The sequence below is a fragment of the Diadema antillarum genome, unplaced genomic scaffold, assembly GCF_040938485.1.
Source record: "Diadema antillarum isolate AM-2024a unplaced genomic scaffold, OU_Dant_1.0 seq00000752_RagTag, whole genome shotgun sequence".
NCBI lineage: Eukaryota > Metazoa > Echinodermata > Echinoidea > Diadematoida > Diadematidae > Diadema > Diadema antillarum.
In genome coordinates this window covers 2,130-74,218 of record NW_027271646.1, presented here as the reverse complement: position 1 = coordinate 74,218, position 72,089 = coordinate 2,130, and the positions used below count along the sequence as shown (strand labels likewise).

The 72,089-nt window shown below is 38.0% G+C and overlaps 2 protein-coding genes across 2 annotated transcripts; both read right to left on the bottom strand.

Annotated features, from left to right (window-relative positions):
- Window positions 1–9,276: 9,276 nt before the first annotated feature.
- Window positions 9,277–31,837, bottom strand: LOC139738518 (M-phase phosphoprotein 9-like). The gene is made up of 20 exons (XM_071649143.1): window positions 31,701–31,837; window positions 31,113–31,130; window positions 30,033–30,241; window positions 29,194–29,334; window positions 24,668–24,820; window positions 23,983–24,201; window positions 22,575–22,821; window positions 21,646–21,867; window positions 21,183–21,231; window positions 20,459–20,620; window positions 19,615–19,668; window positions 18,647–18,694; window positions 16,281–16,345; window positions 15,221–15,523; window positions 14,208–14,387; window positions 12,714–13,459; window positions 11,620–11,741; window positions 10,692–10,787; window positions 9,897–9,962; window positions 9,277–9,441 (listed from the first exon to the last, which is right to left on the bottom strand). Exons 1-20 carry the CDS (start codon window positions 31,835–31,837, stop codon window positions 9,346–9,348), a joined length of 3,333 nt encoding a protein of 1,110 aa, XP_071505244.1. The 3' UTR covers window positions 9,277–9,345.
- An 8,131-nt stretch (window positions 31,838–39,968) lies between these two features.
- LOC139738517 (equilibrative nucleobase transporter 1-like) lies at window positions 39,969–61,814 on the bottom strand. The gene is made up of 10 exons (XM_071649142.1): window positions 61,338–61,814; window positions 60,648–60,664; window positions 59,423–59,546; window positions 53,711–53,803; window positions 49,322–49,628; window positions 45,483–45,665; window positions 44,830–44,949; window positions 43,289–43,478; window positions 42,609–42,732; window positions 39,969–40,100 (listed from the first exon to the last, which is right to left on the bottom strand). Exons 1-10 carry the CDS (start codon window positions 61,812–61,814, stop codon window positions 39,969–39,971), a joined length of 1,767 nt encoding a protein of 588 aa, XP_071505243.1.
- Window positions 61,815–72,089: the final 10,275 nt, after the last annotated feature.

The following is a 72,089-nucleotide window of genomic DNA, read 5'->3' as shown; positions in this document are numbered from 1 at the left end:
TGAATTGTACTATTTAGCTCGGAATGCACCGTTTGTATGTAGCACAGATTTCCATGTAAGTGTAGCCTCGAGTGTAAACTACTTTGTCAATGTTTGTCAATAGTATTTGAGTCAGTGTTCTACGAAAACGTGAATGAATGACGTAAATTTCTCGTCCACAATGGTGCAATAAAGCAAACTTGTATTTCTAAAATCAGCGTAAATAAAAATGTGCATTCTTTTCATGTCTTGGGCCGTCAGCTTGGACGTTTGGCTTGTCTCCTCTTTCCTCATTATCTCTCTTTTTTTTTTTTTTTTTTTTGTCATCTCATTTTATTGCTTCTTCTACTTACTCCTCTTCTTCTACAACTTCCTCTTCATCATCATCTTCTACTGCGACTTTCTCTTCTTCATCTGCTCTTTGCATCTTTTTCTCTTGCTCCTTATCCTGCATTTTTTCATATGTATCCCTCTATTCTTTTTGCCCTTGATATTTGCCTTTGGAATGTTTGGAACGCGCAACTTCGCCACTATACATTGTACAACATTTCTTTTAATTTTGTGTGTTAAGAACAAACGCTTCCGATTTCAACTGATAAAACACACACACACACACATGCGCGCGCGCACACACACACACGCTCTTGTAACACACTGTGTGTAACAAACAGATGCCGCTTCTTTTGGAAATTTCAAACACTACACGTTTTTTTCCGTCGTTAGCTTCTGACAATACCAAAAATCATTTGTGTGTTTGCTTCATATCAAAGGCACGACAAAAACAGTGGTAAGTCCCATGGTCAACAAGGCACATGGTTACTCTCTGTTTGGTCCAACTACACGCACTATTCTGTCAAATTGAAAAAACAAACAAAAAAAAAAAACCAAAAAAAATACTAAAACAGAGGATACCTTCATATTGTGTAAACTCATTCTGTGATATCAATCATCCAGATGCACATTAAAAGACACAGATGTGGATTTGCGCCATCTCCTGTTTTCATAAAAACACAGACAACTTTATTTCTATATGAGAATGCCCACACGTAGAATTCATTGTTGGAATCAACGCATTGTATTTACGTTTCCAGATGAGGATTTGTACTCAAGGTAAATAATTCACGAGGCATCGAGTAGGAATGACATGCTTTAAAATGATTTCAAGATGCAAAGCAAGATTGGAAGCTAGTACATAACAAAACACCAAGCAATAATTGCACGGCAAAATAGCAAAATACATTGAATAATGTACAAACTCAAGATTGTCCTGCAGCGATGAAGACTCCGCTGCCAAGAATCTATAAAGTTCATCAAAATTTGATAAAGTATCATTTAGAGACAGGATAAGATGGCACACATTTATGTCTTCGAAGTAATTTGGCACACTGCATGCTACCCACCGGTCATATGAAGTTTATTGTAAAACATGACCTGTGTAACTTGGCCCACCCAACCTGAGGGAGTGTGGATTCTTGCTATACACAGCACAAGGTGTTAGTCCAGTAATTTGATATGGGATAGGTTAAACCGGGAACCCTGTTGTGAGGTTTGTGAGGTTGTGAGGTTTTTCTCATTATACTGAAATCCCGTTAAAACAGACAAAGTAACCATAACTAACATGACTATAAGGGAAATGAATGACAAATTTACCGGTAACATCCTCTGGCACTAAATATATCTCCTTGTATTTGTGTTCTGCGTAACTTGTTTGCCTGTATATAAACCTCTAGGAGATGGAGTGTACAAGGTAAATCTAACCAAGTATAGGACCATTTCTCTGACCAGCAAACTACAGCAACAAAATATGGCATTGAATTGTATATAGAAGTGAGCACAGATATTGTGAAATAAATGCATTTTATAGTTATTTGACATGAAGCCTAAGTTGGGAAGACACATAATTCTTTATTCACAGCGAGGAAGGTGCGTTCAACTCTCGGTACTTGAATTTTGGACATTTATGTCTTTCAAAAGCTTTGCCACATAGTAGACCAGTTTGCAGTGAGCGATGGTTCAAATGACCCCGAATTCTAAACCATCGAAACAAAACAGTTGCAAATCTATATCACCCACTTGGGTAATCCTAATTGCTTTTATGTGAACAGCTTCCTTGATTTGATTACAAATGTTCTTTAATTGCAATGTAAATAAAATCATTCAGGCATATTATAGTAATCCACAAACACAGGTAAAGAATAAAACAGACCTGGATTTGCAGCGTTCACTGTTTTCATCAAAAGCACGGAATCATTTACAAATAAATGTATACACATAAAATTCATTGTTGGGGTCAATGCACTGCATTCACGTTTCAGATTTCATCATAATTTGTACTCAAGATAAATAATCAAAGTTGTATTCATTTATGAATGACAACTCTAACTGATTTCAAGATGTAAAGCAAGATTGCAATCTAGCGACAAAATACAAAATATCAAGCAATAATTGCACGGCAAAAAATAGCAAAATACATTGAATAATGTACAAACTCAATTAAAAATTGTCCTACAGTTACAAGTATAGGTTCTGCTGCCATGAATCTATAAAGTTTATCAAGACCTGATAAAGTATACCATTTAGAGATGGGAAAAGATGACCCACATCTTTAAGTCTTCAGAGTCTTGTGGGATACTGCTCTCCGACGTTCATCTGAAGTTTGTTGTAAATACACGACATGCGTAACTTGGCCCACCCAACCTGAGAGAGCTTGTATGCTTGTTAGCAACAGCACAAGGTGTTTAACATACATGTAGTAATTTGATAATTGAATACTAGTAGGTTGATGTAAACAAAGCACTGTTGGTGTATGTAGAATGATGGTGTGTGCAAGTAAAACAAATAGGACCTTGGCACACTGCACCAAATGATGGCACTGGATCATGTGTAGATGTGAGTCTGCTGAGATATAAATGTAACATACAGTGATTCGACATGAAGCTCTGGTTCAGAACACATGTGAGTCTTAATTAAGAGCAGAGAAGGTGCAGAGCATTCAACCCTACAGGCACTGACATTTCAGATGCCCATTTCTCCTAAACACTTTGTCACAATTGGACTGGGAAGGTAACAAAGTTTCTTTATTTTTTCCCCCGATATGGACACAAAAACTGAATGCCAATGTAACAGTGGTCTACAGAGGAAGGGTGAGCCTACTCTGTATTCAAGCTGGTCTACATTGGCAAGCACCTACCAACTACCAACAAGTAGTCAAGAAATATCATGGTACGGTCACTTACTAGTCTTCGTGGAATTAAAAGCACACACAAAAAGATGAAGTTGTTCCGTGTGATGCAAAAGAGGCACACCAGCCATAGGGAGGCATTACGTGGAATGCACTCTCGCGTGTACGTAAGACATCTCATCTGTTAACAACATTTTCAAGCTTACAGTGGAAGGAGAACGTTTGGATGTCGCGGGAGCCCTCCTATCTGGTAGCTCTGAGGGAAGATAGAGGAAGTGAACACAGGCTGTGGTTCTGTGGGAGTGCCAATGCATGATGGGATAGCAATGTGGAGACTCGCAATACCAAATGAATAACAATGCAGCATTCAGCCCTTACGGCATAGAGAACTCTACTGCCTGGTCGATAAACCCACATCTGTAGAGTGATGAATAGAAGACCGCTTCCAAGTTTTTGGAAGTTTCCAGGAAGGAGATGATCTGTAGGAAGTGAAGAGGGGCTTTACAGCACTTGGACTGCTGCGAGCCGTAGGAGCAACTGATGGGACACACATTCCGATCGAGGCACCCAAACAAGATCTGGATGATTACAACAATTGTAAAGGCTTCTACGCACTGGTACTGCAAGCTGCCATTCACCACAAATGAAGGTAATTGAAGACATCTTCGTCATATTTCAAACCTTGGATTAAGAGGAGTTTTACAGCACTGGGGATGCCACAAGCCGTAGGGGCGATCAACGGGACCCATATTCCTATACAGGTACCCAAAGAGGATCTGAATGATTACTTTAATCGTAAAAGTTTCTACTCACTGGTACTGCAAGCTGTTGTTGACCACAAGTGCAGGCATCTCCTTTGAATATGGACTTGGTTTTCACGAAGACCATCTTTGAGGAAACTTTTGCTGCAGAGAGCCTGGCGACAGTAGCCATCATCGTGCACTCAAAGGGAGCTGAACCATATGAACCCATAGCCATGCCATGCTGGACTAATTCGCAAAGGGAGCATCCGCGCATTCGATTCATAAGGGTCACATGTTGCAAAGCAATACGGTCAATCACTTCATTTACGCTACATCAGTACAGGTTACGTTCTTTACTATTTACGTATACATGTATATCATTCGAGTTCTGAATTCCTTTCAGACAGCAATGGAGCAAAATCAAATGTCTCTAGGTCATTTCAGTAAGTTAACTAAGCAACAGGATCGAGGACAACGTAAATTTCACAGAGAAATCATGTAGATATACAACTTCTCTCCATATTCCTCATTGCGTGTGGATTAACATTTCAAGAGCGAGCCTTGTGTCCGACACTGCATACTGGGGCTTTTTGGAACACTGTCCAACAATGTTTTTCCAATGAAGATTGGAAAGCAAATTACAGAATGGACAAAAGAAAATTCCATTACATGTGCAATCAGCAACGACAAGCTCTAAACGAGAAAAAGAGCGTATGCAGAAATAGGAACACACATTCTGTTGCAAAACAAATGGCCATAACATTATGGGGGTTGGCTGCCACATCGAGTTTCGAACAAATGGTAATTTATACGAGGCGGGAGATCAATTGTGGGGGATATGATTTAAATACTGCTTACTGCAAACGGCTACTCTAAGATGGTATAACCAGTGAAAGTGAGAGATGCTGTACTAAAACTGTATAATGGTCTCACCTCTCCCTTTCACCATTAGCCCGTGAATTATTCTAAGCATGGCAATAACAACCAAAACCGCACAAAGAGGCTTCAAAGCCATATGACTGCACTGTCTTCCACTGCCGCATTAGTTAAACATGATGAGTCCAAAAAAAATCTACCTGCAGTTCCAAATATCCTACGTATCATGATTTGTTTTGGCTGCGAAGGAAAGGAAACCCATCCATCATGACATTCTGAAATGACGGTTGAAGTACCCTGCTCACTCCATTATTGAATTCTTCACAAAGAGTCTTGAGAATTTGGAGACAGGAGGAGATGTCAAGGACACAAGGACATAAATCACTGGACACAGCCAGTGTGTCGACAGAGACGGCTCACAGCGACTCCTGTTTTAGTCAGGGAACCTGCCAGGAGATCGTGTCTTGACGCTGGCGGACACAGTGCTGTTTGTCATATATCGTTCTCCTCTTACTTTGGTTCTTTCTTTTTTCTCAGGCTTCCGCTGCGCTGTAGCTGTTTTGATGCCTTCATTGCATCTTCCATTTCCCAAGTGCAATATCTATACACTCACAGTATTGGAAGCAGCGGAGACTGAAGAAGTCCTTATGTGCACGTGGTCGTTCACACTCTGTACGTGTAACAATAGTGGCTTTTGAAGAAGAGGTTGCTCTCATCGAGAGCTACCTCAGGAGGAGAGCAATGCAAATTAACCCACCTGATTATGAAGAGGAAATTTAAAAACTTCACATTACATGAAGAGACCCAGGTTTTGTATCATACTAGTCCTGTTGTGAGCGACACGACAAAAGTCTTAGAAGTTTTTAGAAGCCTTGGCCAATTGGCTGCCTTCTATTCGACCCATACCAGCCAGAGTGGACCAGCTAATTAGAAGTCTGATATGCATCATACGAAGGAACCAGCCAGCAAACGTGGGTGCGACAAACAACGAGCGCAGGGGAAACTTCTGGGTTCCTCATCATCGAATCTCAGGCACCCGCTAACTTGGCCGACGGCAATGCCAGTGAAATCATATATGTGTTTAAGGAGTTGCAGAGCGCTATGGATGACGCAATCGACCATTCTCCCCTTCTCCACAAGGGGGTCACGATGAAGATTGAGCAGCAGCAACTGCTCAAAGACGTGATAAGAACGGCCATTATGGTGAAAACAGTTCCCTATATACCCCTATTTTGTGGCTGTGCTGACTTAATGATAAATATTTATGACTTAAATAGCTGCACTGATTATTCCTTTTTTTTTTTTGGAAAAAGGCTAAAGGAGAGACTTATATTCCTAGCGACATTTAATTTGTAATTATTGATCATATTCAGAATATCTTTTACATTGCTTGAACAAACCGTCCCATCTAACAGTCACATGTGACAGCAATTAGTGTAGGTGATTTATCTTAGGAAATGAATTTATAATGAACAAGACAGTTTTATCGACTTCAGATTGGCATGGAATGCAAGATCAAATTATCAATTTTAACAGGATTTACCATGCAAAATGGTCAATCAAAAACTTAATATGCACAAATGCGAAGATGAAAAATGATGAAATTCTGTTAGTTAAGAAAACTTAGAAAACTTTTTTTTTCTCATTCGTTAAATCATTTTTCCCTTTCAGAGCTTGAGGAAGCAAATACTAAAATTATTCCCCTTTTTTTTCACAAGAACTATGCATTTTGATTAAAAAAATATGTTTATACATGTGTTAGCTCAGTTATCATTGCAGCCATCATTTTTTCTGCTTTTATCACCTATATCACAACAATTTGCATTTATAATTCTTCTGGTACTATTTTCAATATTATCAATGTCATAATTACATTTTTTCTTACCATTATCATATCTGTTATGTAATCAGCACTGTTATTCTCATTAACAAAATAATTATTATCATGATTACTACTATCATTGCTATGGCTAGTACATTTCCCCATTCATTCAGCTTGGCAATTAATACTCAAGAATCTAAGTAGGAACTTCACAGGGAATCAAATTGGTTTTAGACCGACATATTTAACAGCAAGTACTGCTCTTACAATATTTGTGAATCAATGGTCACTATATCTAATATAACAATGACATTTCTGGATTCGCCTTCATAGATCTTCAGAAGACATTTGATAGCATGGATCATGAACTACATTTAAACAAATTAACATGTATAGATTGTATCAAGGTGACTGTTAATAAGTTCAAATCATATTTCAAGTGATAGACAACAAGTGACCCAAAGGGGCCAAGTCCCATCCAACAACTATCAAATTAGGTGTGCCACAAGGGTCAATTCTTGGTCTCCTTTATTTTCAATTTATGTAAACAGTCTACCTAAGTGTTCTCCAGATGGTATCATGTATGCTGATGATACAATTACTTTCAGTGCTTATGATGCAAACGTTTTGGAAGAAAATTTAACTGTTGCATTAAACAGAGTTATGGCATGGATTAAGGAAATGGTAATCATTTCATCCTAAACACAGACAAAACTTGTGCCATGATTATCTGTTCTTGTGCTAATCTCAGGAAGATCGTAACTTACAGTATCTCATTGAATTGTAGTTTGATTAAAAGAGTTCAGTTCACCAAATGTTTAGGAGTCTTGATAGACAAAGAGGTAAAATTGTATAAACAAATTGAAGATGTAAGTAAACTTACCAAGAAGAGCATTTGCATGATAAAGAGAGTGAAGAATTTTTTGCCACATCAATCCTTAAATAAAACTTACTTTATGACAGTCTAGTGTTACCATGATTTGATTACTGTTCTGTTGTTTGGTCGAACAGATTTTGATCCCATACAACTAAAGTGCCAAAAATTCAAGAGGGCTGCACAAACAATATTGTGCAAAACATACAACACTTTGTCGGCAGCTAAGTTAAAAAGTCTCAAATAGATCTAGACAAACATTTTGAGTCAAGTTGTGCTACAATGATATATAAAATGCATTCATAACTTAGCACCTCTTTTCCTACAATTGTATGAGCAGGAACCAACAGCCCATGCCCAGATGCAAGCGGGCATGCCAACAGGGGAGGACCCTGGTATAATGGCAGCTGAAAACACAGATTTCACCTTGAAAGTTCAGCTTAGACTTGTTGCAACAAATATAGGAACCTGGCAAGTTTAGTAAAACTGCTAGAAATTTGAAGCACTATTTGAATAGTTCTGTAGTTCTTAGCTCCTAATGAATTTGATATGTGTGTTTCCTTTTATTTCTAGTAAGGAAGATTTAACATCCATTTAGCCTGCATGGAACTTTACTTGACACTACCACTGCAGTTTCACTGGGTTGACTGTTGGAAGACTGGCCTTCAACTTTATGAAAAGTATGAAAGTAGGAAAATAAGTTATCATTTCTGCACCATAAATTTTGCAGTCAGATCAGGTTCTTGCATTTGGTAATGGATGTCAAAATATTGACTCTGAATCCACTCAGGGGAGTTTTCAAGTTCTGAAACATGAATATTCATATTTCCTGGGGATTAAGCTTTCCAAACATGTACAACATCTGGGTACTCTTGCATAGCCCACAACGGTCTCCGGGTACGTTGTTTCTACAACACGTTTCATCAGGTGGATCTGTCCATACACTTTGATGTACCACTCTGTCTCAACTGTAACTTTCATCACCACCCGAAATCCAATTATCGGCCGCTTAATGCTTACGATATATTGGGAATTTCCGAGACTTGGTTGAATGATGACATTTCAAACGATATGGTCTCAATAGATGGTTTCAATTTTGAGAGACTGGATAGAAATGGTTTTGGTGGAGGATTCGGGTGTTATGCTAACAGCAAATATTCATATGTACGAAGAAATGACTTAGAAAGTAGCGAGAATTAAATGTTATGGTTGGAAATAAGGTGTGAAAATAGTAGTTCATTTTATATCAGTATTCTTTACAGAAAGCCTGATGCACACAAAACCGTTTTTTGACACTCTCGAAGAGTCAGTCGACAAGGTATTATCCTTGTCAAATAATGTCATGATATTGGGAGATTTTAATGTTGATACGAGTACGAAAAATAATTTATAAAGAATATCTTACAGTTTTGTGCCACAACACAAATGAGACAAATTATTGAAGAACCAACCAGAGTTTGGGTGGGCCTTGCTATATTGGGCGTGAATGTCGGCCTTGAATAGTTGCAGTGAAAAGGGATTGTTTTACATCTTATAAACATATTGAAAGAGCTAAAATCTGTGTGATGCATAGGACATGGTAAACAAAGTATCTCACACGATTTTGACAGCCTCTTCATCTTGCTGGAAGACATCTGGGCTCCAATTGCATAAAGCGGTTGCTATGACAGCAAGTCTAGCTGCAATGGCAAGTGTCATGGTGATGAATAGAATTCTGCTTCCTGACTGGCTGCGGCTACAAGAAGTTGTCATCCTAGCCAGAATTACCATCATAGCATCCCTTGTGAAATGAGACCCTGGAGTGTGTGCGTCTGGAGGGGGACATCGCCAGTTTAAAGCCGTAAAAGGTGGCAAGGAATGGTGCACTCTCCTAGAAAGACATGTTGAGGGCGTTGTACTTCCGCAGCAGCATCCGCACCGAGCCCAGCTCTCTGGTCACCTGGTCTAGCCTCTGCTCAAGCTTCTCCTTTATTTCATTGAGGAAATATGAAGTAACACAGCGTCAAAAGCAAACAGTTACCAAGTATGTTGCCACATTTATAACCTTGCTTTACAACAGGACACAAATTTGAAGTATCATGGAAGCAAGAATAGCATGCATTATTAGAATAAAATATTTACAGCAGATAAATCAAAATAAACTCTTTCTAAAAGTATACTGGTGTATCCATCAAGGTAGCTTCATACAACAAGCATTACATCCAGGCAGTGTCTTCTTTTTTTCCAATTTACTTGCTATCAATTAGTGTGTGTGTGTTTATTCATTCAATTGAATGTTTGAGATCATTTTCATATTCATCATCATTCATATTCACCATCATTCAAAATAATTTCTGGGACATTTAAAGACTGCCAAGAGAGTCCCAATAGTACTAAAAATCACATTAGACATACATGATTGTTTGTTACTCTCTGACATACCTGCTGTTCTAATTTCTTGGCACTGGTTGGTCCTGAATTTGGCATGTGGGTGAGGGCGCTTTCCAGCTAAAGATTGGGAAATACATGGGAATGGTAAAAACACCATCAGGATATTCTCCTGATAATCAGATCAGAGATCAGGTTACAAAGCACTGACTCCATTGAAGTTCAAAATATCCATATCAAAACATCTAGATAGTAATCATTCTCACCAAATTAGATGTTGTTCTCCCATAGACAGACTTACAAACTCTTGTTGAAGCCCCAAATGTTCAAGCTGTGCATTTGTTGAGAATCCTTTCAATTCTTTGCAATTAAGGCATTTTCTTCAATTTCAATGAATTAAGGCATGCAAATGATATTCAAGCAGCAATTCACTGCATCCATGCTTAAGGTCCTTTTTTTTTTAGCACACATTTGTTAATAATAATTTGTTTAGTTTTTATCTGCAGGACGGTAGCACTTCAACAAAGGTACCCTTTGAATAAAAGTGCATGATGAAACAGAATATAAAATCGGCAGAACAAGAGACAAAGAGGGACAAATAAGCTTTAAGTAAATTTCAGAACATGTGCAAACTCTGAATCCTAGCCACAAACTTCTATGAATATCAACACATGAAAACTGGTGTTAAACAAGGAACCCTCAAAAAGGTACATATGGTCTTCAAGACATCCAGGGTAGCCTTTTGGTACTGCCCTTCCAAGGGGCACTTTTATTTTCATCACTCCAGCATAGCCAGGTACCCATTTATACACCTAGGTCCAGAGAGGGGCATCATGGGTGCTTCCGTACCTTTCTCTTCTCAATCATGAGCTCATCAAGTCTCTTGCTCTCCTTGGACAACCTCCTCAAGATCTCTTCCGGTGTCTCGGATGTCTTTGACGTCATCTGGTGGGGAAAGTGGGATACAAAGACAGAAAGAGACAGCCTCTTGTCAACACTACAGAATAAATGTACTATCGTACTATAACAGTGTTACCCAAAATACCTGACGGCTCTGGTAAGTACTGTACTGCATTTATAGTTGTATGTCCCAACAAGTTGAATAGAAGCTTTAATGAGATTTAGTGCTGAACCATATCACAATTAAAGGTATCTGTCCCATTATGTTCAAATTTTCCATGAGCTCTGGTGCCAGAATATTTACAACAGTGCTTCATCATTGCAAGCAGTGACAGCTCTCCAATATTGCACTTTTTCTAAACAAAGTACTGATGTGATCCTACACAGGGAAGGAATGGCTTAGTATCACAGTCTTTAAATACTTTCTTACACCCTCCACTTTTCTTTTTTTTTGCATAATACATAGGAATACACAGGGTTTAACCACCTGGGGCAACTCTCCCCCTCCCCCTTTGTTTTTTTTTTACTCTGAGGTGGTACCAAAAAAGAAAAAAAAAGAAAAGTGGTTAAGGCTTGTTTTGTTTGTTTTGCTTAAAGCTATTTGCAAATTGTACAAGAGGGCTTTCTTTTTTTTTTCTTCTTCTTCTTTTTTTTTTTTTTTGCCAGCCGATGAAACCTAGAAGTGGTAGAAGTGTGGGTAAAGCTTTTCTCTTTCTTTTCTTTTTTGCTTGTCAGCTCATGAAACCATGAAAGTGGCACCACAAGTGATGAGTTGGCCACGTAAAGAGAAATAGGCATTACACACACAGTTGCTAGGACAGCCACAAAGTATTCCTTCGAGGGCAGCAAGGAGATGCCACTGCCTGAGAGATCTTACCCTGTTAACATTCCTCTGTGCTGCCTTCCTCGCGTCGGTCAGGCCATTCTCCCAGTCTGCCCGTGTGGTCACATGGCCCTGTCGGACACGCTGCAGAGCCGCTTCAAATGGGTCCCCTCCGACTGACATCAAGGGACAGGAGGTTTGGATGTGCAAATTGCTTTAAATTTTTGCAGTGACTTCCATGGTTACGTATATTTCAAGCAACAAACCACATATTAACTTCTATAAAGCCAGCACATCTCATATCAAACAGAAGGTAGCATTAGGAACTTTTCAGTTACAAAATCATGTTAAACGTCATGTTCTTGACTGACCATATAGAATACAATCATTACTTTTGCTACATAATGCTGTTGTCAATGCATATTACATTACAGTCTGAAGTGTTTTATACCTGCCAGTCATATTTAAGATTAAAATAAGCAGTCATTTCTGGATACTTTTCAATATTGTTTTGGTGGAGGAAATGAAGACTGCCTAGGAAATCAGAAAATCTGTGAAAACACTCTTTCAACGTATCAACAGCCAATTGTTTCCCGGAGTTACAAGCTCTAATAGGTTTTTTCATAGCCAAGTTTACCCATTGCAATATGAACTCCATATCACAGATCTCACTATTCAAAGCAAGTAACTGTAACAACAATATCTCAAGAAAATAAAAATCACTTTGTTATTAATCAAATGTTAACCACAAGTAAACTTTGATAAAAATTTAATATTACATAAAATTTGCACTATTAAAAATAAATTCCTGAGACTCCATAGTCGTGTTATGTTTTTTGTTTTGTTTGGTCATTTGTTTGTTTGTTAGTTTGTTATTGTTGTTTTATTTCTTTTTTTTTTCTTTTTTTAGGGGGGGGGTCTGTCACAGATAGTGTTGGAATAATGAGATAAATGTTCTCATTTTGTAAATGCTTACACAATAAATTTTGCATCAAAATGAAAAGTACACTACCTGACCTTTGCCGGGTTATCTAATTCTTCGATGATAAAGCAAACAAAAAAGTAAAGTCACTTCTAATAAATACCGTACGTATTCTTTATGAATTACAGTGTGTCTGAATGCAGGGAAGACACTACTTGGTACTCACTGACTGGAGTCTGCACTGCCTTGCTAGTTGTTCCTCCTCTATCTCCCTTTTTCATATCTGCATCCTTAAAACTGGCGGCCAGATTCCTGCGGGGACTACTCCGTTTCCGTCTCTCGCTCCCGCTACTCTCGCCGACGGAGTACTTCGCCAGACTCTTGCGAGCGGCCTGACCAGGCGACATCGCGCCAACCTTCTCCACTGCAGCACCCCTGGGACTCGTTTTGGAGTTCTTGTTCTTGCTGCCAGAACTGAGGGCAGTGGTGGGGGACTGGTGAATGGCCCAGACGTGGAGGCTGGGATCGGGGTCCTTGCCTGGATGCAGGTGCTCGCCGATGGTGGACGCCCTCTTGTAGTTGGTCCTCCCTTGCTTGCCTCCACTGTCTCTCCCAGATGCAACCCTCTTCGAAGCGGCATCTCGCTTAGAGCTCATGTCATCACCCTTGCCATCACTTTTCTTCCCGCTGTTAGTCCTGTTCTTGTACGACATCAGTTGCGCGTCTGTCACTGCTCCTCCTTTCGGCGGAGAGAAGTCCCGCTCCGGTACCTCTCTGGAGATCTGTCCGAGGCTCACTCTCGGCAGGGACACAACCTGGGGATGGTATTTCCTTGGGGAGCGCCCAGAGGTCTTCCACCTGTCCAGCTGGGCGGCGGCTTTCATCATGGGGGAGAGAGGGCGGTCATCGAGGTCTGAATCAAAGGGTGGCTCCAGGGTGTCAAACGAGAGAACAGGAAGCTGCTCAGGAGTACTAAGGATGACAAGATTGAAAAAAAAAAATCGTGCCTGATTTATGTTGTACATTATCTAGAACATGATGCAACACACAACTACTTCACATATCTCTAAACAGTACAGGCCATGAAAAATTTGGGAAATCTACAAAAGTAAAAATAAAAAGAAAATTGCTTAAAGTCTATTCAGGGAAAATATTACAGACATAGAGAAGCACAGTTGTCAGTAGATAATACAATTCTTCAGAGGAAATCACTGAACATCTTGCAGGTATGATTTTGAGAAAATTCAAAGAAGTATGTTTTGGAACTCTGAGGTAAAAAATGATTTGGAATGGACAGTCAAATGCTGTGATATAATGAAAAAAAAAAAAATACATGCTTGCCAGAAGCAGTGATAGCTTGTCATTAATAAGTTTTATAGTTTTTCCTTTCACCCGTCATATTTAACACAAAGTGAGGATTGGAGTCTCTGTGTGAGCTATACCACTTCTCCAAGCCTAAGCCTGAGAAATTCACCTCCAAGTGAAGTTACAGTTAAGCTCATGCACTGAATGCCACATTCACAACATCACTTGACTGTCATTTTGTCGGCAAATTTCATGCCATTAACATTTAGAGCATATATCACATCATATTTGACAAATATCTGATTTCATATACTAGTTTTCATAGGGTACAGTATCAACAATAAACATATGTTGAGTATTACCACTAACAAACATTTCAATGAGTAGGAAACTGGAAACATTCTGGAAGTTTCACCTGTCAACATGAGCCTGATTGGTAGCATCACTCTGCGGACCAGTGACCTTAACATCACCAAGAGAGGGCTCACTCTGTCTGGGCACCTGGCCAGTGAGGATGTTGTAGTTCGCTCCTGAACGGAGAAACTTTCTGTCCTCCACACTGAGACGCAAACTACTTCCAAGGGCAGTTGCAGGGCTGAAAAGCAAATCAAATACAAAAAAAAAAAAAAAAAGTTCGAATTTGCTAAGTAATTCTGCTGTACATACCTTCTGGCTTCATTGCTAGTATTCTAAAATGTTCAGAGTCTTGATTTATTTCATATGACTGCTGAGGAAGCAGTTGAATGCTGGTTGTTTGTCACCAATTGAATGTACGTCACTTAACAACCCCCCAAACCAACAACTCTATATCAACTCTGAAGGACAAAGCAATGAGTAGCACCAAGCCTTGGTTTAGATCACTAGTATTGCTGCTCAGGGACTTGAACCAATGACCCTATGATTGAGAGTCCCAAGCCACATCAACTGAGCCTCACACTACTATGGGGATGATTACGACTTTATAATTGTGCAGCTTTTCTTTATTTTGCAATGCTCCTCATATTTTGCAAGTACAGAGTGATGTCAAAGTGGGACACGGTAGGTTTAAAAAAGAATATGGTCTAATGACTAAAAATTCTTCACTGAAATGGAACCTTTATCCTTCATTGTCACCACTGGCAACAACTGCACACAATGTCTGTGTTACAGTAGAATATTGGTCCTGACAGGATTACATAATACTGTAAAACATGATATATACGCGGCATGAATTTTTCGTGATGTGGAGCCGATGGCCTTTCTTGCGGCGTGAAATTTTCGCGAACTGCCACTGGCATTCAACGCATATAGTGCAGACAAGAACTTTCGCATGTATTTTAATTTTGCAAATCTTGGCACTCGCGAAATTTGGGAAATTAGAATGCACACGAAAATTCCTTGTTTTACAGAATAGTCTTGAGAAATAATGACCGAGTCTGGTTAGAATACCTGTTACTGCTGGCTGGTCTCACTGTCAGCCCAACACTCTCTGGCTCGACTTGGGTCTGACGAGGACTGATGACCGCATCATCACCGTGGAAACCATTCAGCATCGGCGAGGACTCCTCCATCCCAGGCAAGGCAGGCTCACTATGACCCGGTTGATCGCCAACATCCGATGGGATCGGACCCAAGGAGGAGGAGCTTCTGGAAGAATTCCCGTCCCCCCGGGCAGAGTCCGCCCTGCCCTGTTGGAGCCGCCTCTTCTCCCCCTCTAGCTGTTTGATCTCAAGCTCCTGTCGAACTGCCGTCCTACAGAAGACAAAGACAACAGAGACACATAGTCAAATAAAGGCCTTGTTGATTTTTTTCTAAATAATGACCTGACCACAAAACCTCCACATCGCAAATATTCTTGCAGCCTATGATCGCAGACAAAGTTATTTCAATGATGAATTGCATAATGCTTGTTTCATTCAGAGAGCTGTGTAACAATAATTAATTGTATCTGCTTCCCACCTGATACCTTTACATCTGTAAGGATACCCAACATACAGTATAATATGAAATTGTGCCCCTCACAGATAGAACTGTGCCATAGGTAATGCCATTTGTAACGCATATGTATAATCCATGTTGCATACAAGTCATTAACAATTAAAAAAAAAAAAATTGTTCTTCAGTGAGACTGTTTATGCCATACATTCTGTGGTAGACTTATATTTGTGAGTTTCACCAGTCCATTGATATGCTCATAATCAACAACATGAGAAAATATAGGTTTCAGTAACACATATGCACTGTCTATTGTCATCAAGGTGGGACATCACTAGCTTTCCTTTTCGAAAAGGTGCAGTAAAATTCTTTTACTTTGTTGCAGGCATACTCGATTGTAAATCAAACCACCCAAAGTTTGCTCTACAAATTCAAAGCTGCAAAATATTATGCTTGCTTGACATAGCACATACAGCTATAAATTGTGGATGGCCAATTAATAGCATCTACACACTTATCTCACAAAAACTCATTAGGATACTTTTGAAATGAGGTAAGCAGTTACTTGTCTCACCTCTTAAGTTCAGATATTGAAGAATTTGCCTCTTCAAAGGTCATTTGAACTTTCAGAAGCTCAGCCTGCAGGGAAGGAAAACAAAAATGCATGATGCAAATAAATGAAAAAATAACAACTTTACATCAGTAAAAGGAGATACTTGACTGCTCTGAATGAGTCAAAAGACCTGCTTTACAAACTCATCGTGACACATTGAAAATGGGAAAGACAGAACGAAAGATTTCCCCCGACAGAAGAATTTCATGAATTTGAAAGATTTTCCATTTTCCGACACCATGTCGTGATGGTATAGCACAGCAGATCCCAACTACAGTGCACTCCTGCTATAACAAACACAATTATAACTAAATTCCAGTTACAACAAAATAAGAATCCACGTCGCAAGTTTATCGGCACTCTGTTTCTTTATTGTTTATTTGTTCGGTTATAACAAAATTTCGATTTAATCAAAGAAATCTGCCGGTCCCGAGGATTTCCTTAAAACAGGAGTCCACTGTAAAGTCAATTTTACAAATCTATAATATACATGGCTGGCACATATAAATCTCAGTGTAAAGGGACTTGTGTCAGATATGGTTTCTGTAGAGTCACTTGTAGCAAAATCATAGCGATGCATGTATACATCACTCGAATATTCATTTATCTGTTTATACCTAGTATATATTCATCCATCACTTTATATATATATTCATAAGAGAATCAATTCATGAGCTAACCAGGTGATTCTCTGCATGTGTTTCAAAAAAGAAAAAATATCAGGGTCAAGGATACTGCTATATTTAGACCTTGTTTTGTTTGAAATTATAAGCACATTTATTTGGAAGATACAAGGTATGTATCTCTTTAGAAAAAAACTAGATATATCGCTACGGCTACTGATATGCCTCCGCCATAATGGATGGTTCTCCTAATAGGTCTATAGTACAATGTCTTGACAATGTGTGATGACAGTTTCACACAATTGGCAAAATATTAAAATGACAGGTTTGACACAAATGTGCTGAATGTTCACTTTTTCTAGAACTAGGTTCAATTGGATGAATGATTAAAATGTCAGAGTGCAGGTATTTGGGGAACTTATGATTTTTACTTGACTTTTGACCCTTTTATAAGTCTATGCATTGAGTAATTTTCAAGGTATTGAGAAAAAGCATAATTTCAGTATCAAATGGGAAAATAGCATTATCTAAACCTGGCCTTTGACCTTTGATCTCACATTTCCAAAGAGAATCACTGTTAGGTTGAACATGCATAAATATGTAAGTTTCATGATGATACCTTGAGTTACTTTCGAGATATGGAGGAAAAAGTGCAATTTAGCACTTTCACTTGACCTTTTACCTTTTGACCTTTGACCTTTTGGCAAGAAACTTCCCCAAAAATATATATTGGGTAATACATGCCATATATCAAGTTTGAAAAAAAAAAAACCCTTCAGGCATATTGCATTTTAAGGAAAGTAGTGATATTTTGAGGAGTTGACCTTGACCTTTGACCCATGACCCCAACTTCCCTAGATAATCACTGCCCATCGGTACAAGCATATATACTAAGTTCCATGAAGATACCTTGAACCATTTGCGAGATATGGAGAAAAACATGAAATTTCAATTTTTTTTCACAAAATAACCTGACCTTTGACCTTTGACCCTGTGACCTTAAAATCCACACAAAGTATCATCCCCCAAGGATATACCCTCATACCAAGTTTGATGTAAAACCACCACACGGTTCTTGAGATATCGACAAAAACAAAACGGGACGGACGGACGTACGGACGGACGTACAGACGTACGGACGTACGGACGTACGGACGTACGGACGGACGGACGGACGGACGGACGGACGGACGGACGGACGGACGACCCGAAAACATAATGCCTCCGGCCACTTCGTTGCGGAGGCATAAAAAAAACACACACACACACAAACAACCTTCAAACTACAGGACTATGGAGAATGTATAAAGGTATTGACCAATTCGGGTTCGTTGAGGGCAGCAGACAATTTGTGGCACGGGCGCAGCCATGCGGTGTCCCAGCCGACCCCCCCTCCTCTCCCCCACCCCACGGGCAACATGTTTATCGCGCACTTGTAACAAAGGTTCACGCACTAAGCAAGCATTCGCGCACTCAGTACAACATGCGTATTGGCTAAAACAACCATGCATCAGTTTTTCATTCCGTGCACAGAAGGGGGTGGGGGAGAGGGGAGGGGGGTCGGCTGAGACACAGCGTAATGGCGCTGCCCATGCCAAAAATACACATAGCGCGTCACAGAATCGGTCAATACCTAGAATTGATACTAACAACAAAGACTAAAACTATAAACAGGAGAACAGACAGTGCTTTCTTTTCATTTACCTGGGTTCTTTCATGTTGTTCACTCAGCTGTGTGTATTGGCCAATCAGCTGAAGTGGAAGAGGAGGAGAAAGAATATACTCATATGAGTCAGTCTGGAGATGAGACTATACCAAGAGGACTGAGTGACTTGAGCATCCATACAGAAAAAAAAACAACAACAACTTATATCACATAAATACTGGAGAGGCAATTTAAGCACAGACCTAGGATGGTCAGGCTTTTTCAAGATTTTCTTTGAATAATGGGGGAGAGGGTATAATTGTGTGTGAACAAGAAAAGAGACTCCAACTCAAAGCACCTCTTAAACTAGAAAGTTCTCCCGTCTAGACCCCTAGCAAACTGGAGACTCGGATCACCAGAACACACTTACAATATCATGAGCGCTTTTACAAGCATGAAATGCCACATCTTTGTGACCAGGATCACGGAAGGTCTAGGGTTACAAACTATTTCAGTCTTAGTTTTCAACACAATGACAAAAGTAAAAGTTGGGGTGAAAATAGCCAAATGGTGGGAGAGAAGTAATCTCTGCAAGAACTCCTAACAAGCCAGATACGCTATGCGAACACTAAATGCTCACTGACATTTCTTGCTTTTGGCCATACTGCTGGGAATAAAGGACTGAAGTGATGATGTCACAGTCTTCTGTTAAAGCAGATTTTTTTTTTTTTTTTTTTTTAAAGCTGTTAAAGTTCAGTGCTCGTTCCACACAAAATAACCCTGCACATGGCTTCGGGCAGTGGGTTGGAACCGGGTAAGAGCATGGTTGGCTTGACATGGTTACATGAGGCTGTTTCGAACCAGTTTCCATGGCGATGGATGGCTATGATGTCATACATCGGTACTCTATAACATCAACTCATTGGCTTTATAGAAAGCAGGTGGATCCTGTACAAACTTTATCAAACACTGAGAATCTGGTAGACACTTGGTTGAAAGTGTGGTGGAGAACAACTATGAGACTTACCTTGCTAAGCATTGCTTGCTCCTTCTTGCCAGCTGTTGTCTGTGCATCTTGGACCTGTGAGCGATATGAATGGATTAGCATGGGTGTTATTTCAATGCAGAGTGTTGATGAACCACGAGTTCACCTGTCCTACGCAACCATATTTTGCTAGTGGGCAAGTGAAATAAATAAAGAGACAAGTGCCTGGAAGATACATTAGCCATTTGACCACCTATCCCAGTTTGTGAACATTAATATTCTCTGAGCTTTGTACAGAGATGACAAGCTAGAATAAATGTACGTCCTGACGGCTTCATACACAAAATGAGCCATTTACAGAGACGTAAAATGTTGAATAAACAAGTTGTCATTTTGAATTGTCTTCAATATCCCCTCAACAATATTTTGTCTTGAGCAAAAAACTTTATGAGCTTCACTGCAGCCATTTGCACTGCACCTTTAAATTTGTGAGTTATTATGTTATGCTCCGCCCAAGCTACAAACAGTGTGTGTCTCTTTAGCGTGGTGGTGGCGGTAAATGGGCTTACTGCAGTACTCTACCCACTGGCTCAGCATCCCACTCTTCTATTCATTATTGGCTTCTACCAATCTCATGTCATACCAGTATTGCTGCTACGTTAGGCACGTTCCCATTACTTGCACTCAACTCCAGGATGGTCCGTTTACCCAACACTTGTCCTGTTTCTCTGTGTTTTTCATCTTCAGAAAATACTAATCTATTTCCCTTGAAAATGATGAGCTTCCATTCAATCAAAACTTTTGAATCAGTTCACGCTAACACTACCTTCCTACTTGAAAATAAACCTGCTAAATACTGGCTGAACAAAATTCCCAGCTGCCTCACCTGCTGAGCCTCAAAGAGGGCGCTTTCCAGCTTCCTGTTCTGCTTCTCCAGTTGTTTGACCACCTCCTCCCTCTTCTTCACCAGCTTGACCAGATCCTCTGACCTCTGCTGGAGGACAGCGATGGTGCTGTTGGCCTGGCCGTAACGATCTGGCCACTCCAACTGGGGTGGGGGACGAGTTTGAGGATAGAGTTTAAATATGTATGATATGAAAGTGTCACTGTTATAGTAGTGATAATTAATCTTTACTTGTGTATATGAGGACAAAGTAGCTGCTGATAATACATACATATGGCTGATATCCTTGAGGTGAATGGTGAAGACCAAATTGAGGGTGAGTGTTAAAAATTATGTGAAAGTGTTATGGCATTAGTTATAAAGACATTATCTTAGCTTCTTATATGGAAAAAAGCATGTGTTGATAACACCTGAATGAAGTATAACAGTAGATCTCTGCAAGTTATAGATTGGTATTAACGGTAAGCTGAATATTACAGTGAGAATTGGCTCTACTAATTCACAGAAATAGCAATGAAAATTATAACATAACTTTGCTGATGATACATTATGGTTTAAGCCGGTGAATTCATACATGCTAACTACAAGTACATTATAAGGGTCAATGTCTGATATTTACTGCAGTGACATAAAATCAACCACCAGATGATATTATTTTAACAAAGATTAACAAGTCAACAACAACAAAAAGGGCAAAATAACTCACCAGTCTAGTTTCTAAGGCTCTAACTGTGTTCTCCAAGTCCTGGATACGGCTTTATGTAAAAAGACGGAGAGGACATATATATAATGAAGATAATTAATTCTTTTGTGTTATGTTTCTTTTTTAACAAATTACTCAAGCACTTCCACGGTCAAATTTCAAATGTCACGTCTTCAGAAATTATCATTTCAAAAGAGAATGTTCCTAAAGGGGACGACATGGGGATGCCAGAAAGAATGAAAGAAAGAACCTGAATATCATTTATAAGAAGCTGCTTTATACATGAATAGACCTGAAATATGATACTGCCAGTGCCTGAATTTACACTTTTGCCTGAAAGCTACTATCCATGCAGACATCTAAATGCAGGTTATAAAACAAAGCAACTAAGCAAATATACAATTGAGTTGTACAAAAAGGACCCCCCACAATGGAGGTTATGTGATGCAGTGTTTTTGTTCCTCACCCATTAGCTGTTGTCAGACTGCCTTCCAGGTCTTTGCAGCGCGCAACCAGTCCTTCCTTGTCTGGTATCGACTCCCCGCCCAGCTCGCCTTGCTCCCCCGTGAAAGGCGACGCTCCTAGTTTGGCCTGGGCCAGCTGCCTCCGTAGGTCATCCAGCTCCGTCTCGTAGTAGGCCTCCAGGTCCGCGATGTGGCGAGTGTACTTCTCCTGGAGGTCGATACGACTTGAGATGGAAAGGGCACACAGATTACATCACAACATCACACACAAAAAAGATGAAGACGGTGCAAATTAATAACCATCATCAGTTTGGCATTTATCATTGGGCAATATTGAAAGAGGATACTGCAAATGGCACAATGGAAGAATTTCTCTACATCTTCATGTTAATTTTAGGAATATGCTTTTTTTTTTCACACACATTTTTTGTTTTACTGAGTTCAACACAATTATATCATTTTTCAAAAAGAAATAAAGGGCAATACATTTACATTTTGAAAAGTTCAATATTCGAATCTAGTATCTACATAACTTTCCAATTTTTTTTTTATACCACACTTATTTTGGTTAAGTAGTTTAGATTACTCTCTAGCATATTTTGTCTTTCCGCTTCTGAATATATGTTCATATACATTATATATTACATTGATATTATGTAATTATGGTATTTGACAGAATTTGCCATATCGTTAATAAAATCTGTATCAAATAGGTAAATGAGAAATTGTGTGAATACTTGAATATATCAACATTTTTTATGCTTGTCAGGGATATTACCACAACTTTTAAAAATATCATGAAACCAAACCTAACCAACGTCACTTCTGCATCCTTCCCAGTTTCTGCACTCAAAACAGATGAACCCCATATATTTCAATAACTGGAGGGGCATTACACCACGCACACCTCTTAACAATTAATGGAGCCCACCTGGATGATGTTCTTGGACTCTCAACAACCTTGGCCTTCTGCTTCCTGCCATGGCCTTGGCTGGAGGCAAACATTTCCTCCTGGGGGGTGGTGCTCTCCTGGAGGGGGTCTTCAGACACAAGGGAGTCCTTCTCTAGGGAGAGCTGACCTCCCTTTGGTTTTGCATTGGGTAAGTCCTTGTAGGTCTCTCCCTCATCCAGTCTCCAGTAGGTAAAGTCAGACAGGACAGAACTTGTCTCTTCCCCATCTACACAAACAGAACATGTGATCAAATACTGTCGTAAAAGTGTAAATTTTCACACATTTCCAGCAAAACAAAACTAGCATGATTAAAAAAACAAGCGTGCAAAGTTTTTGCTTGTACATGTGTGATTACTTTACATATTTTTGATTGAGCAGACCAAAAAATATATGCGAAATTCATATTTCCCTGGCCGAGCACGAAGAATTACCTGCTCAAAAATTTCCACTGCAATAGTATTACCATTTTGTAATGCACTTCAGGTAATAATGGGGCATAACTCACAGACAATAGCTGGCACTTGTATAATCACCATTACCATTTAAAGCACTGCAAGGCACTTCATCAGAAATTACTCAACAAATAAGTGTGGGTCATAAACTCAATCTGCTAAAAGGTTTCCTTTAAAAATTACTATTTCATTGGTCAATCTTTGCTTTATAGGTAGGGAATCCCATTTGCATGCCTTAAATAAAGAGTTGTATAAATACAGTGGTATGTTGAAGAGAGTATCATTTTAGAAACTCCCATAAAGTATTGAAAGTGGAAGGTAACATTTCGTACACTTTTATTGACCGTTAGATTTTAAATTGAATTTTTTTTCGGGGCTCACCGTAAATTCCAGTACATTACTTGGCTACCTTTGCAGACCCATGCACTGCATGTGTGTCCATCATGTATATTTTGTGAAGAAAGTTCATCAAAACTTACAAACATTTCTATATACTTTCTTGCCACACACTCTGTATGTTATTACATCAGCTCCTATACTTTTAGATTTGTGTTTATAGATAAAAAATACAGAAGACTGCAACAAAAAGCATAAGTGTGGCTGACACACAGAACTACTGAGTAGTTGAGTTTTGTGCATTATTCAAATTGTAGATAACTGTTGACTTCCAAATTTCTCAGCAGTGGCCTAAACAAGTCCCCTGAGGTTCATATTTAATGTTTTGCTGCATTTTGGGAGGTCTGTAAAAGGTATCCCCTACCTTTAATGCTGGGTAATTCTTACGTGCTTCTAAGAATCTTTGCATCTGTAACTTCTGGTTTTTGTATTTTCTACACATTACTCATCCAGCCTTCCATAAATGCATGCTTGCTTACAATTTCTTACATAAACAGAAGTTTTCCTGAACTTGAACAAAGTGGAAGCCTACCCCTCACCTATTTGTGGTTGAGTGGCCTGCTCAAGCCTTGACCTCTGTTGCTCAAGCATGCCTGCCACAAGTTGCCGCTGTTGGACATGCTGTTGCTGCAACCCCTGCCACTCCTGCTGCAGCTGGCCCACCTGTTTCTCGTATTGGTTCTGCAAGGCCGCCTGTTCCCGTTCGAAGTTCTGCTGCATCTGTTGCAGGAGCACTGCCTCTTGTGTTGTTGGATCTTCTGTGGATTATGATATTGAACCATCACAGCTACACAGCTTAAAGTTGCATTCTACCTTTGAGAGAAGCTTGCCAGCAATGTGGAATAGACTGTTGTGGCTATGTATAAATATTTCCAACCATTCTACAATAGTCGAAATGTGTACAAATACAAACCCCCTCCAAAAGATCATGCAGTGGGCATCGGTGGTTGTACAGTTCTTCTACACTTGAGCCAAATGGCATATGAACAGACTGCTATAGTAAATACACAAATATGCACCTATGGGACTGAGGGTACACTATATCTGTATGTAACACAGCTATGAAGTTACTGCTTGCAAAGCATGGGTAAACTCTGAATCTCTGAAGTCCAAATGATTAGAAACCTTAGAACGAAGTTTTTCCCATTGCCTATGATCTTGGTGAACTTATGGGATTGCATAAATTTTCTAGTCATTTTGTTTCTTGACAAGAACCAACCCCACCTGGATTTACAGCATCACTCCCATGCCTCTGGTCATGGACATCTGACCAAGTGGTCATCTGGGTGTTGTCCAGTGAGCCAGAGACAAACGTGGACGTGTCCGAGGAGGCATCGTCCTGGTCGAGCAGAGGGACCATGTTACTGTCCACGTGGTCTGACAGGAATGAGAATAGACCAGTCAAGGAATATCTTCAAATTCTAATAATCATACCTCTTTGACAGTCAGAAAGCTTGTCAATGGCTTGTCTGACACTGCAGCATAATAATGGCAGCAATTCGGATTCAAAGAGGAAAGTGGTCCACAAACATTTTCAAATCTTAAGCAACCATATTTCTTTTCAAATTTCTATGCTGCAACAATTTCCATTTTTAAGGTACTATGCGCTCAACTGGGGGAGAATATCCACAGATTTAAACACACTAGTAGCCCAGCTAAACAACTGGGTACTGGTTGAAGGTTCAGACAAAGCCATAATTTTGAACAATGCAGTGTACTTCATATTGTTTGATTTGATCATAATATGGATATCAGAGAGACCATTCTGAACACATGCACAAACATTTCTTTCCTTCACTCTCTGTAAAAGCTATGCATGCAGTTGCATGTATATTATATGTCATTTGCTTCTAAACTATGACCAGCACAGGTCAACACTTACAGGCAATATGCAATACCAAACAAACTCAAGTTGTGGAATATCCATTCTCGAAAAAAAATGAACCAGGTAAAAAAACAAAACAAAACTAGAGATTGTAATTTGTCATCACTGACAAATTAAGGTGATCCGATCTTTTTTTTAATCAATGATTCAAGTCCTGATCGCAATAGGCATGACCATGCAGGTTTCATCTGTGGTCAGAGACATTGGCCGTGTGATGTTTGGATTCTCATTTAGAAAAGGGAGTCATATCTGCTATCTTTGGTACCAAATCTGTATACACTATAACGAAGATACAACAACAAGTACATATGACCTTTGACCCCACTTTGCACAACCTAGATGGCATCTGAGCAAAAAGTGGTTATTTTGTGAAATGATTCTTGTAACATGATCTTTGCGTGTGCAAAATATGGGAAAGATAAGACATGTATTCACCAAGATACAGGATGAAACATTTGTGACCTTTGACCCTAATTTACATACCCAAGATGTTGTCCGATCAAGTAGTTGTTATTTTATGAAATAATGTACGTGACATGAACTAAACATGTGCAAAATATGGGAGTGATAGGGGCTGTTTTTCTTGAGTTATTGCAAAGAAAGTTGCAGAAACATAGAAATATCTCAATACATCGAAGATAAGCTTTAATTTCAACCAAGTTTTTTAACATGATTCCGACATTGTATGAAGAAAGGAAGGCACACATTCGATAGTGCACAGTCTCAGCTACAACATATTAAAATCGAGGAGAAATTCACCGAAGGGTAAGTGAGCTAGTGCTCGATAAAGACAATCATGTCAATTTTCACATTTAAAAAAATTCCCTCCCATAGAGATACCACGTCATAACGAAGATAAAGAAAGAAGTACATATGACCTTTGACACAACTTCGCATAGACAAGATGACATCTGAGCAAGAAGTAGTTAATTTGTGAAATGATCCTTGTAACATGGTCTTCACGTGTGCAAAATATGGGAAAGATAGGATATGTATTCACCAAGATACAGGATGAAACATTTATGACCTTTGACCCTAATTTACATACCCAAGATGGCGTCTGATCAAGTAGTTGTTATTTTATGAAATAATGTTCGTGACATGAACTAAACATGTGCAAAATATGGTGGTGATAGGGAATGTTTTTCTTGAGTTATTGCATATAAAGTTGCAAAAAGAAAGAAATATTTCAATACATCGAAGATAAACTTTAATTTCAACCAAGTTTTTTGACGTGATCCCGACATCGTATGAAAAAACGAAGGGCACACTTACGATAGCCCAAAGTCTCCGCTACAACATATCAAAATCTTGTAGAAATTCACCAAAGCATAAGTGAGCTAGTGCTCGATAAAGATAGTAATGTCAATTTTCATTTCCAGAAAAACTGCACTGCCATAGAGATTACACGTAAACTGGTCAAATTTGACAAGGTTACTTTCAATCCATTTTTACGAGGTGATGCCGTCATTAAATCAAAATTGTGTTTTTACATTTATGAAAGAACATTTCATAAGCTTCAACATATTGAAATTTGGGTGAAAAATGGCAAAGGATAAGTGAGATACGCTCGAGTAAACTTGGAATTTGATGACGTCATTTTGAAAATTTACTTTTTTGACTTTATTAAGAAATTTGATATTTTTTAATCATTTTGTCAGCATAGCCAACCCATGAAATAACATGTACAACTCATCAGCTTTCAGAATATGTCAAGAAAATGGGGGGTCACCGTCCATCCTGACGAGTAAAATCCGATTTAAAATTGGCGGTTGTTTGGCATAGTTGCACTGTGTATCCCCATTGACGCACGCGCGGAATTTTGAGTTTGACGGGCCCGTATGATGTCATATTGAGTCGGATCGACTTGAAACTTGGTAGAAATATTCCTTGACATTTTGGACATCCCATCCGTGTAAAAAAACTGAAAATTTCTATTGCATACTAGCTGTGCGTGCGAATATGTGCGCGCGCGTACGCGTCCGTCCAATTTTTTCAATTTTTCAAAAAATGCTCCAAATGATCTGAAACGTGTGCAAAAAAATTTTGAGCTCGATTTGAGCATACAAATATTTCAACGCGCGCGTTTTAAGATAAATATGAATTTTTGAGAAAATGAGTAGAACCCGCTTGACTTGAAATATATGTGACGTAATTTACATTAAAAAATTCCATTCCATTTATGAGATATGCATGAAAATGTGTTTTCATATGATGACATCATAGTGACGTCACGGTCACGGTCGTTTTGCGGAGAAATAAAGAAATAAAGAAAGAAGAATAAAGAATCAGTACAGATACAGAAGGTGATCCGAGAGGATACTCGGATCACCTAATAAAACCCACACACAAATAAAAGCAATGGATGCACTCGCTATGGATCTGCAAACAGTAAACAAATTTTTCACACACCATGTTGTTTCTAGTGTATATGAGATGTGCACATAGTAGGCTGTTGTAAAGCCAGGCCTCTTGAATCAGCCATTGCGAAGTGTGTTGTTGCATTAGAACCGCAAACTGTGGACATGACTGAAAGCCGCTATTGATTTCATATAACTATATAAACACACAAACAAAGACAAACACAGAACAAAATATACACAAAAACAAATAAATACAGAAGTCATTCAACACACTTGTTACATTGATGGCCCAAAACAATTCAGAGAGTGCCTCAACTAAAAAATCATTTTTACAGTTTCTTGGGAAATTATAATGTCAAAGAAGTGTCTTCCAGCATGTTGCTTTGGGTTATCACAAAATTTATGAAAGAATTAACTTTTCTTGTAGTGACAGTAGCTGATCAAACCAGCAAAAGGGGGTGCTTGTTAATACAGAAAATAGTATGTTGGGGAAAACAGCCGAATACACAAACAAACAACATCAATACAGTTTCACTACAACCGATTTGAACATGTGTTATTTCTTTTCCCCATTTCATTCATTCTCCTGTCCAATTTGGTGCAGAACTTTTGCTGACTTTGGTACCCTGTCCCTATTAAAGTATTTTGAATTTCACAAGGCGAGCCACTGATATACCTTTGGCTTGCTGTGAGCCCTCCTCCTTGGAAGCACTAGCACCTCCACTATAACCTTCCTCTGTGTTGGCCCCCTGGGCTTTGGGGCGGGTGCCCGATGCCCCGGACGGCTCCCTCACTCCCGTCCCTTCTTGGCCATGATCTAGATACAATCAGGCAGCATTGATTTCAGTCTAAAGAGACCATCTATTTCTACTATCATATGTGAGACCAGATTTGTCATAAAAACAAAACATGCACAACAATATGTAGGACTGACAAGCTTAAAAATCATGCAATGCCTGTGATACTTCTGGAATGAACCAGGTGTGCTTTATTTTACTTTTCACTTTTTACTATAGAGATGAAAAAAAAGAAAGGAAAAAAAAAAACTTTGATCACCTGTGACCCCACAGATGGGCACATATAATATCATGAGCTTAGAGCATGCCTACAGACCAGTTTGCTAAAACAAAAAGCGAAACAACTCATGATTACATAAAACACAGAAAAGCTCTTCCAGACAACAAGGAGGTATGCTCTATGATCGTCACACAAAGCAATGCACTAACATACATTTTAGTAGGAACATGTTATCAACCAGCATTGTACTATGACTTCAGGCAGAAAAAAAAGAGAAAAAAAAGAGAAAGCTTTGAACTTTCACTATTGCAAACCAGGCCTTCTGTATGCATACATACAGAGTATCATGTGAGTGGAAGCTAATGGCAAAAGTGTGAAAAAGTGGATGAAGTTACAAGTGGATGAAGTTATAGTAACACTGTCCACCCCTACGCCAGCTCCAACACCCATCACCCTCCCCCCAACCACTTCTCCAGCTTTCTCACCGGTCCCAGAGAGGAGCTGTTTCTTCAGCCAAGCCATCTGTTTGCGGTGCTGCTCCTGTTGAGCCCTCATCTGCTCCACATGTTGCCGCTTCAGGGCAATAAAAAGTTCTTCCACATTCTCCTGGTCTTGGCGACGCCCACCTGCACATTAGAAAAAGGCGTCATTTGAAGAAATAATGAGATAACTTTTTCAAACTTCTCTCTTTGGTCTCCTCCCTGCCCCTCCGCCCCCCCCCCCCCATATCATATTGCTATATCATAGCAATGAGTAAATGAATTTGAATTCCCTGAATATCAATTCTTTTTTAATTAATAAGAAACAAGTCTCCCATGTGAAAATATACTTCTTGCATTAACAAGACATTTCCACAAGATGAAGAGAAGGACCACTCAGCAACATTACCGTGACAAACACACCAGGCATTGCATTTGTATGTAAAATCAGATTTCTTAGTGGAGCCTTGATCTTGAAAAGAAAAAATACTTACTATCCTTTACGCAAAACCAAAATCAGAATGAAGGTCAATTTCTTCTAATGAAATTATCTGGCTGATACTGTATACGCTGAATATTTCACGAGGTTTTCATTTTCCCGAATTTCACGAGTCAGGTGCTATTCGCGAAATTAAAGACACGCGAAAATATTGACTCTGATCCTGATGTGGATGTGACGTACGTGTGTACATTTCTCCGTTCAGTACGGGACTCCACAACCACAAATTCAACCACTTGCGAAATCGTTGGGAATTCCCGATTCACGAAAATTTAGACTCGCGAAATATATGCCATATAAAATAATACAGTATTTGAATTTGAGAGCAGAGTGAGTGTGAACACACCTTGTTCTCCTCTGCTACTGATGCTATCGTCATCAGCTTCACGCCCACTCTCCAGGCTCCCTCTTTCCCCCCAGTCACTGTCCGATTCCTGGCCCGCGATATCAAGGCTGGGTGTTGCAGCAAAGAGCTCCCCCATCATGGCACCCAGTGAGGCTTGTTCTAACGAGCCCAGTGAGGGCAGGAACATCACTCTTGTCTGAGGGAAGTAGCTGTGTTACACATACAAATGAAGCAAGAGCACTGCAAATACATACAGTATGATAAACTAAGAGTAAATTGAAGCTAGTTCTTGCACAGGTATAAGGCATTTTGAAGACCGCAAAAAGTGGAAGCACATGTTTTTCCTGTCATTTTAATAAATGCAAAATGGCCTATAATCAATTTCATGAATTCAATTAGTGCAAAGACTGTTGCAGTTGTTTTTAATGTATCACATTCATTCACACTTTATGTCACTGATCATGTTCTTCCATGGATGTAATTCCAATGTAAACTCTTGAAATAATCTGTTAAATTTTTGAAATGCATGTTTTCAAATTATTCAAGAAGGATATGTAAACAGAGACCACCAAACTACAAAATGAGTTCACACGTAATGACATTTGACCAATCTTTTCAGATCTTTAACTTTTTCAAAAGCCTCATTCGAAAGAGTTATCCCTACAAACCCTTAGCTGGTTTGAGACTTATTCCAGCAAAAGCTAATATTGCATGCAAAATAGATTCTTGCCATGAAATATGGAATATAAAGAGAAGCAGATGGAATATTGCAAATAAGCCACTCAATATACAGTAGGCATCATTTAATTGAAAACACTTATAAATACTATATCATTCTCAAGACTGAAAGAAAACACAGCTATAGAGTATGAGCTCAATGAAGGTATTAGCTTATATGATTCTACTCCAGATAATTCTACTATGAACTAGTCCAAAAGCATACAATGTACAATGGCGTTTCTCATCCTTTTTGCAACCCGAGGCCCACTTTGGCTCTTACAAAGTTTGTTTTCAGGCCCAGTTAAATCAAATATCAGTCTTTTCTTTTTAATTCTACTTTTGGCCAACATTGTGGCTTACCTGAGAGAGCCAAGCAGCCTACTGATTGAGAAGCACAGATTCACAATACATAACAATACAGAACTGTAATTTCTTGCTAATTCTTTTCTGTACTGAACATGGAAATGTATACAGTGTAGTTACCTGTCTCCATCACTCATATGAAGATACTTGTTTTGGAATGAATCTCTGGTAGCATCTATCTCTTCAATATCCTCCTCTTCTGTTTGGTGTTCTCTTTCTCCATCTTCTCCTCCTCCTCCTCCTCCCGTTCCATGTTCCAAACTCGGGTTATGTCCAACACCATTCACGGTTTGGGGACTTTCTGAAGCAATATTCTGTACATCTATGAGATCTCCTGCATGGTGACCCTCGCCATTCACAATGTCCACCTCGTCATTGGTACCATCCCTTGAAATCAACCCCACTTCATCATCTTCCAGGTCATCCTCCCCATCCTCCTCCTCCTCCTCCTCCTCCTCCTCTTCCTCCTCTTCCGTCCTGTCTTCATCAATATCCCCTTCAACAGTAGCGGGTGACATACTCCCTCTTCCATTGCTGCTTCTGCCCCCATTCAAGTCACCTTGGGCTCCTCTGGTTGGATGATACTGTCGTCTCGTTCGTGGGGTCAAAGGGTCACTGTCCCAGGCACTGGTATCCGATGATTCAGACAATTCATTGTCCCCATCCTCCAATACTGCTTGCTCTCTGTCACGTTCTTTGGCGTCTTTGGTATCCTCTGACATGATTGCTTTGAAGGTTTTCCTTTCACACTCAGCTCAGCAGCTATTTACATCCCCCTGTCAGCCCTAGATGTCTTTGACTTTGATATCAGTCATAATTCCTGCCCTGGGAAAAACAAAACAAAACAAAAGCTTTGTGAAATGGTATCAAGTTACTAGTGAATATTGGAATGGTGACTTTCTTCAAAACAAAAATTTAAGCAGTTGCAGTTATTGTTTACTTTAATTTAACTTTCAAATACTAAAATACACTATTAGGCAAAATCGTGAAATAGGCCCCACCGCAGTGCGCGTGCACCCGTGCGATGCTATGCTGTGGAAATCGGCCCCACCGCCGTATGCATCTCGCGTAAACGCCGTTTGGTGGGGCCGTATTCACGAGTATTATACTGTGGAAGAAAGCCCCACCGCCGTGCTTATCTACCGATGAACGCCACACGGTGGGGCTGAATTCACGAGTATAAACAGGCGAGCCGCTGTAGTATTTGTACGGATACGCAGTGGTGGGGCCTATTTCACGAGTATGCCCACTATTAAACCGTTAATGACCTATATATACAGCAAACATAAGTTTCTGTTCTCTGGAGTTTCACAGTATCACTTCAGCCAAAAGTTTTAATACTACACTCATCCCAAGTGATCCCATTATATTATTACTGACGATTCAATCCATGCTGAGGGCTGAGCTGTGTAGTGTGTGTGACCAAACTAAAATTTTATATAAAATTTGAAATAATTTAGATCTAGGCCTAACCGTAACGTTACTGTTAGTGTTTAATTTTCTGTGGTATGTTACCATTGCACTTTAGTTTTACGTATTGGTACCGTAAGTCATTTAAATTTATATCATGTTTACTGTTTTACCGTAGTCCGTGGTTAACCTCAATGTTCAGTTCACATCATTACCATGTAAATTTAGACTACATGCGGAAACTATGTGATCATCCATTGTTTCTACGAGTGCAACTACCTAATTGCCAAAAGATTGGCAAAATCGTGAAATAGGCCCAAAAGATTCAGCCAAATTATTAACACGCCGTTCAGTTAGCAAACTACACTTACATAATACCTAATACTCGGGACTATCGACTGAAGCGCATCCAATCCTAGCCTAGTCTAGATCTGTGCTCGTTGCTGGAATACTTTCCCCCTCAAATAAGCCTTGAGCCCAAAATTTACCTTACTTGTTTTGTCTCTGAACGTGTATGGTGGCTGAAGTGAAGGTCAAGTGGGAAGGGATTCCTAGTCAGTCGATCAAAGGAGGAGAACGGAGCTGAGTATGAAGTTTGAACAGATCAATACATAGACGTTAGTAGAATGAAAAATGTGTCACGCTTAGAATACGGTGTAAATTAAAAAAAACGAGGAATTTTCGCGTGCATTTTAATTTCGCGAATTTCGCGAGCGCTGAGAATCGCGAAATTAAAATGCACGCGAAAGTTCTTGTCTACACTATGCCAGTGGCAGTTCGCGAAAATTTCATGCCGCAAAAAAGGCCGTCGGCTGCAATTCGCGAAAAAAAATCATGCCGCGAATATATCATGTTTTACAGTACGCTAGATGCGTGCGTCGTCTGGCTTCCTGACCATCTACTCCTACTTACGACAAAACAAGTACAGCAAAAATTTTATGCAAATTCCGTTGTGCTAATCACAAATTGCCAATTGTTTCTGGAAGATAATTATAATCAAATTCTTAGAAACGAAAGATTTTGTACCCATTGCAATGAAGATGAAATTGGTGATGAATTTCACTACCTTTTTCAGTGCAGCCCAAAGAGATATAGAAACTCTTTGGTGCAGCCTCTTTTTATAGTGAACAGCGAAAGAAATACTTAAAAAATATTTTATGGAAATACCCAAATACTATGAAGATGGATCAATTATTCAACTGTCAAAAGAGGACAGTCCTTTCCAATTTAACCAAGTTTTGTAGTTAATATAATGACACATGTTAGATTACTAGTATATTTTTCGTCCTTTTCGTAGATACTACGTAATAAAGCCTTTTTACAGGCTGTGCATTCTTTACAATTAATTTACAACTTATTTGTCTTCTCACTCTCCCCTCCATTTCTCTTTCTCGTTCTCGTCTCCATATTTCCTTTATTCTTTGTTCACTCATCGTATGAATATATTTCGGTATGTCTTTGCGTTTGTTTGTTTTTTCTGTTTCTTTTTTTTTAATCTTTTTCTGAACTATATGTCACTTTTATCGTTTATTTTGTATAAGCATTTTGTCACCAGTTTTGTGTCCTTCTCTTTCTTCTCTCTTCACCTCCATTTCTCTTCTCTCTCTCTTTCTTTCACCATATATCGTGTAAATATTGTATATTTCTGTACATTTTTCTTTTCATCAATCGTATTTCATTCTTATTTACTTTGTGATAGTTGTTTTGTACCCTTTTTAAAGCTATATTTGCAATTCTGCATTATTGAATTAATAATGTGATTTATGTTTTTACATTGGACTCCGAAACCCAGAGTATGGGTTGTTGAGTAAAATAAACTTTCAACTTTCAACTTTCAACTTTCAGCTGTATCAGCTGCTGGATGCACAGAACTAAAAAATTGTCGAGTTCTGTGGCTGGATGGGGTGGATGCGATGGTCAGATGGCAAAGGGTCTGGAAAACCAGACTAAGAAGTGAACACCAAAGAGTAAAATCCAAAGAGATTTCTATAAAAGTAATCTCTTTGGTAAAAATTTCTTTGGGGAACACTCTCTCGATTTTACACGTAAAAAGGCGTATAACTACGCAATAGAACTCAGGGGGCGGGTATTTCAGGAAACAAAACCGCTGGATCGTCACGAGTATATAAAATGTAACAGCGTTTCACGTGAGCGTTAAATATTGAGTGAATGCCGCCTGATTCCTATCATTTTCTTCTTTTTAGGATGCATAGGGGCCTAAAGGCTTTCAGATGGATTAAGAACCTCATCATCAGTCATACAGAAACATCATTTCTACCAAAGGATGAAATATACTTGAAGAAGTAAATGCCCTTTATTTTCCAAATTTTACTTGTCCCTCAAAGTTCGAGCTATAATAACTAAAAAAGTATGTAAGCTTAACTATGAAAATTTGCTCATTGTAGGCGTGGGATAAGGCGCCCATTTTTTCTTCTCTCTCTCCCCCTCTCTCCCTCCCCCTCCCTCTCCAGTCTCTCTCTCTCTCTCTCTCTCTCTCTCTCTCTCTTATCTGGTCCGTCAAGTTTTGACGGTATGGGCAGACATTGGAGTATCGATCCTACCTTTCATATATCCTTAGGTCGTTCACTTCTTCTGATAATGCATATGATTATTGCATATTTTCCTTTTTCCTCATTATAATTCATTTCAGGGGAGTTTCCTAATTTACACAATGTAAAATTTTATTTTCCTTATCATATTATTTGTCATAAGAAAGAGCCATTTTCATTTTGTGTAGTATGTCATGGTCCGATCTGCACACGTCTTTAGGTGTTGACTGTTTAAGTGGCAGCCTCCCTCCCCCCCCCCCCCACCTCAAAAAAAAAAAAGATCAAAATGAACCCCAGCCTTTCTAATGACGATTATGGATTCGTGTAGTCTTGTGATAGCGCTCGATCAAATGCCTCACTTCAAGGGATCGTACAGTTTTGGTTGAGACCTAATTTTGGGTTTCTAACATTTTTTGGTGAAATAATGAGAAACCTCTTTTGAAATATGAAAGAGCATGTAATTCTATGAGGAATTCAACGTTTATTTGATGAAAATTGGTTTTGAAATGGCTGAGATATCCAAAAAAAGAGCGATTCTAATAAAGTGTGGGACCCACACTTTGTTACGATCGCTTTGTTTTACTTTGTTTTTGGATGTTTCAGTCATTCCAAACCCGATTTTCATCAAATAAACTTTGAATTCCTCTTAAAATGGTATGTTCTGTACTATATTATGAGTGTTTTCTTGGTATCTTGCAAAAAGTTAAAAGCCCAATTCTCATCTCCACCAATACTGTACCATCCCTTTCAACTGTTCAGTTAGTTATATTTATCAGTGGCGGATCCAGCGGGAAGTGCACCCCTTTAATCTCGTTTTCTTGATTTTTTTTTCAAATAAAAGAAATTGAAAATGAAAAAATAAAGGGGACCATGTACCTCGTACTTTTGTCTGAAGAAAAAAATATAAGTATGCATGAAATCCCACGATGACCAATTATACGTATAAAAACAGAAAAAAAAAAATCTCCCGCGGGAAGGACAGCTCCCTTGTCAGCCGATTGCTTGATTAAGAATTGCTTCAGCCTTTCCTTTTTCTTACAGCTGATTAAACCGGGAAGTTACACTAGAAATATAAACTGTTTTCTGCCCCTCCCCCTTACAAAGTTACCAGAGTCGCCCCTGTATTAATGATGCTGGGATATTTGATTTCAATTATCCCAAGTCAAGGATTTGATACACTGCATCGATAGAAAAGATTTGTGATTTATCAGACGTAACCCACCCACCACAACTCTCCCCCCCCCCTCCTTAAGCAGGATCTGCTTGAAAAAAATATATATACAAAGATTATATATATATATATATATATATATATATATATATATAATTATATATATATATATATATATATATATATATATATATATATATATATATATGTATATACGTGAAAACTCTTTCCCAAGTCTCCAAATGCACAGAAGAGGTGTTACCTTTTTTGAGATTTCAAAATTGTACGTGTTTCAAATGTGAAAATAATACAATAGTGACACACTTTCTCTGAGTTTTATATAGCTGAAAATCTTGACTCCTAGTAAGCGGTTGACAACAAGTTGAGATAGGTAGTTTGAGAGCGAACCAGTGTAGGGACCTATATGACCCAAACTCCATCATGGCCGTTTCGTATGATGCGATGCGATGAAGGGTTTTTAAATCTTTTTTTTTTTCTCAAGACTCAGATGATGGATTTCCAAATGACTCTGATGAGTTTAATAAGGAACTTATACGAGATCAGTATCTACTGATTGATTGTATAATGAAATATTGAAAAAAAAAACTCAGAAAGCAGTAATATTGTGTAAACATAATATATCACAGTCTTTAATTCTTCTAATGAGTATATGGTCATTATTTTGCATAAATTATATTATCATAATGCACTGATAGCATTGAAAAAAATATCTATACGTTATAGCACATAATGACATGAAGCAGTAAAAACTTATATCATTAATCTTCGTCATGTTGGTAAACATGCCGTTTATATAACATTGCAAAATAAGCGATCAAATCTTTGAGATTGCAAAATCGTGAAAATATGACGTTTCAAATACCACTTGAATACATTAAAGGAAGCATATTTCAACGTATACAGCAGCAATGTTAAATTTGAGTTCGTCCATTTTTTTAGCATTTTCTTAAATACATAATCATACATAATAAGTATAAGCGTATACATAATACTTCACACTTATATGAGCTTAAAAACAAATTACCTAAAATGGCAAGAATTTCGATTTCGGTTTGTGTGTGTGTGTGTGTGTGTGTGTATTTGTTGTTGTTGTTGTTGTTGTTGTTATTTTATTGGTTTTTATTGGTGTTTGGTTGGTTGGTGGGGTTTTTTGGGGTTGTTGTTTTGTCTTGTTTTTTTGCTTGTGAGACACAAGAAAAGTGCAAAGCACTATTTGCTTTGATCGCATGTCAGGAGAATGTTTAAAGGAGAACTCTGGACGATGACAAATTTTGGCATTTAAACGTCTCTAAATTGGTTACGCTGAGTACAGAGTTACAAACTTTATGGCGATTGAGATAAGAAAGGCAATGTTTTAAAGATTCAAAACAAATCACAGTGAACGAGGATGATGACATAGCAGCTCCACATTAGGATATGATTGGGTACGTCCTCATGGAAGCAAAACAAAAGAAGAAAATGAGCATAAATTCGCACAGTAATGGAATTATTACTGGAATATGTATATATGAGTCTCTTATATCATCATCCTTGTTTAGTGTTATTTGTTTTGGGTCTTTCAGAGTATGGGTTTCTCCACTCCAGAACCACAACAAATTTCATAAATCTCCACACATGGAACCATCGATTTTATACTACATGATGTGAAATTATCACATTTCGTTTGGAAGTTCCCTTTAATACTTATCGCGCAGGTAGGGTACTGTATGGGGACATTAAATGAAATCCAAACCCATAGAGAAATGTGGATTGAGTGAAAGCAGCAACATTAGTAAAACATGCACATCAGTGATAGTTTGAGGAAAATTTGACAATCGATGCAAAAGTTATAAATTTTTGAAGTTTTGGTGTTGGAACAGCTGGATGAGGAGACTAAAAGAGCTTATGGAGTCATGTGTGGGCAGCAATATAAAGAAAATATAAAGGGAATTCCACAAAAATTCATTTTTCAAGACAATCACATTTCCATCAACCTGATAGTGACTTATGTTAAGGTTAGCAATTATTCCCCCTACTTTCTGAAAACGGTTAGTCAAGTGCTCTTTCATCATTCTAGAAAAAGTGAATTTTTGTAGAATTCCCTTTATATTTTCTTTATATTGTTGTCCACACATACGTCATAATCTTAAGTAGTCTCCTCCTCAAAAGGTTCCAACACCACAACTTTAAAAATTCTTAACTTTTGGATCATTGTCCGATTTTCCTCAAACTTTCCCTGATGTGTTCCACTTATGTTGCTGCTTTCACGCAACTCACATTTCTCTTTGGGTTTGGGTTTCCTTTACGTAGAGAATTCTGCGTGTTGCAATATTATCTTTGTGTGTTTTTGATATCACGCAGTTAACAGAGGCCAAGAATAGAAATCAAGCATCCTGTTGGCCTTCTACACCACGGCAATGATAAGATATCAAGAACATGCGGAAATGCATGAACATGATGAATGTATTACTAGATATTACCAAAGGCTACATCTAAAATGCATGGAAACACACGTTACCTTGTTTTCTTGCGTTGTTGGCTATACAGTCTGTATGACATATACTGTAATCGTCAGCTGCAGCAAGAAAGTAAATCATTACTATGTATACATGCATTGCTACATTTAAAAAAAATGTAATTATGACTGTGCGTATGTCATTGATAGTCCTAATGCAGTTGTTTTGAGAACAATCGGTTTGAAGTAGAATCTTCTTGCATCTACATTTCAAGGAATCGTGGCATTTAATAATGTAACTCAGTTATTTTACATTGCATCAAGTCCCAAAACAATATTTTTCAGCTAATGCTTTCAAGTACAACAACAACAAAAAAAAATGCGTTGTTGGTGAACATTAGATTTATATCGCCAGTATGCCCGCTTGTTTTGTTTTTCATGATCTGTCGTGAAAAGTGATGAAATTATATAATGCACATATTCATAAACACATAAGTTGCTTACAATGGAGATATAAAAGCAGCTAATACTTTCGCAGGTGGTACACACAACTTTGCAGAGACGAAAATAAAACTTGTGATGATAATATTCTTTTGCAAGTATAATTTGATAAGAACAATGATATCGCTTTATTCATTCTGTTTGGCACTAGAGCTCTTCCGAGTAAGGATTACACTCGCAAAATGTTCCTGCCATCTCATTATCTCAGCATACATTGTGCCCGTCATCCCAAGGGGGATAATGTGGACCAAATATCTTGAACAATGACGAACGAGCCAGGTGGGATTCGAACCCGGAACCTCCAGTTCGTTCATACCAATATCCAAACTACAGGTGCTCTACGGTGATTGGGCCTACTCCCTTAATTGTGCAATCGTTACTTTACTTATACATTGACCCTTTATTGTTCGCCTAAGGTGACTTGCAATAAGAGTCATCAAAAAATCGGCATCAACCCGGCACCTCGTGTTAAGCAAAAGAAGAATAAAATCGCATTTCCACCATTCAGTATATCATGATTACGTTAATACTGTACGTGGTAAGCAGACCACGTACAGTATCAATCAGCAGTGTAGGTAGCAACCTCCTCGACTCTCTCCTGAAATCACGCAAACTTTCTCTGATCTGCATCATAGGATATATAAAATCGTCTCTTTCATTCTTGGCAATATGATGTTCCACTGTCACGCGCGTGTTTCGATGCAGTCACCATGCATGCACTCCTATGACCCAAATTGCAGCTAAATAGAGGTTCTTGGCAAGAACAGCTAGACCCTGGCAGTCCTGGATTTATTTTCGCTCGATAATGACAATGTGCTTCTCTGTTTACGCACGAAATACCACGTGTATATGGGGAGAACGAAGGTAAGTACATCACATATAATCAGTCCCATGATGACCTATGGAAAAAAAGAGATAGATATGAATTATAGTTGAATATGTCGAGTGATATGCATATAACATCACAAATACACATGCAAACGTATACGCAAATAGGTCATTCGTGCAGGTGTTGCTGCCAAAGCAAATTTCTTGTCGAAGGTCAACTTGAAGGCAATATTTCGGAGATGGTTATACTAGTCATTCAAACATGAGGTCATGATCATCTGCACACTACGTAAACAGCGCATATGAGGCCCGTTCGGTGGCGACAAATCAGTGTGTGTAAAACGGCGATAATGCACAGCGAGCATGCTCAGAAATCAGGTTTGCAAAAGCTATTGGTGCGACATATTGTTGTTTGGGTCATGTGTTCGTTTCTTCGAGGTCAGCCAAGTTCAAGCAAGACCTCAGAGACGGTGCATAAGTTTGGCCGCCGTCGATGTATCGAAACTCGAGATTAACAAAATATTGGGCTCGTGTCAAGCAGGCCTGAGCGAAATGTCTCGCCTGAGTGAAATATGAACCTTCTTGCTCTATACTCAAGATGACTTCACAAAAAGTAAGGAAATAAAGGAACAAAACAAATAAAAAGAATGGGCTAGTGGATTCATCAAAGCCGGCCATCCGAAAAGAGGTGGCGTTAATATTGCTTCAGTGAATAAGACCACGGTTCTTGAAAAGCATGGGATATCTGCTTCAAGATAATTATAGCTGTTTCGACCTTAGGCTAATCCCTTATAATCCACATTATCTTCTTCTTTTTAGGAGTCTTTAAAAACCCGCTGGTTTCACGGTATAGGTCACCCATGTGGAATGCAATTGCTTCCTTTGTGGCTACGTTTTCATTTCCTTTTTTTTTTCAAATGATAGAATTTATTGATTTCTCGAAGCAACGTAATTATTCAGAGGATAGATGAATCACAAAATTATTATTTCAAACACAAAACCATTTCTTTGGTACAAACGATTTAAACACTTATCTGTGTTTTTATTTTTTTTTTCAAATATTTAAATAACTCCTAACTAACAAACATACTATAAAGGGTCGTACATGCGAGAATACCCACTAATGCAAAACATGACTGTATACCCAACCAAAGATGGTTTGGCAGAGACCTCCAAAAGCAGCTGATTATGACAGCCCCCCCCCCCCCCCCCCCCCCCCCTCCGTAGTGCAGAGAAAAGTGTTATTTATTATCATAATTATTCAATTCCATTTCGAAAATAGGACAAAATAACTCTTGGCAGTCCGAAAGCCCGCCCAGGCCCCGCCCGACATGGCGACGACGAGTGCACAGTGAATAACTTCCACAGGACCATTGCAATTAACTATACACACAGCTCCGCCGCCGTACACAAGTGTAACACTTGTGCATAGCGACAGGGCCGCGCACAGCCACATTGCAATGTACAACTAATAAGAGGAAATTCGTAAATACTAATAGGCCCCATGGAAAGAATCTAAAAATTAGCAAACCACATTCACCCCGCCGTCCCCATGCTCATCCAGGCCTCCAGCGGACCTCCCGCAAGCCCTTGGAACGCCAAGGACGCACCCTGCCCGAAAGTATGTACAGTGTATACATTTACATTACACAAAAAACCGAACAGCGCGATACATTTGAATAAACCCGGCTTGTTCACTTCATGCATATACTACTTCAACAGCGGTTCTTGAAAAGCATGGGGGATATCTGCTTCAAGACAATTATAGCTGTTTCGACCTTAGGCTAATCCCTTAATCCACATTATCTTGTTCTTTTAGGAGTCTCTAAAAACCGCTGGTTTCACGGTAGGTCTCCCATGTGGAATGCAATCGCTTCCTTCGTGGCTGCGTTTTCATTTCCTACGACAAGCAGTGGTGATAACATCACGACAGGTCCCCCTTACTCACTAACACAAGTTCACTAGATTAACAACGTTTGGAATATTCATTCTTACATAAAAAAATGTTTCACTATATCATCATCCCTTTGGAATTATAGTTCTTGCGCACTAAAAGATAACTATGAATTAATAACTTTCTGCATAATAATTCCAGCACCAAAAGAGTTTCTTCTCTATTAACAACATTTTAAACGCAACCATTTGAAAATAAAAACTCAAATATGACAAATGGAAGACATTGTCGTGTTCTGTGTCCGACTCCAACGAATGGGAATTCTCAATATGGTGTTTTACTCAGTGTATTCATCACTGTGAAACGAACATGGAGTATAGAGATCCTCCATTATTTACTCGCTTTTATTTTCCATCTGAGAAGATATGGCAGGAAAGCCCATATTCAGCTGCACTATCTGGTCTTTCTGGGGATCTAGTTGGGTGTGTACTTGGGGGAGACTAAAAATTTCACTGCGCGTCATGCAAACTGTTCTGGGATCAATTAATGAAGCGGGGTCTTTTACGTGCATAGGTTTTGCGACTCTCTCAAACACGGGACCTACATTTTCTATCCTATATCTGAGGGACAGAAATGTAAAGATTATGGCAGAAGTACCCGAAGAAGTGTATCGTAATAGACTCACATAAAATGGGTCGTCGTCGAAGTAAACCTGGATAATCCGGAAGAGAGGGAATTGTAGAAAGGTAACCAGTCCACTGATAGTTCGGATTATACCGTTCAGTGAAGCGAAAATGTCCATTGGAAATCTGAAGAGAAGTGAATAGGTGGACAGTGAACTGTATCGTAAAAACTTGAAAGTAAAAGAAAACTGGTCAAGGAATCTAGTGACAACGGCAGTGGGGCGAAATGAACTTAACAAGAGAGCTCTGTTCTTTGCCAGTGAGAAGGTAAAAATAGATCTCTGTTCCCGCGTGCACTCTTGGTGCACCGTTTGCACGCTGTTGTATGACAGTATATTAGGGAAGGACCGATTGAACATGACATTTTAGAATAAGCCAACACATTCATAAATGCTCACTTACCTTGGCCGCTACCCCCCCCCCCCCCCCCCCACACACACACACAGAGCATTGCTGCCTACGACCCTGATTAATGTATGTTATCCCATGAAACCGGAAGTCACCGATATACTGCACTTGATTTTTTTTTTCGCTTTCATATCTTTGATTCTACCGTAATTTTTGTTGAAGTAAACATTATGTTCACCTTTTCAAAGACCTTCCGATAATTCAATTTAAAACTGTGCTCTATTTTAGATACCATAATTTGGTAAATGGAAAGGAAACGGATGTTGGTCCTTACACAACGGTGATGTATGCATTTGCGTATCCCCACAAAACCGCCATGACGAGTAGAACCAAGGTGAAAGTTAAGATTTGAATGCGTAGACTCGGCAACAGGAGTAACGCTGAATATCCGATGGACATTATAGTGGTAAGGGCGAGAGGAAGGCACGCGTCAGCTAGGTCATCATATGGACCACGACACCCAGCTGAAGAAGGAAATAGAAAGAGCTTATTAAAGTGATGTGTTCATTATTACAAGTGAACATGGTTTAATTATCATTTTCATTTGGTTCAAATCGTCCTTCTCATAACACATTAGACATTTACATTATTAGAACGGCAGAATGAAAGTAAAGGGTTGCTGTAAAAGTCAATGTGTTAATAAAAACCTTTGGGAAGGGGTAAATATGAAATAGATGCAAGACTTGTAATAATTGAACCCTTATCATTCTCAAATGATGGATTATCTTGGCCTCATAATTTGAAATCTGAATGCAAAGTCTAAGGTATACCGTGAGTCCGTGACACCTCATAGCATTGGCAAACAAAAACATAGGATCTCAGAAATCGCGAAACACAATATGGATGACGAAGTTTGATATACTAACGAATTTGTCGAGACCAAACTGTAAAGATGGGAAATTATTCCGAAGAAGTGTAGCCGATGAAGATTCCGTCCAATGGCAATTATCATTATGATATTCATATTGAATATTTGATTTGAATTGAATTGAATTGAACTGAATTGAATTGAATTGAATTGAATTGAATTGAATTGAATTGAATTGAATTAAACTGAATTGAATTGATTTGAATAAAAGGGGTATTTTATTGATTAATATCCATTGCAGCCTGCAGGCTGAATTGCAGACATTTTACAGAAATAACCACGGTTACTATAAAATATGTACAAGATTATATGTAGAATGAAAAAAAAAGGATATCAAACATATTCATTACACAGTATTAACATTTACGGCAAAACAAACACATATTACACATTTATTTCTAACATCACTCTTCTCTCTATCATAAATAATCACAATTGCTTAAAAAAAATACTCTGTATATTCAGCTTCCTTCTATTTGCACAATTGTATGAGCCTCGGGATAACAGCGCTGATAACTATCATGGATAGGATGTCAGCACATTCTTAGTTTGTTGTCGGTCTGTTTCTCGTCGAAAAATAGGTTCAGTTTTGCACCGATACCAGTGTCACACTGGGAGCATCTTTACGGGTGCAACTTGGCACCTTTCAGACCAGTATGAGGGTGCAAAGTTGCGCACCTTTCATATTTAAAGGTGCTCCCATTGTGACAATGGTGTGAAAGGTGGAAAGTTGCACCCGTAATGGTGCTCCCAGTGTGGCACTGGTAAAGGTGCAAAGTTGAGCCTATTTTACTTCGAGTGTTCACTCGAGTAATTTGTTTTAACGTATTTTGTAGCATTTCGTTACCCCTGTACATCGCCAAATTACAGCGCATGCATTCTGGCAGTTTACCAAAATGTTATCTTGTCATTTTTGGAGATGCACAGAAGCTATACGATTTAATCACACGTACCTGCTTTCTTTCGACAGAAGCCGAGTTTGTTTCTATCCCAAATAAGGCCCATCACGTGACTGAGTACGAGCAGGGATGTTTGGAGCAAGAGAAATATGTTTGTGTACTCACTGACTGTTGATAAACGGCAGACGAGAAAAGATTTACTCAAGTGTACATACGACAATAACAACGAACATAAATGTTTTCAGACTTTGATGCACACATAAATAGATCAATTCAGTTCAAGGTCTGACTGCTATGAATTGTTATACTTCATATGAAGTGACCTGTGTATACTGCGGTCACATACTATGGGGGAAATACTTCACTTTTCACTATTATACGCTTATTGTATACGAAATTATTTGTTCAAGAAAGGCGGTTTGAGCTCAGTTTAACGAGATTACTAAGATCAGGTCAAATGAACGACATTCAAGTACAGCTGATATATTCTACACTTATATGTTCACTTCAAATTTGGCATGAAAAGATCTGAAATTTGCGGCAAGGCATTCATAAATCGAAGTTGAACCAAAGTCTCAAGCAAGTGGGATCTAAAACATACCAAACTCTACAGAACACTTGGAATGCAGGATTTCATCATGTACTCTAAAAACTTCAGAAAATCGATATGAAGTTATAAATGGTATACACTCTGTTCTTACCTTGCATATCATTCCCATTGCTCCGTCTCGTCAGCAGTGGATTGAATGTCCCAAAGAGGAAGAAAATGTTGAGTTGTAGGACGGAAAACCAGAATACAAAGAGCCAGAAAAAAGCCGAAAAAATGCAGGCGCGAACGTTAGGATACCTCTGCTTTTTTAAAGCTTCTGTGAGCTCTTGGACGGCTGCCAAAGAAAGATTTGTAATGAATGATTGCAGATCGAATTAAGTACAATCTCGATTTAGATACTTTATTCCCATCATTCTCTGTAATACTGTACTAATCAGACTGTAATGTTACTTCTCTTGACGATCAAAATAGGCAAATCCTTTAGAATAAAAGGAGAAAAAGCATTTTACATAAAGTAAGAAATCTATGATACTTACATTATTTCAAAGTTCCATATGATTTTTTTTTAAATGCTAATAATGGGAATTTCGACCCAAATTTGATATTTACTTAGATTGTTAAAATAACAAACAAGTTAAACAATTGAATAAGAAAAATTCATGAAATTCTTCCCTTATTCGAGGTGTTTTTATTGCTACTGATCGACAAATTGCTCTACATCGACGTACATAAGCACTGAATTGATCTGTGTTTTAATATAGGTTTTCCCGCCCAATTTCATCAGATTTGCATTCGAATTAATGACAAGGCGTTCAAATTCAAGGAATTTTTGTCACTGCTCTACTCTCACGGTTCATTTTAATTCTTTGAGTATACAATTTCATTTCATGTCATTCCTTTTAGATTTTATTTCATTCAATAGAGTGAAAGTCATTCAATTTAACGGCTCAAAGTTGGCAGTCAATTTCGCGCCAGCTGTATAGACGTTCAAAGTCGCACCAAACCAATTTCAATTTCATTTATAGGCACACAACTTCGACCTTTGAACGTTCAAATTCAATTAGCATAACAAAGTCCTGTCATTCTATCCAATTCTTACGAATATTCTTACGTTGTGGATGGCAAATTCATCAACGTTCAGTGTTATAATTCTAATTTCAACATCTCTTTTTCATGTTTATTTTTTATTCGGCTAGCACTTTATTTCTCCATCAGAATGGATATCACATCATTTTACAGAATGGTTAAACTCCGACTCTGCTAACATAAAGACAGATCACATGAGAACATTGATATGTCAAGTGTGATTATAGTCGTATTACAGGTTTTGTTTTCAGTCACGTTTGAGGTTTGAAATGTGTGTGAGATACGTTGTATTGGGATATTCGTTCTTTTACATAATTATTCATAATTTCGATATTCAGTCTCTCAGTCTCTTCAGCGGTCGATCCGTTAACGCCCAAGGCACCTTGGCGTATACGTCTGAAAGTGTTGTATAGGTATTCCCGCCCAATTTCATCAGATTTGCATTCGAATTAATGACAAGGCTTCAAATTCAAGGAATTTTTGTCACTTCCCTACTCTGATAGTTCATTCTAATTCTTTGAGTATTCAATTTAATTTCATCTCATTCCTTTTAGATTTTATTTCATTCAATTTAGAGAGAAATTCATTCAAATTAATGGCTTAAAGTTGGCATTCAATTTCGCGCCAGCTGGATAGACGTTCAAATGAAAATGATGAAGAGATAGTAATGCCATGGCCTCAACAGTCTAAAAATGGTTTATGCATGAAAAAACACTCACATACAGATGTAAGGTAGACATTTTGTCAAATACACCTGTACTCTCTAACCCTTACCATAGTATTGTCTTTTATTGTTACTCTACGAGATCTCGGTGAAAAAAAAAAAAACAACTAATAATAATGAAATGAAAAAAATAACGTTCTTTCTGTGCAGAAAGTAAAATTTGGCAGTTTGGTGAAAAGGGTGATCAAAATCCCTAGTTTGTTGAAAAAATAAAAAAAAAATAAAATGTGATACTTCAGAATTCCATGTAGTTGTAATACGTCAGTTTTAGTATACGTGAGTGTTGAATACAAGACAGCACGAGAAACCGAGAGAAACCTGGCTCTGTTAGTGTTCGTAACTCTAGTTAGAGGTTCAAAAGTTCAAAGAGTAATGATGTCCAAGCATCATGAATGGTCAGGAAATGTCTTTTAAAGTCTTCACTTGGTCCGGATACGGTACACGTCTGACCGGGAATTCAAACAAGGTGTCGGTCGATCTGGACGTGGGATAGTTGCACGCGACACAATTATCATATCCGCTGACTTTGCAATGCGCTTTGTCTCATAACAATAAATTGTACAACAAAGACAGTGTCCTATTTTTTTTTTCAGGGTGCGACGCCATTCTAAATTAACATATTCCCAAGCCCTTTTAACATGTAAAGTACAAATTTGATATTGAACATCGTAATGACAAACACGAAAACACGAACACACTCCAAATAAACTCTTCCATCACACAATAGAATTGATCTGTTGCGAAGTCGACTATGATGTCATCGTCGACTTATAGATCAACTCGAAACCAGTCTGCTTTTCCATTAATATTCATCCAAAGGTTTATGTTCTCTGCACTTCAATTCGTCTCCTTTACATTTTTTTTTTGGCATAAAACTGTTTTCATATTGCAACGATAAGAACGCATTATGTTATGTGAATTACCCATAATTCATGCATTATACTTATATAACTGTAATATTCTTTATACGTCTTTTCGTTCTTCAAATTTTCTTCTTTCTCAGTAGACACATTACTTATGAATTGTGCTTCTAAGTTATCAAATCAAATCAAATCAATTCATATTCCAATGTAAAACATCTTTTATCATATGTGTTTACGTTACGGTGATACAAGTATATCATTAATATACACTCAGCAAAAAAGAGAGAAAGTAAACACTTTTCTTGTTTTGTTTTGTTGTTTATTTGTTTGTTTGTTTGTTTGTTTGTTTTTGTTGTTGTTGTTGTTGTTTTTTTGCTGAATGCATATATCGACTGGTGTTGTGACCCCATTCATCTTTATTATCTATAACCTGTACTTATGGCAGCGATCTCAAGCATCGATTATTTTCTAAACACAGCCCTTTTCAAAAAGAAAAAAAAAAGTTCGAAGCGACTTATTAGTCATTTCAGTTTGTATCTTCTATAAAATGTTTCTTTCGTATCCTACGGCAGGTGTATGGTGCCTGAGGGGAAAAGATACCCAAAAAAAACCCTACTGCTAAACAAACCGATCTTTTACATTGATACGTTTAAACCAAAGAGCTTTAAATTCTGTTTTAAAGCTCCTTGTTTAAACACAGCCCCGTCCCCAACCCCCCCCCCCCCCCCAAAAAAAAATGGAGAAGTTTTTGGCTTAAAAAGTATAAAAACAATATAAGAGTAATAAGTCGTCTTTGTCTTTAATCATGGTTCTGTTATTCTGGAAATTTCTTTTACGGTTTTCCTAAGCTACATAATCCAATCATAACGGAAACAATCAGAAATCAAGGGGAAATTTCCTCCATATGTGAATGCAGCGAATGTACAATACTGCAGTTAGTAAACAGTGAAGTTTAATAAAAGATTTGACAATACGTTCATAAAGTAACGAATTCTTAAAATTTTGGCTTAATCCGTATGCCGTCATCGCTGAATAAGGAAGCTGCAATAATTCATAGTGTCACAGTAGGGCACCGATGTAAAGAAAATGAATAATAAAGAGAATTCAAGATACTTTCATTTTTCTAGAGTAAGGAAAGAACACAAATTTACCTCTTACAGAAGGCAGGGCGAATGATATCACCCTATAAACATAAGTCACCAACAAGTCGGAAGAATTATACTTTTATCCAGATAAAAAAGATGAAATTTTTAGAATTTTAAAATCATAAAAGCAAAAGAATACAACAACAACAAAAACAAGATCTTGGTTTCTTACCATAAAAGCAGCTCTTCCTTGGATCAGATGATAGATCTGCCTTTTCCGTTGTCGCGGACGAGTTCTTGCAATGTATCGTCTTCAAGTCGTGGTCGGATCTGAGAGGTTTGGCGTCTTCTCCTGGACAGATCCCATTGACCACACCCTTTCCCGTTGATTGGTCCATCGACTGGAAACTGTACCCGGGTGGGAGTGGCCAAGGAATGCGGTCTTTCGGGAGCAGTATGATGTTGACGAGAAGGAGGATGGTAGACCCAGCCAAGAAATAAAAAGAGGTACTCGGCGATATCCCAGACTCGTAGGCGACCTGAAGATAGAATACAGCTATTCTCTTTAAAAAAAAAAGAAATCGAGCGAAAATATTCACTCTTGAAGGAGTGAATACAAAAAAAGAGTGAATTTTGAGTGAAAATGTTCATTTTCACTCGTTTTAGAGTGACCTCAGGGATCACTCCAAAATTATCGAGTGATCCCTGAGGTCACTCCGAAATGAGTGAAAATGAACATTTTCACTCCAATTTCACTCTAAATTCACTCTTTGTTTGTATTGACTCCTTCAAGAGTGAATATTTTCTCTCGATTTTTTTTTAAAAGAGAGAAACCTGCTCTACCGACCACGTAGCTGTAACGGATCACAAAATGGAAAAACGAAATATCCGCAAAGTAAACGTGTATATAGTTAAAGAACCCGTGTATACAGATACCGCTGTCCTTAAAGCCAGACTTACACCAGAACCGAATTCTCCCGAATAAATTTTGACCGATTCTGCGCGAGTATGGCCTGAATCGAATGGATTCGGTGGATTCGAAGCCTATTCTTCTTTGATGCGGGCAGCTCCCCGAATCAGAGACGAATAGGTTCCGAATAGGTCTCGACTAGGAGCAGAATAGGAAATCACATGGGCATCCCGAATAAAGCCGAATGCCAACCCGAATAGTGGCAAGAATATAGAGCCGAATGACGACCCGAATGTCGACCCGAATATGGCCAAATGCACCGAATACGATCGAGGCCTCTCTGCCAATCTGGCTATATTATTCGCGAGGCTTTTCGTGTCATTCTGGCTGCTCATTCGACCAATTCGGCTGCTGTATACTAGCCTATTCATCTCACTCGCCTGTATAAATTCTGCTCTGTATTCGGATAACGATTTGGATGGATTCGGGGAGGTACCCCGGCATACTGGGCAGATTCGGCTCTATTCGTGATATTCGGGTCTATTTGGCTAGATGATTCCGACCGTTAATCCCCTAATGATACGAAATGGCCCGAATCTGACCAGAATGTCCCGAATGCCTCCCGAATCCAACCAAATTCCATCCGAATACATCCCGAATGTGGCCCGAATGAAATTTGTCGGGGCCACACTTGGGAGTATTTTTGAGGGTACGTATTCGGCTGATTTTGAAAATTTCAAAACGAGCCGAAACCCTCCACGAATGATCAAGAATCCCTCCCAAATTTTCACCAATTCGGGGAAGGAGAACAGAATGCTCCCGAATCCACTCGAATACGACTACTGTTTTTTTAGGGTAATTTCTAACTGGGGGGCTTCAAGTTTACCTAACAAAAGATAATTAAATGCACTGACATAGCAACGCACCTGGCTCTTTGCATAACCCATCGAAAGTCAGGGGCGGATCTAGCTTTTTATAAAGGGGGGGGGGGTTGGGGTGGTATGCGAGGGAGCGTAGCGACCGAGCCCGAGCGAGGGGGGAGGGTGTGGGAGGGGGGTGTCCCCCCTCCCACAGTAGGGAGAATTTTTGAAAATCTGTGTGTGAAAATGGCGATTTCTTGCATCTAAAACACCACTATTTTTGGTATAGAGGTCATTGCCAAATTAACCCCCCATGAAAATTAAAAAAAGATAAGATTTTTTAAAAAATGGTCCCCGGATTTTTTTTTTTGTTTTTGTTTTTGTTTTTGTTTTTGTTTTTTTTTGGGGGGGGGGTTGCAACCCCCCAACCCCCCCCCCCTCTAGATCCGCTTCTGAAAGTGCTTTTGTTCTTCTTTGAAAGCTTCCCAGTTATGGCCGCCATAAGTTACAGTGCTCTGAAATCTTATTCATCATATCTATACTTACCGCTTGGTTGGTTGGCTTTTTGTTTGTTGGTTGGTTGTTTTGGTGGGTTTTCAAAAGAAGTTGTAGGAGTAAAGCATCCCTATTCATGCCTATCAACCGCAACAGCCGACATCAATACCTCTTTCCTGCATGCCTTAAAGGGTGTGTACAGTTCTGGTCGAGGTGAAGATTTGGCTTTTAACGTTTTGCGAGATATTCAGAAACCACTCTATGAGATGTCAAAGAGCATGCAGTATTAAGGGGTATCAAAAGTTTATTCGATGAAAATCGGTTTTGAAATGGCTGAGATATCCAAAAACAATGTGAAACAAAGAGATCCTAATAAAGTTGTGGCATGTCGCCTTTTATTATTGGCACTTTTTTTGATATCTCAGCCATTTGAAAACCAATTTTCATCAAATAAACGTTGAATCCTTCTTACAATTACATGCTCTTTCATATTTCTTAAGAGGCTTTTCATTATCTCACGTAGGAATGTTCAAAACATGAATCCCTACCTTAACCAGTACTGTACAGTCCCTTTAAATGCAATTTTTCTTTCATGGCTGTGTTAAATATTCCAACGCAAATCCACTGGCCTGTGCCAGAGCCAGTGGATGCGTAACGGTCCGGTTTTACAGTGTATACAGGGTCGGTTTGTTGTGTGGCAGTGTTAATCCAACCTCTCACACAATAATACAGTGAAGAACAAAAATAATGACATGAAATTGGTAACATGTAATACATACACACACGCACAACTATATGATTCAAAAGCAAATGACAAACACAGAGTCGACATGTGAATTGTAATACTATGTCACAGAAATCTACGTATCATTAAGGTTCCTGGTTGGACAATGCCTGAGGTTTACACTTAATATCCACAAATGACAGTTTTAGAAAAGTTACAGTAATCGTTAGACATCTTACAATTAACTTAGATATGAGATATTATGGTGTACAGGAATTGAAAGCAATACAATGGCTACCGCATCAAAACTGTCTACAACGACCATTTGTCAATATCGACCACATATTGAATGTGAATAGTGTATGGAAGATGTTATAACAACGCATATGAATATACCATGAATTTGTCCCCCCTCCCCCCCCCCCCCCCCCAAAAAAAAACGGATTCATCGTACTGATTCTCTTGGTTAAACGCATATAGGCCTATACTGACATTTGTACATCATTTAGTAACTTATATAATATGCATAACTTCAGAAAAGACGATAGAAGTTATGTACACTCTAAATATCAGATTGTCATTTGCTTAAGCCGCGGAAATAAAAAGGTGTACTATAGGGTTATTTTCTAAAATAAAATTCTCGGTTCAAATTCAGACAAGCCAAATAGTATATAAAATGTGGTGATTTAGTTTGTAAAAATTGATTTTCTCCATAAATCACAAGCATTCATCATGGGGGAAGAGAAGAGAAAAGAAAAAAAATTGTGGGAAAAAAGTATTTTTGATGGTTTCGTGATGACAAACGAATGACCTGTTTGCCTGTTAGAGTGTCGCCAACACCAGGCTACAGGTATTTCATTCCAGTTGCTTGCATGCCTATATCAGATGATACGGTCGCGTCGACGTCTTTTCAGAACGTTTTCCTTCATTCAGTCGGCTATACTATGTATTGTCATTTCTATTGAGCGATTTCAACAAGCGAGTCGCACAAAAACAAATTGTTATTATAAGCGTGACTATGTAAATACTAGAGCTAACGAAAAACGCTTTGAATACAGCGTACACTCTGCACGAATCAAATGGGGCCTTGATAAGCGTGTATAAAATTTAGTGCGGGACTGAACGGGGTAGCAGTCATTAAAGGGCAATTTCAGACGATTTTCAGAATTTCATATTATCATGTAGTACATAAACCGACTGCTCCATGCATAGACTTGTGGAATCGAAAATCTGTAACAAATTGCTAATACATTGAACAGTGTTGAGAACCTCACATATTTCAGAAATGTAGCAGTGTAATTTCATTGCAATACCGCTTGCTTAACAAGTTCACCTGTGTATAATCTATATGCGTGCCATCTTCTTATGTTCTTCCTCCTTATGCCCCAACTCATGCATTCTTATAGTGAGGCTGCCATGTCATCATCCTTGTTCATTTGCAATGTGTTATAAATTTTGAAAAAAAAAATTATTTCTCATCCCAATCACTATAAATTCTGAAACTCTGTACTGAGTATAAATCATTCATAGTTGTTCAAATGTAAAAGTCTGAAAATCTTCCGGATCGACGTCCCCTTTAATGTATGAACTTGAAGTTCAAAGGTCATACTTAGGTTATTCTCCTTATCTCACCTTCATGACGTAAAAAACGATCACAGCAACGCTAACACAGCCGTTCAGCCAAGATATCACGGTGCCCTTCCCTGGACCAAAGAGATTCCCGACCTTAAAAGAGTAAAAAAAAAAAATTATAAAGCAACAAAGCTGTTAGTAGAGCAATGTATACAGCAGACGACATGGGATGATGGTGGGGGGGGGGGGGGGAGAGAAAAGACCAGAACGGAGAAGACTGCGAGAAATTCTTGGAGAGAGTGTTTGCGAAAAAACTAATATTGCTTTTTATTACTAATATCGATACAGATTATTCGAAATCTGATCTTTTGTATAGTGATATTTCTGATCATTTACCTACGTTTTCCATCTGTGACGGCACAAAGTACATTCCCATGTTAAGCAAATAGAACGTAAGAAGAAGAGCACTCACATCAGAAATATAATCATTACTCACAGAAACATGGGATGATGCATTGTTGCGCAGACCCAAATATTGCTTAGGAATCGTTTTAGAATACATTTCTTTTCTATTTTGAAAAACGTATCCCCACAATCGGACAATTGAAAAGAAATATATGATAGCAAAATTAAAAATCCGTGGATATAACAAAGGGGATATTTCGATCAATAAAGAAAAATACACATATAGCTTACGATATCCTAATAATGATAATGCTTATCGATTTAAATCATAGAAATAAACTGACACTAATTATAAGGCTTTCCGGCAGAACGTATTATACGGAGGCCTTTAAAAATGCTACTGGAAACATGTCAGCCACTTGGAAGGTTATTAATGAAGTTATTGGTAAGCAAAAGAAGGTGACAACATTTCAAATTATACGTGACGGACAAACACTCTCTCATACAAGAGATGTAGTGTGCTGTTTGAATGACTATATAATCATCACGGTCATAGTCAAGCTTCAGAAATAGATCCCACGCACACAGATTTCTCGCAGTATTTAGGTATGTCAAATGATAATTCATTATATTTTAAACCAGCAGATTATAGTGACATCCTTCACATTGTACATTCATCAATATCAAGTTATATAATTGGTCATGATGAAATGAGCACGTCTTTTTTAAAGCTAATTATTGGTAGTATAATGACACCTTTGGTGAATAATATTTGTAATATATATATATATATATATATATATATATATATATATATATATAAAATTATATATATATATACATATATATATATATATATATATATATATATATATATATATATATATATATCCAAATTAACCACCGCGATGTGGAGTACTTCTCTTCATATTTTTCCTCTCTATCTTTCTTTCTATCCCTCTCCTTCTCTCATTTCCCTACCTCTGCATCCATTGAACGTGCATGATACTTGATGTTTATGTATATATAATTATGTATAAGTTATCCCTTCTGGACGTCCCAGTCAAGTTTTTCATAGCTTATGACGATCCACACAGAATGTACAACAACATTTATGTACAAACTATATTGACATTATTTGTGAATAATGTATGTACGTATATGCATATTGTGAATTAATCAAAATCAAGCCAATATACAAAAAAGATGACTCCTCTCTGGTATCGAATTACATACCGTCCTATCTCTATTTTTCCTAGTCTTTCTCAGGTAATAGAAATGCTTGTTTATAACAGATTGTATGTTTTTTTACACAGAATTATATACTTAAAGGGATGGTAATGTATTGCTGGACATGAGAATTGGGCTTTTAACTTTTTGCGAGATACCAAGAAAACACTCATGGAATAGTACAGAGCATACCATTCTAAACTAAGAGGAATTCAAAGTATTTATGCCCACACCAGCAACCTGTTTTCTCAGCTTCGTGTATTACCTATTACTGATTCGATATCATTTAATTCCTTAGTCTTTATGTATAAGCTTCACGCTGCTTTATTACCAAATGTGTTTAATGATTTATTCGTATTAAATAGTTCTGTTCATTTGTATGATACCCGTCAGAGAAACTCACTGCGACAACCAAAGGTACGCACAACATTAGCCCTGAACTCATTCCAAGTAAAATTCCCAAAACTATGGAATGCTCTTCCAGAAGATATAAAGCATAGTTCTACTTTATCACGATTTAAGAGATTGCCCTTTAATTCGCTCCTTCCGAGGGAAAATTGAAAAAAAAAATATTGTCATCCTAGTCACACTTGTACTCACATGAATGAAAATCATTGCTTGCGAGCACTACGTCTATTGTCTATAGTCCATCTATCGCTTACATACTCCCACCTTTCCAGTCATACTCACCTTGCTTTCTACTCTTCTTTCATCTCTCCTGGATTTTCGCTGTTGTTTTCCATGGTATCTGTGCATATATATGTATTTATATATGCATGCTGTTTTTTCCCCTTCCCATTCCCACCAAACCAAATGTACAACCTTGAAATGTATATTAATTCTTTTGCTTGTTTGTTTTACATGTATATTAATATTTAAGCATTACTGGGGCCCCTATTTATAAGCACTGCTTCTCCTGGGGTTCCCACCATCAAGTAATTGTTTTCTGCTTTGTTTTTGTTTGCTTTGTATATAGTTATGTATCTTTGTGTATGTTTTTTATTGTATACTCCTAAACTGATGGTGAATAAAACTGAACTGAACTGAAAAAAACTGAACTGAAAGTTTGTTTAATGAAAATCGGGTTTGGAATAACTGAAACATCCAAAAGCAAAGTAAGACAAAGCGTTCGTGAAAAATAGTTATGTATCTTTGTGTATGTTTTTTATTGTATACTCCTAAACTGATGGTGAATAAAACTGAACTGAACTGAAAAAAACTGAACTGAAAGTTTGTTTAATGAAAATCGGGTTTGGAATAACTGAAACATCCAAAAGCAAAGTAAGACAAAGCGTTCGTGAAAAAAAGTGTGGGTCCCACATTTTCTAGAACCGCTCTGTTTTGGATATCTCAGCCATTTAAAAACCAATTTTCATCAAACAAACGTTGAATTCCTCATGGAATTACATGCTCTTTCATATTTCATAAGAGGTTTCTCATTATCTCACCAAAACAGTTAGAAACCTGAAATTAGGTCTCAACCAAAACTATACGATCCCTTTAACGAAGACCAATAAGGTTGCAGGAAATTTCATTCTCCAGATATGGCACTAGCCAAATTATTGTACGACAGAGTATCGACCTCCTTACGGGACTGGTCCATGCCTGAACAAAAACATGTCATCGGTCTTTTCATTGACCTAAGCAAGGCATTCGACACTCTTGACCACACTCTCCTTATACGTAAATTGCAGTGCTATGGAGTTCATGGCATTCAACTAGAATGGCTCAAAGATTACTTATCGAATAGAAAGTAATATGTGTTCTATGAACCTGTTAACTCTGAAGTATTACCTATACAACGTGGCGTCCCACAAGGATCCATATTGGGACAGCTACTATTTCTAGCGTATATGTAAATGATATTTCAAACTCATCTATGTTACTGCAATATAATATTACGTTTCCCGATGACACCAATGTATTCTGTTCAAATTTGATTTCATTCACTCCGAAGAATTCTTCATATTGAATTACCAAATCATCTACATAGTTTAAGAGTAACAAATTATCGCTCAATTTAAAGAAAAAAAAAAGAAAATATCAAATTTCTCGGAATATAAATGAGAATATGAAATGGAACGCTCATGTGCAATGCATCTCTGATAAAGTGTCTCGTAACGTTGGTATGATTTATTAGCTTAAGTGTCATGTCCCTAAGAATATTCCATTTATGTTATATAACTCCTTGATATTATCGTACATCTCATATCGCATATTGCATGGGCAACTTCAAAAAGTCACGTTGATAGTATTGAAAACGAAAGATATGCTCAGGTTATCGAGACAATTCGGATCCTTTATGCGCAGAATGAAAAACACTCAAGATAAATGACATTGATTCTTTCTTTTTCAAACTCACTCTTTATGTTTCACTCACACAGTGGTCAGCTGCCATCATCTTTTTTCTCACTATTTCATTCAAAAAAGACATACATTCTTATCCCCAAAGACAATCTGATAAATTTCATTATACAGGGTGGCCCCAAAAAGAACGGAACACCTAAGATCATTAATTCCAGCAAAATTGTTGCAAATAAGTCAATATTTTGCAAACGATTGGAAAGGTCATTTTTTCCAATAGGATGACGCCAAGTTCTTTAATTATGGGTAATGCGTTATGATTTTAGGACCATTTGGGGGAACCCTTGCAATTTTCAAAATGTGATAATTTCGCACTCTCAGAGATACCGAAACCAGCGAGAATTCCGGCGTGCCCGGTTTGCCATAGAACCAGTAGCTGTTCACAATGTGTGGAATGTGGGGCGGACGGTGTGATTGTCATTTTCCGTTGTCATTGTGAATGAGACGACCTGTTGAGCTCACTGAGATGTTAGATATAGCTGGAATATCGCAACGTTGAGAAATGTTGTCCACACTCCACACATTGTGAACGCCACTGGTTCTATCAAATCGAAATTCTCGCTGGTTTCGGTATCTCTGAGAGTGCAAAATGATGATATTTTGAAAATTGCAAGAGCTCACAAAAACGGTCCTAACATCATAACGCATTAACCAAAATTAAAGAACTTGGTGTAATTCTATTGGAAAAGCAATGTCCTTTCCAATAGTATGCAAAATAATGACATATTTGCTACGATATTGCTGAAATAAAAGATCTTAGGTGTTCCGTTCTTTCTGGCCATCCTGTATAATCCTAAAACAGTGATGGCTCTGAAATTTATCAGACACACCGGACCCGATGATTAGAACTCTCTTCCTTCTGAAGTTCGAAATCTAAAAGTCCATGTACTCTTTTAGGAAAGCTGTAAAAACAATGTTGTTCTCTGGATATCAGCAATTTCGTTGTCATTGTTAGTGTATTATACACGAAATTCTTTCGTATAAATATCTCCGCATTTCATCTATTACGTAACCAAGTAACCAACCATGAACTGTTCACCTGTACCTCGGTTAGAAAATGTTTTGTCATGCCTTATCGGTCAGTGATCCAGGTGACTTATCACTCATTGTATTACTGATACGTTTCTGCTGTGCGTTCTTTGAAGGCAGTGAAAAAAAATGTTTTGTCAATAACTGATGTTTATGTATATGTATGACACCAACAGGTATATATACAAGTATTACAAGTATTGTAGTGTAAGCCTACATGTATGTGCATGTATACAATGATAATACAGAAACCAATAAATCAAATCAAATCAACACATGGAAAGGCACATAACTACAAAAATCGGTGTTTAGATGAAAATTACTACTATCGTCAACATTATCATTATAGTAAACATTGTAGTAAGAGAGAAGCACAGAGGGAATGTGCAGAACATCAAAACTATATATGTATATGACCAATTTAAAAAAAAAGCACTTATTGTGCTCAGTGACATAGAAAATATAAGTTTGGGCCTTTAGATTGTTCAAATCGAATGATATTGGCAGCCGATGTTTATGAATTTTCTCTCATGAGAGGTGCTAATTTGCATATTATGCAAATTTTACTATCCTTCCCCCCACGCCCCCGGGATTGGGGGGACTTTTAGTACGGTGTTCGAAGGACCACAACGACTTGCAGCGCAGTGGGATTCCTACTGTTGCAAGTAGTGATGGGTTGCCCCCTAAAACTGGGTATAGATTGACTGGACTTAGGAAGACTGTTGTGATTATTAGTATACCAACCTGCACATTCACTGTATTTAGCGTCATACCGCAGCCGGCTACAACAATCATGGCGGGAAACAGGACGTACGATGAGTAGGAAAGCAGAGATGCGATCATGAGGTAGCTTGCAAACAGGCCAAGTCTATGTAGGATTGATAATAACAAGGAGAAAAACAAACCCTTGATAATGAGCATGCAAAGGAACAGATGAATCATTGGTCCCGACTCTTGCTAAATGGTACTCCTCAACCTATTTTGAATAGATTTGGCAAGAAGGGTCGAGATGATGGGGGGGGGGGGACAGATGGTATAATGACTGTACCTGTATCGAGTCGTGCGTAATGTCCTGTGGTGCGCGTATGTAAGACCCTTCAGAAATGTATATCATGCCTTGTAATATCAATAGTAATGGTCTCTCTTCCCATGAATAGCCCTGTGCATGTAGGAATTGCCCTTCCGAAGGGTTTGCCATTATCATTAATTGTAAATCTATATAGCATCACAATAAACCGGTGTTCAATCATACATATACTCCACACTTTATGGATATACTCATATAATTCATAATAATATCATTATAATATATGATATTATCAAAATTATCAAGCATATCATGCTCCTGGCAAGCAGAAATTTTGTCTACGTCTTGCCTGAGTCTGCATGGCCTGTTTTCTACCAGTGGTAGAAAACAGCCGATACAAGCAAAGTGTATTCAAAGTGTTGAAGGGGACTGAAAAAGACAGGAAGTAGTCTTGAATACATGCAGCTAGTAACAACAGGTCTATTTTCACACATGGCAAAGAAGGATATCGTGGCAAAACACTTTCTTCCAATAATGTACGTACAGGGCTGGATTTGATGCCAGAAAGCTCCTTAATTCTACGTCCTTTGTCCACTATTAGGTCTACACTGCCGTATAGTAACCATCATACGTTTGAATGCAATGATATCTTCAAGCACCGTTATCAGAGTTAATCAATGATTTTGTGAGACTCGTACCGACGATACATTAGTATCGTACCAACTATGCATAGTGCACGAAATCTCACAATAAACGTGTCTAAGCAACAAAATGTGGCTCCTTGAATTACAATAATCATTGATTATGTTCAACACGCTCAGCTGTTAAGACGGTGGGTATTCATAATATACAGGAGGAGGGGTATAATAGGACCAGGTATTTCTATGTGACGTGGATAACAATCAGCAAAACAATCCGTATATTTAGGCAAGCTATATTGACTCTCCTTCTTCCTCCTTCTGTCGGAGACAATAGAATAAGTCAAACAGATGAGACAAACACTGCTTTGACGGTTGTCTGTGTTTTAACAGTGCCATTGCCCACCGCATTTATCCGATGGAGGTCATTCAACAATTATTGTTTCAGAAGTACGGATCTGTCGGTAGACAATAGGTCCTAATGACTTCAAGGCAATAGTGCTATAAGTCCGCTCCACGCACAGAGTAGACTGAAGAAAAAAAAAATCATAAAGCTAGAAAATTTCCCAGTATAAGCTTCTGTGAAAAGATCGGCGTCTGTGTACGTGTCAAATTTACATGATGTGTTTAATGAAATTGTATGTCTTTGTGACTGAGTATACGACTGATCCTCTCTGGCATTCTAATTTTGTAATGACGGGGATACGGGTGATTATTGTGAAAGCCAAAGAATATTCTGAAATTCACTCACATCGTTTAAAGCGATTCTTACCAGACATGATATAATTAATCTGCTAGACTGAATGTGAGAGACTATAAAAAATATCATGGACACTTTTGACACGTACAGTCATGTTGGTTTTCTATGCTTTATACAATTATCCTTATCGTTATTTATCTGAGCGTGTCCTTGTTGGGAGGCAAGTGCACAAAATAGTTCCTAAACTCACAGTATAAATATTCGCGTTATACGCATTCCGATTTTATCAATTACGAAGCCCGTGGCAAAACAACAGATCTGTTGCGTTCCCGTGGCAAGAGTAAAGACAAGCTGTATCATTGCGTCCTGGTCATCACACGTCACATACGACGACGACCCTGATCCAGTTCCTCCGGGGGAGGAGCTAATGGGTGGGGTCACAGAGGAACGCAACTCAGAGCTGCTGGAGTTGGGCGTTGTCTCCTCCAGGGCAGCATAAACCGCCACTTGAGTTGCGGCTAAGACCATATTGCACGATGACGAATTCTGTTCAGACGACTCCATCCCAGCTGAGCCGATAGCGTCGTCGACGCTTCGCCGACACAGGTGGGCGAAGACGGCCTCTTGCTTTAGGATGTACACGAATGACGGCCAGCCCCATATGACACCGGCGTGGATTATCATTTCCAGGCCCGTAATCAGAACCACTACAATTCGCTTCAGTTCAAACGCGATTTGGTCAGGCATTCTGAACGACACTTCCGACACCATCGTTTATCTGCCCGGGTCGCGGCTGTTTAGTTCTCACATGTAGATGGAACTTGCAGTCATTATCAGATATAATTTTAAGATATCTACAGATTCTAGACAAAGACGACGTCCGGCCGAAATTGATCTCGGTGGAAATGCGACAGGAGACTGTCTGTCGTACCTGTTCTATTCGCTTTAAATGACTATCGACCTGCCGGCAAAGGACATCAACAGTAACCTTTTACGCTTGCGGATGGTGTTAACTATTGATTACTGCATGTATGTAGTACGTCGCAGGCGGTCGGTGATTAAAAGAACACTCACAATCACTCGAGAGACGGCGCACTTCACTCGTATACTGGTAATCTGAGCGCCTCTACGTTATTGACGGTATTCGTTAAACCAAATAGCTATTTACAGTCCATGAACTTCACGCTTTCCCTCTCCCTCACGCCTCCGTGGTCAATGCCAATCAAGAGTGAAGCGAAATACCGTGCTTGTACCGTCACCGCGCATCGACTCCAGAGCTGACTTGGAATGGATTCGTCACGTACTATCAAACTTCCAACTCTCGATATGTGGATATTGAACTCCCTCAAACTCGGTGGCCTAGATTACAGCCGGACGTCAGAACGATGCAGCTCGCTGTCGCATCGTTTTTCTGCCGACTGAAGGCACCCATCATGCACCTTGCCCATATCATCCTTTTTTTCACCGTTTCCGAAGTGGTTACCGATAAATTCCCTCGTATCACATTTTGTTTTCGTTGCCTGTTTTTCCACTGCGTTCAAAGTTACAATCCATATCGTCAGTAATCTCATTTATATAATCCTACACGAAAATTACCCCCCCCCCCTCAAATTCTTGTGTCCTTATCATCCCAAAATCGAATCTCTATGCAACATCTTTTCAGGTATAAAGAAGCGTAAAATCATCTGAATCATTTTTAAGAATCATCTTAAAGTGTTTCTGTTCACTTCTTGATTAATAATGTGTCAGTTTATGCATCTTCTTTTATGTGTTTCACTGCGGTTTCGAACATTCTGCACAGTGATTTTGATGGATTATAAGTCACATCAATTATGATTTTGATTATTAGGAGGAAAAAAAGAAAAAAATACAGACAAACAGACATCCAAATATCACAAGAGCTAATTTGCTTTAGCTGGTTCGGATGAATCCCTTCACAAAACAACACGAACTCGTCATGAGGCTGGGTCATTGAGAAGGATATTCTTACCTTACACACACACACGCACACACACGCACACACACGCACACACACACACACACACACACACACACACACATATATATATATATATATATATATATATATATATATATACTCACACTCGATGAAAATCAATGTATCATATACACGTGTACCATATTAAAGGTAATTGAATTGCCTATCGACCTAGTAGGTCAATATAAAGGGAAACTTTACACATGAGTGGACACTCTTGTTTTTGTCCTCCAAGGCATTAAGGTAAAAATTGCAAAAATTGACATATTGTCTTTCATTTGCAAATGCCCTTTAAGAGAGCAATTATAACAAAAGACCAGTTTAACACAATGAGAGACATGAATGAAATGGCAAAAATAAGTTTTCATTCTTTCTTCATCTCTTTATAACCTCAGACAAAATCAAAGTGGGAAATTTAAGTTTGGAAAATTAGAATTTTCTGACAACTCAAACTTCAAATGACATAGGGACTAAGAGCACAAAGATGATTAAATGAACAGAATATTTTTATTTCATTCATTCAATTTAGTTGTTTAAGAATTCATGAGACAAATTCAAGAACTAAATATAATCTACAATATTCCTAATTTGAGAAATCAATTCAAAATCCTACCATTTTTGTCAATATTGCTTCTTCTCTCATTTTATTTGAATTTGGATTTGACAAAAAATTCTTCATTTTACTCCATTACTTTTAGCCTTTATTGATATTTTGGGATTCAAAGATATTATAGAGATCATGGGTATGTTTTTGCAACTGAATTACTGTTTTTTATTGCGTTAGATTTGTCTTTTGTTCTTATTGTTTCATGGAAGAGCATTTACGCATGAATGACAACTTGTTCATTTTTGCAATTTTTACTTTTGTGCCTTGGAAGAGAAAAACAAAGGTGTTCACTCATGCGTAAAGTTGCCAAGTTGATAGCCAATTAAATTACATTTCATATGGTATGTAATACATTAACATTTAGCCGAAAATTCTATGAGAAATATAAACTTGAAAAAGTGATCACTTTCTTTCTTTCTTTTTTGCTGAGTGTTTGATATGCAGTATATATATATATATATATATATATATATATATATATATATATATAATATTTGTTTTGGCGTGGATTCAGAAACCCCCTTTCATTTTCGAGAGGTAAAACCTAAAACCGAATCGTCTGTTTAAGGACGCAGTTGCTACATAACGCGATATCCATTGACATTGATAAGTAAGTCAAGGTTAGGAGTATACGATAAATGATATTTAACCCTTTCTGCGTCAATGAGTCAAATGTGTCCAAATTTCACACATATACCTATGGACAGGAAATAAACATGTCACACAAAAGGTTAAAACGAACGAGCTTGTGTCGACTTACCATCGCCCCAGCAGCCTTAACAATGGCAACTATGCAATATTCTTCTCCTTAAACGCTTCCCCGAAGATGGGGGAAAAAATGCTTGTTTGTGAATGAATAAAGATATATTATATTTTTATCATTATAATTGTTATTATTATTATCATTATTATCATTATTATTATTATCATTATTATCATTATTATCATTATTATCATTATTATTATTATTATCATTATTATTATTTGTTCCTTGTTTTGACCTTTTTTTTTTTCATCGCATAATCATTCAAGACCCACTACTGGATTCATTACACCAGCGAGGTGGGTAATACTTCCCCGCGCTTGCCTTTGAACGAATACATGTAATATGTACCAGACCCTGAGCTCACTCTGAAAAATATATGTGATTATAACATCATTTTGTAAATGTCTGTTCTGTTTTAGCGAAATAAGGTCTTAATCGAAGTGTCCTGTACTTTTGAAATAAATATCATATTGAAATACTTCTTTGCACAAACATCCCCCCCCCCACACACACACACGTACACGTATATGCCTTAAGTTATACACAATTCATATGCTATACACTTATTTTTAGCACACACTGACATTATTATCATTATGCGAGGACAGGTATACCATGCAGCGAAAACAGTTTAGATGTTTGTAACTTATTGCGCTATAAGATAAAATTTGCCCTTGAGAGGGAACATGAATTCGAGAATGCTAAAAGCATTAGATTAGCTATCTGTTCGGTGAAGATAATTTGCTTGTCAGTCAGCTTAGATTTCTCCTGGTACATGTATCTTATTTTTTCTTCGTGTTTCATTAAACTCAGCTGACCCGAGATTACGTCATAAACTAAAAACTAAACCAGTCCTGTCCATGTATATAGCAGTGTACTTGTGGAGCTTGCATATTGTAAATCGTTATAAAGAAAACAATAAATCGACGACACCTCCCCCCCCCCACAATAACAAGTGGATTGAAAGTTACCAAAAAAAAAACCAGATTATTAAACACCCTTCGATGGAATGTTACACAGCCTCGCAAAGTGTAAAAATAAATAATTCGAAAGAATTGAATTAAAAAAAAACGTATTAGTTAAGACTCTGTATTCTTTATATTGCAATGGGTTTATGTATTTTATGTATCAATTCGTACAGTGGTTAGTAACCGGGTTACATTATCTTTCTTCAACCTATGGTGAGGTGATTATTCTTGTGTTGAACCCGCTCTGCATGATAAAAATGATTATGCAAGTCACTCGATCGAAGCAACACGACTGTGGTGAGTCTGTTCGTCAATTGTTGTACTATTTATTACGTAACAAAAATGAAACGCAGCATAATGCGCTGACGTTGATCGATATCCGTCAACATGGTGCTATGCCGACTTCAATGTGGATAGTAGAGGCAGAGGAGTGTGGATGTGCTTGTACAATAAAGTTTATATATTTGCTTGATGAATTAAATACATTGTCAACACAACACACTATAATTATGTTTCTTCCTTACTGTTCAAATGCTTGAGTCTCGAAATTACTGTGTTTGTCCTAAAGTGATATTGAATACGATGGTTCGAGTTGTTGTTGATGATGATGATGATGAAGAAGAAGAAGAAGAAGCAGAAAAAGAAGAAGAAGAAGAAGAAAAAGAAGAAGAAGAAGAAGAAGAAGAAGAAGAAGAAGAAGAAGAAAAGGAGAAAAGCGAGGCCTGTGAACAAGCCATTCCATTGTCAGGACAGGAGAAAGTTCGAAAATTATGACATATACCATAATATTATGTAGTATTGTATGTCGAAATCAAATACTTTCTCAGTTTATATTTGAATAAACTAAACTTGTTAATAACTTGCAAACTGTTATCTAAGCTATGCCAGAATTTTAGGTCCTGTATAAATGAATGTATATTAAGTGTGTGCGGTTCTGATTAAAGGGTGATGAAATGAACTGGATTGTGGCGTGGGATGATTATTTTTTCATGACTATTTCGGCGAATAAATAAATAATAGATAAATGGTGAAATATTTTGGTAATTGATTATAATTGGAATTGAACATGTTTTCACCAAGATTGATAAATGTAAATCTTTTATTTTCAAAATGTCATGACAAAAAACAAAACAATGCATCGGTGTGTGCTTGTGTATAATAAATCACAAACAATTCATAAGCGCCTTCTTTTCTATCTAATGCCAAAGCACTTTGAAAAGACTAATATTTTTTTTTTTTCATTTCCCATCTGACAAGGCGGTTGGGTAGCCCAGAGCCCTGCACTAGCTGATCTTCCATGGCATGCATGGAGTCCAGTTGTGAATTGGGGCGGACCACTGCGCTGGATTAAGCAGCCTGCTCTTCGCGATGAATGAATGAATTATATACGAATACGACCATACAATTATACCTTAAACTTCATTCACATTTAAAACAAAAATCAACTGTCGTGTCCGTAATTCTTATAAGCAATCACAAATGGAATTTAACTAATGCATAACTTTTGAACGTTTGGTCCACTTTTCCTCAAATTTCGCTGATGTATTCTGATAAAAATTATACATTCACATCCAACTTCCTCTACGATGGAGAAGGATGAAGGTTGAGTTCTAATAAAGTTTAATGACTTGTGACGTGTAGAGAGAAGATAAACTGTTAAAATTCGCACAGGCGCCTTGTGTGCGAGTAGGCAATTTTTTTCAAAACTCTTATTCATGATTCATGAAAAATTGAGAAAGAAAGGTTTCAGATAGGGTGAGAAGATTTTCCTCAAATTTCGCTGATGTGTTCTGATAAAAATTCTACATTCACTTCCAACTTCCTCTCCCGCATGGTGAATTAAGATGGAGAATGATGAAGGTTGAGTTCTAATAAAGTTTAATGACCTGTGACGTGTAGAGAGAAGATGAACTGTTAAAAATTCGCACAGGCGCCTTGTGTGCGAGTATAGGCAATTTTTTTTTAAAACTCTTATTCATGATTCATGAAAAATTGAGAAAGAAAAGTTTCAGATAGGGCAAGAAGATAAGTAGTCGAAAAAATAAAAGCAAAAAGAAGAAGAAGAAGAAGAAGAAGAAGAAGGAAAAGAAGAAGTTGAGGCTCATTGTTCACAATGAGAATGCAATAATGCGACTTATTGAAACCTGCCCATGCAGTAAAGGACTCAGGACGTAAAGACTGTAGGAAGTTGAGCTCTTTTAGGACGAGGAGGGAAACTCTTTCCTCCCAAATTAAAGCACCTTTCTGGGCGACTCATAAAGCAAAATAATACAAAATGAAGCAATTGCAAATAATTGACGAATTGCCCTACATCGACATAAATATGCACTGATTATCGACGTAAATATGCACTGAGTTAATCAGTGTTTTACTACATAATTATAGCCATGACAAAAGAAATCAGGAGTGCACGTATACTCGCCCTGGATTCAAACAAACGACATCGTAATCACAGGACAGGCGTTTGATACTTTAAACTGACGAGCTACCGCCCGACAGCCAGTGCTATCACTGGTTCTAATCCTGACCTCGATGTAGGGCAATTTGTCAATCAGTTACAATTAAAGCAACTCGAAGCAAGACTTTCAAAATGAAAGCAAATTAAGACCCCTTTATGAATTTGGTTAATTCTCTTTCTCAGATGGCTATAAGAATAACAAGTTAGATTAGGTTTAGAATTATCTGGTAAGAATAAAGTTTGTGCAATTGTGGGACCTACTTATGACTTGACCTATTAAACACGGTACAACCCAACACAGCCAAAACACACTACATTCAATCCGAAAATTATATTGGGTTTGTAAATCCGAATATTAATTTATGCCGTTAGTCCAAAAGTTCGTCAATCTTAAAACGAAATGGGGTTCGAAATTCCTAAGATTCGTTAGTGTGCACTTTGGTAGTATTCCTTTTTCGGATTAGTAAACCTTCGGTTTAACGCCATATAAATATTGGTTAGGATTGACGAACGCTATTTTCATTTTCAGATTATAGAACAGAAAGGGAATGTGCGTGTTTCCGGCTAACAAATATTCAGAAGAACGAACCTCATTTCGTTTTCCGATTAACGAACCTTCCGAAATATGAACATGACCCCAGACGATTAGGCAATGATGAAAAAATAAATAAATCATATTTCGTGCTGACTGGCGTTCCGGGCAATTCCGCAAAAAAAAATTAAAAAAATGTTCCTTTTCCTAAAAATCCTAAATTTGCAACAATTTGAAATATGTATGAGCTGCAGGGACAAATTTAGTATCAAATGCTAAAACTTGCCAAGTTCATTCATTTGAGTGGTATTTTGATGCAATAATTTGAAGTGCATTTAGGCATTCCTTAAAAAAAAAAAACATTTTTGGGCCAAATTTTTGATAATTTTTTTGTAAAAACACACAATCTTTGACTCTCATTATTCTATATTCAGCAACACTTCAGCATTTGTTTCAAAGTGGTTTATGTTTATGAATGAACAAAAAAAAACATTAATACTAACCTTATCTATGAGATACGAACTGTTTTAGAATACGAATATTGGGACTTTAAAAAGTGGACAAAGTTGTGTTGCCCGTAACGCTAAAAATGTAATGTCCGTAACGCTACAATTGTGAATCTGTATAGTAAATGCTGAATGTGTTGTACGCAGTTATCAATCTACAACTTAAACAGGACCTGAGCATTCATTTCAGAAGAAAGTTCCTTTTACTTGATACTATGATTCATAAATTTCTCAACATATCCACATGGAGGTAAATAATCGTGTCCAAAAAAAAAAATATGTAATGTCCGTAATGGCAAGCATTTTGTGTAAATGTCTATCAAATGATTTATAGTAACTGATCAAAACTCGGACTGTTAACATTTCAGGATGACTTGCTTAGAATAAATCATGAATGGATTAAGAACGATTATGCTGAGTTGTTGAAATAAGCCCACAAAGTCACAAAGAAAATTCTTTAAATGTAATGTCCGTAACGCTGGAATTGCCAGTCCTTATTATTTGAATTTTCCCCGATTCGTCCTGGCCACTTTGCGTGACATACTCAGTATGCATGAGACAGGGACTGTGTCGGTCATTGCGTGGGTCGTATTACACTTCCGGAGTCATCGTCGAGTGAGTTGTAGTTCATTGATAGCGAATTTACTTCTCACAAGGTGACCTTTGAATGCAACTGAACGAGGTTATTTGCGGATGGTACGCAAGCTTGTTTAGTTGTAATCATTGTCGTAAATTTTGTCGTCGATTGTGTGGTATTTCCTTAGTGAGAACGATGCGACGTTATTAGATAGCGACGTATCCGTGGGTAAGCATCGGAGTTATTGTGACCTCTGTCAATAAAAGGCTATCGTAGATAACATGAACGAACGTAATGGATTGTCACAATCTGTTGCTGATACCATGAACAATCATGAATGGTGAAGTAAAATTTAATATTATAGTACCACACTTGTGATACTGTTGCTGGCCCCAATTATAATTATAATGAATAAAATAATAATCTAAACATCATCAATAAATAAAAATAGATGAAATTTCGGTAAGTAACTTCCAAGAATTGTTGCAATTTTCCCAGCTCAAATTACCTCCCCCCCCCCTTGCAAAATTATAATGTGATAGCGGTGATGTGTCTAACACTGTCTCAAACGTGTGGAAGTAAGATATAGCTTGTATACATTTCTACTATTGAATGTTAAAATTATTATCTGTCAATAAATTCAGGTGAACAATAATTACGATACGGCATCCATTGAATTTGAAATTCATCTAAATTTAGTTGTCATGTTTTATTTTTCTTTTACATCGGAGGCTGAAGCAGCATGCTTTCCAGTGGCGGATCCAGAGGGGGGCGCAACCGGCGCACGCCCCCCCCCCCCCCATTTATTTTACGTTAAAAAAAGAAAGAAATATAAAGAAAAAAAAAGAAATGAAACCCGGAAGTGGCACCAGAAATATTAGTCACGCCCCCCCCCCCCCCCCCCTTTACAGAATTCCTGGATCCGCCCCTGCTTTCCTCTTTGTATAATATTGACCAGTCATAACGTATTAATTCAGACAGTAAAGTTTGGGGAAAGGATAAATTGTTAAACAACAGATGGCGCTGTTTATCTACCGTGTCAGTGCCAAAGAGCTAGAGGAGAAAAACCTCTTCGTAAATGGTCAGAGCCGTGTACGTGGGCTTTGTTCGCTAAAGCCCTAGTAGTAGGCTTGCTAAGGGCGAAAAAGGGGTGATCGTTGCATTTTATAGTACAAATGTCCTATTTGGTACACATGTTCCTGGGTACAACTGGAATTTTTCCATCTAAAGAGACAATCTGTATCTATGCAAATAAGCCTTAATTTGCATATTTTATGCAAAATGCATATAATTGTTTAAAAGTACATGTGCATCCAGCAGAAATACCCAATTTGGCAGAAGTATTCTATACAGTTGATGTCATACCTATGTAAATGAACATACAATTTGCATAATTATGCGAGTTATGCAAATTGATTTGTAAACAATGAAACCCCCTTAAATCTCTTCCTAGATAGATATAACCCTTTAGAAACACTATGAAACAAAATGAAAAAAAAGAATGTTAATCATTGAACCGTCATTACCAGAAAGTAAAGGAAAATCATTATTTTTAAAGTTTTTCTTACAGTATAAGAACTGCATTGTATGATAAAAACTACCAAAGTAGTATGCATAGCCTTTAGTCAAAAGGAAATTGTTTGTAATATCAAAACATTTTTTGTCGTTTGTAATATCAAAAGACTATGTCTCTATGCAAATACCACCTGATTAGCATATTGTGCATAGTAATACCCGAATGTACCAGAAGTCAATGATCAAGGTCGACTTGTTTCAGTTTACGCGATAACTCAAGACTGGACTAACCAAATTTCACCAAACTTGGTCCAAGGATGACGTATGATGGGGCAATTAATTAAGCAGTTTTAAGTAAAATCGGCAAGAAGTCAAAGGTCAAAAAGTTCAAGGTCAATGCTAAAAATTCATTATTTCCCCCATATGCAATGCCCGAAGGTATTTTCTTGACACTTAGTTACTGCATACATGTACCATATACATACCAAAATAAGATTCTTCAGAGAGTTTCAGGTCAAGAGGTCAAAGGTTAGGTGAAAATGTTAAAATTTCACTTTTGTCTTTGTATCTCGCAAATAGTTCACGGTGTCTTCATGGAACTTTGTACTGGCAGGTATTTTCCAGGGAATTTAGGGCTCATTTGTCAAAGGTCAAGGGTCAAAGATCAAGGTCAATTGGGCCCTCGAAATTTCACTATTTCCCTCATATTTTTGCAATGCTTGTAAGATTTTTCTTGAAACTTGATATATACTTGTATTACCTAATGGAGATTTTCTGGGAAATTTCCTGCCAAAAGGCCAAAGCTCTGATGAAAGTGCTATATTTCACTTTTTCTTCCATATCTTGAATATGAATGAAGGTATTATGAAACCGTGTGCATGTTCTACCTGACATTGATACCCTTGTTAATTATCGAAAAAATGTTAATCCCTCCTCTCTAAAGTGTTTTTGTTTCCTCTTGATAAACAGGAAAGGACATGGAATTTAGTGACATGGTTTAGTCATCACCGTCGCATGAAAGTCAATTTTGATGTACACATGTATAACCTCTGAAATTCTTACCTTTTACATTTTTATCTGTGTATTTTTTTTTATTTTAACCTCTGACATCTTTACAC

Excerpts from the sequence above, each read along its gene's own strand:
- LOC139738517 (XM_071649142.1), bottom strand. The coding sequence starts at position 61,814 with ATGGTGTCGGAAGTGTCGTTCAGAATGCCTGACCAAATCGCGTTTGAA. Across the intron at positions 49,629-53,710 it reads TCGTTTTTTACGTCATGAAG|GTCGCCTACGAGTCTGGGAT; the intron begins GTGAGATAAGGA and ends TTCTATCTTCAG. Across the intron at positions 43,479-44,829 it reads TCGAAAGAAAGCAGGTACGT|CTGGGTGTCGTGGTCCATAT; the intron begins GTGATTAAATCG and ends TTCCTTCTTCAG.
- LOC139738518 (XM_071649143.1), bottom strand. The coding sequence starts at position 31,837 with ATGTCAGAGGATACCAAAGACGCCAAAGAACGTGACAGAGAGCAAGCA. Across the intron at positions 29,335-30,032 it reads CAGTAGCAGAGGAGAACAAG|GTGGGCGTCGCCAAGACCAG; the intron begins GTGTGTTCACAC and ends TCTAATGTGCAG. Across the intron at positions 15,524-16,280 it reads TCAATATCTGAACTTAAGAG|GACGGCAGTTCGACAGGAGC; the intron begins GTGAGACAAGTA and ends TGTCTTCTGTAG.